General features: G+C 32.0%; 3 protein-coding genes across 4 annotated transcripts in view; 1 reads left to right on the plus strand and 2 right to left on the minus strand.

Annotated features, from left to right (window-relative positions):
* LOC142325833 (dual specificity protein phosphatase 23-like) overlaps positions 1 to 824 on the minus strand; it is a 9,309-nt gene extending 8,485 nt beyond the window's left edge. Inside the window, exon 1 of the mRNA XM_075367856.1 lies at positions 382 to 824. Coding sequence (XP_075223971.1) covers positions 382 to 687 — 306 coding nt within the window. The 5' untranslated portion in view covers positions 688 to 824. The remainder of the gene's footprint in view (positions 1 to 381) is intronic.
* Positions 825 to 9,749: 8,925 nt separating this feature from the next.
* Positions 9,750 to 42,040, plus strand: LOC142324747 (retinol dehydrogenase 13-like). Of its 2 annotated transcripts, none has more exons than XM_075365684.1 (7): positions 9,750 to 9,926; positions 11,335 to 11,515; positions 15,224 to 15,332; positions 22,467 to 22,612; positions 26,300 to 26,468; positions 37,922 to 38,129; positions 41,738 to 42,040. In XM_075365684.1, exons 1-7 carry the CDS (start codon positions 9,853 to 9,855, stop codon positions 41,835 to 41,837), a joined length of 987 nt encoding a protein of 328 aa, XP_075221799.1. In that variant the 5' UTR covers positions 9,750 to 9,852; the 3' UTR covers positions 41,838 to 42,040. The 2 variants fall into 2 exon arrangements, with proteins under 2 accessions (XP_075221799.1, XP_075221800.1); XM_075365685.1 differs by having other exon boundaries at positions 9,751 to 9,926; positions 11,350 to 11,515.
* A 5,659-nt stretch (positions 42,041 to 47,699) lies between these two features.
* On the minus strand, positions 47,700 to 57,333 carry LOC142324748 (uncharacterized). Its single transcript, XM_075365686.1, has 4 exons — positions 57,149 to 57,333; positions 54,528 to 54,653; positions 50,415 to 50,617; positions 47,700 to 47,941 (listed from the first exon to the last, which is right to left on the minus strand). Exons 1-4 carry the CDS (start codon positions 57,240 to 57,242, stop codon positions 47,852 to 47,854), a joined length of 513 nt encoding a protein of 170 aa, XP_075221801.1. The 5' UTR covers positions 57,243 to 57,333; the 3' UTR covers positions 47,700 to 47,851.
* Between the last annotated feature and the right edge of the window lie 14,756 nt (positions 57,334 to 72,089).

Below are 72,089 nucleotides of genomic sequence, written 5' to 3' on the forward strand. Positions count from 1 at the left end.
TACGATGTAATTATATTTTTGTTTACTTTAGTGTACGATACATCTTGAATATCGTTGCAGCGGTTTTTTCTTTAAAGAGATTACTTTGTTGCTATTTTTTGTTTTATTAAATTACATATAAAAAACTTAGTTTATATTCTATTCGATTCAATAGATACAATACTCCTGTACTGTACTGTAACAGGACATAAAAACAAAAACGTTTATAGATAACTGACAAGAAGCTTGGATAAACGTGATGTTCGTAATTTTCGAGTTGAATACCGTGTTACAACAGTAAAAGTGTTAGCGCTAAATTATCAGTAAATAAATATTACTGATTAATAATTTCTTACAATTAAATAAACATTAAAATAAGATTAAAAATTCTTGACGAGTTACCTCATTTGTAATACAACAACGTTGACATATATCTATAAAAGCAATTATTTGTTTAATCGTAGGAGCTTCAAATTCTTTTATAAAAATATCCGTATACTTAAGTTGATTACACAGATGATATGGAGGCCGTTTTTCGTATGACAACGTAACAAGATGAGAAATACCTTGCTCGACTAAGAATTTTAGATTTGCTCCTTTTTGTGGACACGCCATAGCGGCCAATTTACCGTGTTCAATCCATGAGAAATTCCACGGTGGATAAACATCTCCGTCATCTACATCTTGATTTAACACTATTTCACTCATTCCGTTTTAATTAACTAAAAAACTCACCGCTAACTAAATTTTTAAATAGATCGCAACGGACTTCTGGCTATGCCAAGTTCTGACACACTTTTAAGTTTAAATTCCTCGCCATTCTAGTTATCATGCCAAACGTAAATAACACTGTGTTACTGAGAACAATATCCTACTCGCTTTTTGGAACCTTTCCATCATAGTACGGAATAATTTATCATTATAACAAACTATCTTTTTTAAACGAAAATATAAATGTAGACAATGTACCCCATAAATAATCACAGTAAGTGTGAATGTATAATTACTTTATTATATTTTTCTCATTTACTACATTTTTAATGCAGTATTGTTTTATATGACTAAATTAAATTAAGAATAAAAATAAAAATAGCAAATCATTTTAATAGCAAATCATTTACTATTGTAAAGACTATTAAATGTTTTTCGATAATAACAAATATTACAAAATCAAAATCTTGATTAGTAAACACGTCACATTTTTTATCGCCTTGGTTTTTCTTTCAGTAATCCTTTTTTTTACATATTTTCTCCATTCTTCTTACGACCTCCACCTATGATTTCTCTGTTGTTACTTGTACCTGCAATGTCAGACGTGTTCTGAGATTGAATAGATTCCATCTTAGTATTAATAATTTTTTTTTTTTTTTTTTTTTTCTCTATCAGAGTAGCAAGATTGGCGCAAGAGCAGAAAACAACTGCTTCGCGTTAACTTTGGATGACGAATTGATCGGTTGAGGTGTTCGACTGCTAACAATTTTCCTCGCTTCAGGGTAATTTATTTTTTGCAGCGTTTTAACTTCCTGAATCGCCGCTTCCAACTTGTATGCCAGATAGTTTCTTGAACGGCAGTTGTGATGTCCTTTGAGTTGATACAAACTGAAGGATATTTACACGGATTCATCAGATTCCACACACGCAGACCTCTTGCCTTTCACATCTGACCGCAGTGTGTCCAAAATGTTGGCACTTAAAATATCGCATAGGTTGCGGAATGAATGCGCGTACATCTGGATGATACATACCAGCTCGTACTTTCTCAGGCAGATTAGGTCTGTTAAAGGTTAAAACGTGCGACGCAGAAGGGAGAACCTCACCATTTCTCCTCTTGGTTAACCTGCGGCATTGAATCATTCCTTGTTGACATTTCCTCCACTATTTCTTCTTCGGTCGATTAGTTAGTGTACTATGTGGTTGAACAGACACAGGGAACTCACCGATCTTCTTTAAATATTGAACTTTTTGGCTTTGATTATCGATTACAGTTTCAATGTACAAACACTGAAAGCTTTGCAAATATTCTTGACAGACCACCAGCACAATTTTTAACCTCTCAAGCAATTAAGAATGGGCTGACTTTCTGGAAGTTTCCATTCTCTCTCGTAACTACTAGATTCCTTGGTCCGAGCGCATTGTTGCTTAATAAAGCTTGTAGACTCCTCAGTCCTTTTTTAAGTCTGTATCTTTGCTACGTTTCCTCTTCGCTTCTGGCGAATCGGCTTTTTCTAAACGAGGGTGTATACTTGAGCCCTCTGCCACGTTGATTTTTTCAACATTCTGCATGACATTTGATCTCTTCAAGGCTAGCTGCCGGGGTATACCCCCACTCCAGGACTACTACTTGGAGGTCTGACCTGGTACTCCGGTGGAACCGTTATCTCTTCTGTCAGAGAGTGGATACGCAATTTCTGCACTAAATCCAGGTCCCTACTCACCAAAGCGTTCAGGGCTTCCATGTACTGAAATACATGGGCACCTTGGCTACACGCTTTCCATCATGGGGGGGGGGGGGATTTGGGTGACGGAAGGGTCTCCGTTTCATCTGCAATAATATCGACCTTGGCCGCCACACCGACAGCTTTAAATATGGTGTAAATCAATTTTCAAAGTACATGATCTGCAGGTAGCCGAAACAATCCAATCCAAATGGTCACCTGAAGGTGGAAGACAGGTCAAAAATGATCTCATTTCCGAGGAAAAGACTCGGAGCATTGTTAGCCAGCTATGTATGTTGTACGTATGTACAACAGTTGCCGCCCTGGACGTGAAACGTAGGTGGTATTCCGGACGTGGGAATTTTCTACCTCAGTGCATTATTATTACTTTTTTTTAAGTTTTAGGGGCAATGACGTGTGGGGTCATTAGTCTTTTTCCACATCAAAAAAAAAAAGGAAAAGACAAATCTCATTCCTTCCCTTATAAAAACATTAGTGAGATAGTCTAAAAACTAGTCTTTTCATGACAGATCATCCAAAAAGGACTTGTCGAGGAATATTAGAACCCCCAAAGAAATAAAAAATGAGAAGGGTGTAAAGGGCCATTGCCACTTAAAAGTAGCACATTAAAAACATTCAAAACAACTTAAAGATACTTAAAAAACCTCTCCATTTCTATCGAAATGTTATCATAAATACATATAAAACAGCTTTTCTAAAATTTTATCGCCTACTTTTCCCTTAGGCCATCCTTTCTTCTTTTGTTTCTCCATTTTCCTGTAGGCCTCGATATCGAACTCCTGGTTGTCTGAGGCCTCGGAAATAGATTCCTTTGATTCCCAGTAGTAAATCTCAGAGGATCTCCTACTGCAGGCGTCAGATGATGCCAGCTCCGATTGTGCGGTCAGCAGGATATCTGAGTCAAGACTCGATACGCTCCCCGCTATGTGGGGCGGCTGAAGTACTTGCCTTCTCATTTAAAGGCCTCCATGACTTCGGAGGCTCTATAGACGATCTATTAATAACAGTTTTCTTCGCATCGTAGTAGCTGACCTTCCGTACGGTCTTCACTTCCTGGATGGCTACTTCCTCTTATAAAATTACAGTTACACGATCTTTCGGAGTAGTGTCCGTGGAAATTGAAGCACACAAGTGGGTTCCTGCATGGATTATCAGGGTGAAACGGCTCACCACACTCAGATTTGTTTTCTTGTATATTGCGCTACTGTGTGTCCAAATTTCTAGCACCCAAAACACCGCAACGGAGATGGGATGAAAGGACGAACATTCCAGTTGATGAAAGCCAGCTTTTTACTTCTCCAGACACTTGGGTCGGTTGAACGTCAGAACAAGTGACGCGGAAGGCACCACTTCTCCACTGCGTCATGTGTTCAACTTTCGACTTGCAACGACTCCTTATGGATAAAGCTCAACAATTCCTTCTTCTATATCCTTTAGTAGATCCGTGCTCACAATGACACCATTGGAAGTATTTAAACTATAATGTGGGACAATTTCAATGTCAGTAAGTCAATTTTCTTACCTTCAATAACCGTGCTGATTGTAAGTCGACAAATAATCCTGTCACCGTCTTTTCTGTTTCTTTAACAGGTCCTTCAGCTGCTTCCGTGAAAACTCGAGCTATCACGAAAGGACTAATCTTCGAAAAATCGCCTTCCTTTTCCTTGATTGCAAGATATTTAGGAATCGGTCTGCCACTCTTCGGTCGAAATTTGGTTTCATCCTTCTTTTCCAAAATTATGAATTCTTCTTGTCACTAAAGTCGACACTTTTCCTCCTCTTCGCTTCCGAAGAAATAGTTTCTCCAAGATGAGGATTTTTTACGTGGACCCCCTGCCGTGGAAGTTGTGGAAGATGACAGTTCCATAATCTGTAGTCAATATGCCACAAGGTGAAGGCGGAGAGACGATTGGGTGTGCCCCGAATCATTGATCCTGCCTGGGTTTCCCCAGTCAGCTGCCTCCCATAATTTAACCCGGGCTGAAGAGTCAGGTACTGCCTAACCAACGATACCGACATCCCAGGGCTCGCACGTGGCAGTAAAGGCTCCGATACCCTTACCCGTGGGATAATCCCTGCTAAGAGCCGAAGAGACTGACTCATGCTGGACGGCGCAAAGTCTTCGGCAGAGTAATATCACAGCAGCCCATTCCGAACCCGACTCCACAACTGAGAAGAGGGATAAGCATTCCCCGTCCGCATTCCGCCCAGCATCGGTAAAACAAAGCACGATCATGCCTCCCGCCGCCGCTGTAAACATCGAAATCAAGAAGTGCAACCGCAACCAGCTCGGACAGCTCGGGACTGTCAGTCCCGTACTTCACAGGAAGCTCCTGAGCAGAACCACTGCCCAGTTGGCCGACGTGAGCGGTAGTACCAAAGTAACATGTCGTTGCCTGCCCCAGACGTATACGTAGATATTGCATAGACGTGGAGATGGATTGTCTGAGGTAGTGTTATTTTTTTGTTCTCCGAGGTTACAGGCATCGACTACTTTAGTCATTATCCCTTTTCCTAAAGAAAAAAAAGAAAATTAAAAGATCTAAATTTTTTCACTTTGACATTAAATGCTGAAGACTATTAAATCATTCTTGATAAAAATATTTCAAACTTTGAAAATCTTGATTTGTAATCATATCACATTTGTTTATCACCCAGGCTTTCCTTTCGGCCACCCTTCTTACGTGTTTCCTCCAAACTCCTTAGGGCCTTCACCGCTGAGGCTGTTGAGGCCTCGGACATGCTTTCATCTTCCTTTTCAGACACCAGTGATGGTCTTTGGCCGGTATAAGGTGATACCGACCTAGATAGAGCGGTCAACATGGTTATTAATAAATTTTTTTTTAACCTCCGACTCCACAGTATTGGTTCAAGTATTGGTTCAGAGAATGAGATGAATGATGTGTAGCGTGTGTGAAAATGCCATGCCTGACCGGAATTCGAACCCGGGACCTCCGGGTGAAAGGCCAAGACGCTACCACTCGCGCCACGAAATCCGGCAATAAATCTAAACTTGTTAATGAATGAAACCTGTTAATGAATCTAAACTTGATGCTCTCTTCTAATGATATATTTGGGGTAGCTGAAGTACTCGTCCTCTCTCTAGGTATCCTTGGGCTTTTGGAGGTTTCATAGCTGTATGTGATATACTTAGCTGTATGATACTTTTTCTATTGTAACTTGCATCTGCATCGCACTAAGCTCAGACCTTTTCTGCACTCTCTTTCTTCTGCCACACCTTTCTTTGCCTTATGACTGGTGGAAGAAGTGATGTTTTTGGCTTTTTCAGATGTCTCCTTACGCACAATGGTGGTTGCATCTTTACGTGTTTTACTCGTTCTTTTCGTGGAGTAGATTCGATCCTAGTGTCTATGATTTTCTCAATTGTGATAACAAAACTTGTTGCAAGAACAGAAAGCAACTGTTCTACGTTAAATTTTCATGAAGGTGGGGTAGCGTTGCTTCTGCATAAGTCGTCGGATGTGGTATTCGACTGCCAAATATTTTCTTCACTTCAGAATAACTTATTCTTTGCAGCGGTATGACTTCTTGAATCGTCGTTTCCAATTTGTACATACAGCTTCTTGAAAAGCAGTTGTAGTGGTCTTTTCAGTCAATGCAAACTGGTGGATCTTTACACGGATCATGAGTTTCCACAACACACAAGAATTCCTTACCTTTCACATCTGACCGCAGTGTGTCCGAAACGTTGGCACTTAAAATATCCCATATGTTGCGGAATGAATACGCATACATCTATACGAGATATGCCAGCACTTACTTTTTCAGGCAGATTAGGTTTGTTGAGCGTTAACACGTGTGACGCAGAATGGAGAACCTCACCTTTTCTCCTCATGATTAATATGCGGCATTGAATCACTCCTTGACTTGACATTTCCTCTACTATTTCTTCTTCAGTACTGTTAAGATGATCACAGCAAACAAAAACTCCTTTCAATGAGTTAAGAGTACTATGTGGTTGAACAGACACAGGGAACTCACCGATCTTCGGTAAAGATTGAACGTTTTGGCTTTGACTATCTTTTAGGGTTTCGATGTATAGACCATTGAAAGGCATCATCACCATCAGATGTATAGATAGAATAGCAACCCGGGTTGCTAACGGTTCACCTGGGTGCTTTTTAACCAAGATAGGTGTTTTGGCATCGAGCCCCGGTTAGCTGAGATATTCGCTGTTAGGATGAGAATGGATGTTTCTTGATTTTTAAGTAAATCAAGAGGATTTTGAGTAAATTGAATTGTTGAATAAAATGGTCGTTGTTGTGATCAACACTTGTTTTGTTGGTGTGATGATAGTATTTTTGGTGTTTAAAGACTCAATCAAGAAATGATCAGAGTGCACAGTCTAACTGAAGTTAGGAAGAGTTTTTGTGCAAAACCTTCGTTGTTACAGGAAGGTGAGGATTGCGCTTCCGTGAATCGTTAATCTTATAGTTGAGTGTTGTAAGTTATAATAGGTGGTTGTGTTGGGAAGAGGCTATATGAAGGCGATATTAGGTTGTGTAAATACACTGATGGAAATGTCTGCCGAGGAATTTGCATCGGTGGTGGCATCCTGACAGAGGCTAAACTGATGACTGTGTTGTGTTATCAAGTTTAGAGGGTCTAAAATACGACCTCCGGTTCAGCCTATCAGAGCTAGGAACGAAGGAGGTGATATGGCGAATGGGATCGTCACAAGGCGCGTGTGATTCCGGATGTGTTTTCTAGATTACTTTTTTATAACTTTTTACCATAAAAGTTTTCGGATTTTTTTAAAAACAAATATGTTATTCGATTAAAACTGCTGCATTTTATATGTGTAATAGTTAGTGAAAACTGATATTAAACTTCTGTAAATGCCAGCCTTGCAAAGGGGTACAGCCACATTTTTAACATTGGTTATTAGTTAAATATAATCTGTAATTTTTCTTTATAAGTGAAATACTAACATAGAAAAATAAAGTAAGGATAACGAATATTAATGACACGTAAAATATTTTTAGATAAAATCTTACAAAGAAATCAGTCAAGTAACCTAATTATTTTCAATCTGATAGAAGAGTATAAAATAATATTATTTAAAAATACTACGGAAATAAAAACATAACATAGTTCTTATATTAAAAAAATGATAAATTGCTGCTGGCATTATCATCATTATAGATTTACAAATAATAAAAATAATATTTATTTTTAAAAAAAATTAGATTTCCGTAGAGTACTGGTACCACTTCCTTTCATTCGAAGATTCCGGATTTGAGTTCTGGTCATAGACAATGTTTTTACATGGTTTACGTATCCATTTTATCCACCATATAAACTGCTACTTATAAAAATTAAAAAACCGATTCAAAAAAAAAACCAGAAGAATAAAATCGTAAAAACCACATAGAACTAAAAAAATAAAAATAAATCAAACCAAAATAAGTATATAAAAAACTTAAAACATCAAAAAACAAAATAAATATATAAAAATAAAGGAATTAACCTAAAATCAAAAGGCAAAAAAAAAATCATCCTCAAATAATCAAAGCATAAAAGAACCCACAAATAAGCAAGAAAAATACAAAACAAAAAGAGAAATATTCATATAAAAACTATAACAAAAATTAATATAAGGAAAAAAAAGTATTAGAAGAAAATAAATAATAAATTAAACGTTTTTTGATTATTATTAAATAATAATTATAATTAAATTATAGCTCATTGTTGCTATATGAATAAATAAACTATTAATCAACATTTAATTGATTTGAAATATAATTGTTTTTAATTTTTACTATTTAATCAATATTTACTGATCAATAAATAAACTATTACGATTCGACTTAGTCTTTATTATTTTTTTGTTTTATTATAATCCTTTTTTAATCACACCAGGACAACTGGTAGCCGCCTAAAAGACGTTGCCTCGGTCGGCCTGATGTGACGCGGCAATGACTATCACCATTCAGCACCATCAACCCACTGGACCATCCCGTCGGGATCCCAGCTGGCTCATTGAAGCCACACGACCTCCGCTTCTGGATGCCGTGTGGTCCCTGCCCAGATGGGCTACCCTTCTCGTTCCTACCACTAGTCGGGGTCCTAGCATGCCCCGCACATACACCTCACTCAATCCTCGTCATCGAAATATCCCGACCGAATCACTCGTGCTTGTGATCAGACCAAGACATCCTCAACATGACGGCTGCCTCCCTGGCCCTGCACGGTTCCGCGCTTCAACCCCCTGGCAACCTTATTTTTTTCACCAATCCCTATTTTTTTTTAGTTATGCTCATCACAATGTATCATACCAGTCTCTCTTCCTTCCGCACACTGCCGGAGCTGTAACCCAGTCTGTCCATCCCTCTCACCAGCAGCTGTGCATATGGTGTACCGGGAGGTGCGAGCACCTTCTGCCACACCAATTAGGTTGTACACAATAAAACAAAACACCTAACATAACAAGTCCTAGGTACAAGAAAGAATCAAACACAGTGAATAAGATGTACAAACAATTATTTACAGCAATCAGTATGACATATGCAGATATAAATCATCACCCCGCGACCTGGAACAACAACAATACACAATTATATACAATGAGGAGCAACTCAATTTGTCACTATTATTATTCACCACCGAACGGTTTAGCAGATACTATACTAGAATACACAAGAATATTACATACGTCAATTACTAATAACGGAGATGACTGTAAACTCATAAATAGCCAGGGTACAGTAATCAAGCAACATTCGATAATAATCACATCATATTATATCATACAATCCTAACCCTGGATATAAAAACAAGTACAATAATGAAGTATGCAACAATTATTTACAATAACCAGGACGACGCAAGTTGGCATAATCCGACACTACGCGACATAGTAATACAATATAACAGCACAGATGATAAAGAAAAATATATATAAGGGGCAACACAATATAATACATCATTGTTCATTCCCGCATGGAATAGCGGATACTACACTAGAAACGAGAGGGCTGTAAAAACAAGCTGTAATATCCCAATATGACAGCTTCAAAGCGCAAAGGCAGCTTATTTACGTACAAACATCGCAAGAATAGATCCAAAACCGGAGCGTTTGCAAATACTTCACCTTCTCCGAGTACATATGAGGTACCCGGTGAAACAGGCATCGCTGAACGTACCAGTCAGGTGATATAACAGGAAGGCACATAAAATAATACAATAAAATGATGTTAAAATACTAGAATAGTCTAGGAAAACAGTTATACAGTAATTCCGCCAGTTAGTGGGAATTAAGAGTGGAATAAACGAATCGATACCGAATCGACCATCTCTGAACGTTGTAGGAGATTATCAGCGGTAGTTACAAGGTTATGTTGCTCTTGTAATCAAGCGAGTACTTTTCAATCAAATCTTCACACGTTTTTATTTGATGGCCAAATTTTCTAAACCTTTAGTAATATGCAGTTTCATTGGAGCTTCTTTCGGTGGAGCGATTCTCGTAAAGTAATTTTTAGATTAATTTACACGTGCTTTTTTGTTATTTTGGTTATGTAATTTTTCTTTAAATGCCCAGTTGTTAATTTCAGCTGGAGATGAATTATATTTACAGTTGTAAATATAACGTAGATTATAGTATGTGGTACTTAAACCACATTTCAATTTAAGAATCAATTTAGGTTTAGATATTTGCATTTTTAGGTGTCCTAAGTTATGAGGTCAGAACCTATAACTTAATTTTACAAATCTTGATGATTTTTTAACAAAATGTACCTATTTTCTGTAATCATAACACTTTTTATGCATTTTTATTAACGTTTTTTTAGTGTTTTACAAAATTATACTATTTCTTTACTTCTGCCCAATAAAAATTATCGTTTTAATCTTGTAAACACTAATTCAGACCAATAATACTTGTGTATTGAAATCTCATACAGAACATGCAATAATTTCTAATAATTATGACCAGATCAATTTTATTCATAATTATTAATTTATATTAATTGCTTTGTTTCTATCTGCCCTTTTTTGTGAATTAAACTTTGCAGCCTTCAATTCGGCTTGCAAAATATTTTCACTGTATGTACAAAAACATTTCACTGCATTTACTATATTACAGAATTACCATTCAGTTTTCTGACTACTAAATATATAATTTAAAACAAATTTGGTTACTAATAGGGAAATTCAAAAAAGACATTTTGTTAGCGTTTTAAAGAACACATATTTTACTTCCCTCATTTTGTTGTTAGGCCTAAATAGTAGGAAACATACATTTGTGTACAACTTAATGCTCGATTGACCACATCCAAATGAAAAGTTGCATTGCCCCTACACATTCCAATTAGAGGATCTAATTTTAATCGGCAAAAGATTAAAGTTATGCTTAAAAGATAACAGTCATGTGAGTAGAAATAAATGGATTGTAGTCTGTAACATTTTTTCATTGGTTTAAACTGTAATTACTATTTGCTGAAACATTTATAATGTGCTGTTTTAGATATTGCTTAGCAGCATTGAAAATAGTGACTACTGATACTTTTATAGATATAATATTTCTTAACATTTGTATGTAAAATTGGAAATGAAATTTTTAAAAAGCCATCAGTTTTCAATTGAGTTCAATTCAGTTTAAATTGAATTTCTGAATTCATTATCATGTTTATTATTCATGAATGAGTTGTTCATTCATTATGAAAAATATTAATTAGAGTATTAATGTAACTTTGCATTATAGCTTGTTAATAATTTGCAAGATTTATAATTCAGAGTTGAATAGGAAATATAGCTTATGATTAATTTAATTAGCATTATCCACTTTAGAATCAACTAAGGTTATAAGATGTCATTTTAATTTTTACTTCTAGTTTATGCTACCATTTTTTATTTCAGTTTTTTAAGAATAAAATACAAGGTGTTATTTTTCTAGAGAATTCCTCGGAGGTGATCCATATAACAGTATTAAAAATGCATCAGATAAAATAATAATAGTAACTGGAGCTACCTCAGGAATTGGTAGAGCAACTACATTAGCTTTGGCAAAATTAAATGCCAAAGTAATAATGGCTTGTAGAGATAATTCTAAATGTGAACAGGTTTGTTGGTATTTAATTAAAAAAACAATTTTTTTCTGTTTATAAACTGTACTTATAAAATAATATCATACTCTGCATGTAATTATACTGTACATTCAATTTCTTCTAATTAATTTAGATTATAAGCTTCTTAATTTAGACAAATTTTTAAGTTCCTTTTTTCATTAATTTCCAGAATAGTTTGGTCACTTTTACAACTTTGAATTACTTAATACCAACAACATTAATTGGATTATATTAGTATTATTATTTATTTATTACATCTAGAGATAAATTATACATATTTCAAGTACAGTTTAATACTTCCTATAGAGATAAACATGATACCTGTACATAGGACTGGAAAATACAGTCTAAATAAAAGTACAAAAAGTTCTTATAAAATTAAATCATAGTATACTGTTTATGAGCAGTTTGGTTAGAAAAAATAATTCATACAGCAAATCTATATACTTTTAATCCATTTCTTAATTTGCATCTGTTTATATTTTTGCTAGCATCTTATGTTTTTAGGTTATTTGGCAATTTATTATACTTTTTGATACAACTGTATCAAAACTATAATTAAAAAAATTATTTTACTTAGTAAAATTAACTAATAAAATTAGCTTTTATTAGTAAAATTAACTAATTTTTCGATATGCTGCTCTGTTTGAAATTTAAGTGATTCTAATTGTAAGATTTGTATAATATTTAATGGTAGTTGAAAATCATTCTCTTTTTTTCTTAATAATTTTCAACAATCTCTTTTGAAGACTGCAAGATTCCTTTTAGGCTATTATAAGCCTCAGATCATGCAACAATATGTATAGTAACATATGGGTTACTATACTGTGAAAAATGGCATAGTAAATTGTTAATATTGATCGCCAGTGCAATATTCTATTTAACTTTGTAAATAAGTAAGTAAATATTTTGTTTTTTTAATTATGTATTCAATATGGATTTCATGTTAAAATTTATATTTACTCCAAGGTATTTATATGATGCAACACTTTATGGGCAGTTTCTTAATATATATATATATATATATATCAAGTCTGACAGGTACACTACCTATATATTCAAAAAGTCATGCAGGCAGTTTTTTTTTATATTTAAGGATAGTAGATTTATGCATAACCATTCGTGTATTTTGTTAAGTTTTTTATCCATATTTAGTGTAGCTAATTTCCATGTCTACCTGTAGTCAGAACTGCAGTATCATATGCATAGGTTATAATAATAATTTCAATGCTTTAGACAAGTCTAAAAATATGGCATCCCGACTCCTGTAGGGGAAGACAAACCTTGCCTTGTGATGATCCTGGTCGTTACACCGCCCCATCCGTTTCTAATCCTATTGGACTTAAGGAGGTCATCTTTTAATTATCTAAACCTGATAACACATCACAGTCAGTCAGTTTTGCCCATGTCAGGATGTCACGTGATACAAATCCTCGGCAGACATTTTCATCAATGTATTTACATAACTTACTATTGCCTTTGTATGGCTTCTACCAACCAGACCACCTACTGCATACCTTACAGCCCTCAAGTATTTAATTAACCAATCTGCAGATCTCTGTGCCTTCCTCTAACACTGAAAAACTCTTCCCATATCTTACTTTAATTAGACTATGCGCTTAGATCATTACTTGACTGAGCCTTTAAACAGCAAATGTATTATTGTCATACCAAAAAAACAAGTGTTGACTGCAAGAATGATAATTTTGTCCTATAATTCATTTTACTCAAAGTTCTTTGGAAAAACCTAATAATTAAGAAACAGATTCACAAATTTAAAAAGCCTCTAATGAAAACATACCCTTTCTCAACAAATGACAGGAGTGATAAAAGTAGCAGTTAATGGTTCTTGTAAGTTCAGTTTCTCATAAATAAGATTAGTGATATACCTAGAGCATCGTTTGTGTCTTTGTTTTTCACAAAAGCATATTGTCTTCTTGAAATAGTACTACATTCATCAATAAACTTAAAATTTTTTTATGAATAATTTTTTCAAATTTTATGTATTGAATATTAAAAATATTGTCCGTCTGTTCTTTGTGATTGAAAATGTTTCTCCAGATTTGAATACTGGTTATTGTTGGATTCTGGTAACTTTAATTTTGCATCTTTAGGTACTGTTATTTTATTCGCCAAGGTTGATCCAATATTTAAAAAATCAGTTAAAACTAGCAGCTTAGGATTCTTTATTGTCCTATTCTATCAATGATGTATTAATTTTTCTTTTGAGTTAGTAGAAGATTTCTTATTTATTTTATTATTTATTTAGTTCCCTAAATTTTTATTATTATTACCTACGTTTTTACTTTCTTGTTCAGTTTTGGCCATAGCAATTAATTTATAACATATTACAGTATATTTTAGCTATTTTTAGCTTATTCAGGGTTATGCAAACAAGATATCAAGCCAACTTTATTTGCTTCAAATTCTTAAGACTTAATCGTTAATTTACATTTCAACAGTTTTCCTATTTTAATTTAACATTTGTGATTCAACTGATATAAAAAGTGGATAATGATTTGTGATTGGGCCTCAAAATGACTACGACTTCATCATTTAACACTTGTATACATCTCTTTTATTCACACACTTAACAATGACAGAGCCATCATTTTTAAATCAGATTTTTACTGGAAATGAGGTGTTAAGACTGAATTATGCCAACCACGTGATCAAATGCAGAATGTGATCAAATGCAATAAAAATATTATTATTTAATGTAAAACTTTTTTCTTTAATTAAAAAACTGAAATTATTCACTAGTGAAAAACATAAGTTTCTCTGCATGTATTTCCTCTTTGTGTACATATTTATTAGTATTCTAGATGTGATTTTTAATAAAATACTAATATATATATTATGTATATATATAATATATAAACTTTCAAAAAATATTTTACAGCATTTTTTTTTTATTACTTAAAAAGTTATTTGACTTATTCTGTCAAATTCACATATATAAAAAATATATATAAGAAAAGGATTTTTTTAATATATTTCTGAATCTCTATATATGGGCAGTAAAATTATGCAACATGCAGTATAAAAATCCATAGTATATGGTAATGTAAAATGTAAATGTAAACAGTTTTCTACTAAATTTTTATTTAGAAAATCAAAGGTTTTCAAATTTTGGAAATGCTTACCATTTTTCATATGACCTTCCATGCCATATACTGATATACAAGCTTCGATCTCCATTAATCATTTAAAAAAAAAAAAACTTGAATATGTGTAAATTAATAAATATCAGAACCCATTTAATGATATTAAAATTTTGAAGTACATTTCTGTAATTAAATTGGTTTAATTTTTTTGAGAATTTAAGAAAAATCAATGTATAAATAGGTAATTTTACAGTTTTATATCTGCCAAATCCATAATTAACAATTTGGGGAACATCACAGAAGGTTACTAAGAATTGTTCAGAGTCTTACTTATTGCAGTCAATTTCAACCTCCATCTTTTCTTATAATCTTTCCTTTTGTTATTCTGTAATGAACTAAAGAATATTTATTTAGTGTCATGGTGTACTTTTTTATACTTTTGTGATTTTTCTACAAAAAAACAGTTCTCTTAAGTAATGAATAAACGTTTCTTAAAATGGTTTATTTATATTAAAATGGTATTCTGTATATCTTACATTAAACTATTTGAAAAAAAAAATACTGCTACATAAATTAATTTATTTTTTATCATTAGGTTCGGGAAAGTATAGTTATGGAAACAAAAAATAAATATATCTATTGTCGGAAATGTGATTTAGCATCAAAGCAATCAATAAGAGATTTTGTTGAAAAGTTTAAAAATGGTGAGTAGAATTATCATTTAGTATCAAGATTACATGTTAATAGATTAGTAAAATGAATGAATTATCAAACAAATTTAAATCAATATTAATTATACAATTTTTAATTGAAGTAAACTTTTGAAAAACATTAAAGATTAAAGCCAAAAATTGGTTCTGTATTTTAGTCGATGATTTTTGTGAATAATTCCAACAATTAGTAGACATGTGGGTCATCAGTAGTTATTCAATAAATGGTAATAGCCATTCATCACTGATTATTTTGTAAACATTCTTAAACCAATATGAATACTTCCTTTTACTGCAGAAGCACTTATGTTTTGTAGTAACTCACCATACACTATTCATATAAGTGTGGTCTTACCTAAAGGGATATCATCTTGTTTCATAAGTAAATTAAAAATATAACATCTTTAATTATTATTAATTAGAATTTTTAATCATGTTTCTTGAAAACCTATTGAAATTCGTTAAGGATGCAATAACTTGACGTGATTAGGCTTGTGTCAATAATTTTTAGTAATAAATGTGATTATGGTGTCAGAGTTGTTCTACTGTATTTTCAGATATAATTTATTATTTCATAAAAATTTTTATGAAATTTTTTTTGGCACCTATTTTACTTTTGAAAGTAAACAATAGAAAGCAACATTGAGAATCTTCTAACTTCCTAAACCAGACTATTTTATTCGAGTATAACGGGGTAGAAGGTAAAGACAACATCCATTGGGAACAGCACATAGAAACTTGCAAGCACTTCAATGTTTTGAAATATAACATTAGATTAATCAATTATTTTCTTCCAAAGGTCTTTTCAAGTTAATTAACTAAAATAAACCATAAAAATAAAGATTTAACCACATTTAAAAAGTAGAATAGTAAGATTTTATAAATTATTTCAGACGTTGTCGATTCATTGCAGGATGAAGGCTACTTCAGCATGTTTCCAAGTAATACAATCTCATGCAACCTTCTGCCAATTTGGTTCAGTGTACTTGATAGTATCATTAATCCAATGAGCCTTTGGTCTTTTTCATGAGCGTTTAACATCCAGTGATATCCATTCAAGTGCTAATTTAGACTATCTGCCATCAGTTCTTACTACATGGCTGTCACTTTCATTATAATACTTTAACTTTCATGATGATATCATGTCATAGGTGGAACATGGTTCATTTAATCAAATGAAAAATTATAGGTCAATATCAATAGTTTATAACAGTATTGCACAGCAAGAAAGCATGTTTGAATCGTGGCAAGAGCTCTGTCTGGTGAATGAGTGGAGAACTGGCGGTTCAAGGTCTGGATGGTCTGTGGTAAAACTCAAAGATTATAGAATGTTGGAGGTTGGATTTAGCGGTAATGTTCTAGTACTTTCTGTTCCCTGTTTAAGCACGCAATCTAGTTGATGCATTTGAGCTAGTTCAGACTGGAATCCCATAATAATACCAATCTAAAATAAATATTAGAATCTTTTTTAGCACGAAAGGTATGTATCTATATTATTTTCATTTGAATCAGTGAGTTCCAAAACCGTCTAATTAAAGCAACCTAAAATGTTCAGGAAATGCGAAGACTGTTTTTTTGTTTGTAATAATAGTGATTTTAATGCTATCTTTATTATTGAAATTTTTTAAAAAATCATACAATACTAAATAAGGAAATAAAAATTATACTACACTCCAATAATTTTAAATAACAATTGAAAATTGTAATTAGTTTTTTTTGCAGCAGTTTTGCTTAATTAGATGGTTTTGAATTTTGAAATGATTGATTTTGCAGCTAGCTACTTCTGCTAGTAGCAAATAATAAAAAAAATTTGTACAAAATAGTAAAGGCTAATTAAAAATGACAAAAAACATTAAAAGTTTGATAGCTGATAATTAGTGAATAGTTCAAAATTCATAACAGTCCAATTTTTGTTGTGATCAAGTTCAATCACTACAAAATGTTATAACTTAACACAATCTTGACACAAAAATTTCTAACATCAAATCAAATCCATGTTGGTTCAGATTAATTTCATTCTGTAGACAGCCACAGCTTGTTACATTTAACCATTCCACCAGTTTCTTTATGTTTTTTCTACTTATTCCACTAGTATACTTTTTGTAGAAATGAAAAAAAATCTACTTTTATAAATTTGAAAAAATGACAATTAGATGGTTTGAAATTCATCCACTCATATTTAGATTAAGAACTTTGTGAAAAATGATTGTATGGAGATGAAAAGAAACATTTTTGAGCTTGAAGAATCAAGTAGAGAGTTCATTAAGAAGTTTAAATTGTTTTTGCATCAATTTTTTTTGGTAAGTGTAGTAGTAGTAGTTATTTATTTTCTTTTAGGGAGACAGAAGAGGAAGCAAACAGATAAAAGTAGTAGGGAAAGTAATAGGGGCAGAGAAGAGAAATCGAAGCAGAATGTTGGTGAAAAATCAAGAGGATCTTTGCTACCATCTGGTTCTGGTGTACAGGATCAAAATACATTTTGATAATGACCCACTATGAAGGACATTATAGTGGGTCCACCAACTAATGTGCATCGTGTTTTAGGTTCTTTCATAGTAAGGCCCTTTACATGCTATAAAGACAGTATGAATTTGTGAAATCTCACACGTTATCTCAGTGGCACAAATCGGTGACCACAGCAGCAAAATGTTTTATTGAAAATATACCCGTTGATGTACAGTTGATTTCTGCCCATCAACAAGAAATAGAAGCCAGCAAGAAAATTGTTGCATCAATAATTTTGACTTTGATGTTTTGTGGTACACATGATCTACCTTTGAGGGGCAAAGAACATCGTGAAGGTGTTTTTAAAGATTTGATCAAACTCAAAATTGACGCTGCTGACCACATTCTAAAAGAGCACATAGAAAAGGGTGCAAAAAATGCCACTTGTCACCATGGATTCAAAATGAAATAATCAGTGTATGTGGTGATGACAACACTACTGAAGTAAAGAAAGCATGTGCTTACAGTATCCTGACAGACGAGAGCAGTGACATATCAGGGAAAGAGCAACTTTCCATTGGGGTTAGATTTTATGACAAAGAAAAGATGATGGTTCTTGAGGAATTTCTAGGTTTTTTAGAGTTGACTGACATGATACAAAATCTGTAGCATCTCCAATTAACAACTTTGTAGAAAAGGTAGGCCTTGATCCACAAAAGCGCGTCAGACAAGGATACAATGGTTGTTCCAGTATGGCAGGAAAGAATGGTAGTGTTCAAAAAATTATTCGAGAAAAGTATACAAGAGCATACTATAGTATACAAGAGTATATTTTCACTGTACTAGTCACAAACTGAACTTAGTTGTAAACGACTTAAATGAAATAGCAATGATACAAAACACAGTAAAAGAAATAATAGGATTCTTTCGAGAATCAACCCTTTGTTGAAAATGCATACCAAATATACCAATGCTCTGTGAAACCATTGGTCTAAAAATATAAAAGTATCGCAACATTCAAGAAACATGTGCACATCTTTATGACACTTGAAAAACTACCAATAGATGATAACAATGCAATAAGAAAAGCTGCTTTTCAAATGCATTGCGCTGCTACAAAATCAGAATTCATTGTTAATCTTTGTCTAATGCAAAATATTTGGCACTTCTGCAACCAGTGGTAAATGCTCTTCAGTCAACAAGTTTGGACTTACTTCAGTGTGCAAATCATATAAAAAAAATTTACAGATATGAGAAAACACCATGTAAATGCTGTTGAAAGTCAAAGTGTTATAGCAGAGGCTGAAACAATTGCTGAGCATCTTTGAACAGATTTCAATATACGGGGGAGTCATAAATTAGCAGAGACATTGTGCCGAATCCACTAACACAGACTCCTAGCGAGGTTTGGAGGTCACTAAAAATTCCGTACATAGATTAATTAATAATATCTTCGGAACAGCGTTTTTCTGAGAAGAACTTGCCCGCATTCTTATTGCTTACATTGCACCCTCACGTAATGGTTGATATGACATAAGAGGATTTGTAAAAAAAAAACTAAAAGTTTTTGTAGTTACTATAATTTCAATGATTTCCTTAGTGAAGCTGAACTTTGGTACAGCCAATGGAAAGGAAAAAATGTGCCTAATACTGAACTGAAGGATGTAGAACTAGCTGCACTAGTTAAAAGAAACCCAATTGTTGTACCCATCCATAAAATGGGCGCTATATGAGTTGCACAGCCCTGTACAACATGCACTATAGAAAGATTCTTCAGCATCTTACGGCAGGGTATATCTTGGTTGTTATGATCTATAATGACAGAAAATTGTCTTGTCGGTCTTTATATGATTAGTGTGCATAAAAAGAGGGTTCTGGAATCCAAAAATAAATTCGAGAAAGAAATTTTGTCAAGATTTAGCCAGAACTCTCATAGGCTAGTGCTGAAATAAGATTTAGATAGGTTCGAATAGTATTGTAACTAAATACTTTTAGCATTTTCAAATGTTCAAATAAAACGATACATAAAATGTTCCATATTTCTTTGTTCTACCTGCAGCTTTCCTAATTTTGTATGGTTTATGTCAAAGTTTCAGTTTCATAAGTATGGACTGGCAGGATGCATAGGTCAAAAACATCCTTTTTAAGTTAAAAGGGAAGTTTGTCCTTGAAAATGATTTTAAGACTACCAAATGCCTGCCACCTAAGCTTCAAGCTTAACTTAAAATTTGTTTGATTGTGTCACACTCAGTTGATATTTGTTGGCCAAGACTTATGTCATCTGTAAAGCTCAGATCATTTAGGTAGGTGCTGTACATTCGTATGCCTTCTTCTTCCCATCCCAGGTTTCTAAATACCTCCCAAGGCAGGCTGAGAAGAGCATGGTTGGTATAGTTCACCTTGTATACCTTTTTGTACATTTACCTTTACTTTATGTTCATTAACACAGATGATATCTTTTGCTTCTTTGTACACCCTAGTTATGCAGTGCAGTTATGGCTTGCATTGTTACTGAATTAAATGCCTTTTTGTATTTAATAAACGCCATACATAGGTGCATGGTATACTCATCTTTTCATGACTTGCTGAACAACCTGGATGTGATCCATTGTGCTAAAACCACTTTTGAAGCCTGCCTACACCTTTGGTTGTGATTAATTCATTGATGTTAGCATTCTTTTTTCTGTGATCTTGATGAAAACCTTGTAGATAACAGAGAGGTGCCTTATTGGATGATAATTCTTCAGGTCTTTCTGAATTCCATTCTTGTGTAGAAAAATCACTTCAGGAGTTTTTACACATTCAGAATTTTCACATGTTCTGTTTCCAGAACCATCTTCTTCTCATTTTAAGCCAAAGATTAGCTTTCTTTTATTCACCAGTTTATGTTTTGTTCTATTAATTCCCTTACCTTCTTCCACCATCTTCTGTACTAGTTCATGTTAAACTGACACATTTCTTCCTAGATGCATTTTTTTATGGTCTTACAGAGTTCAATATATTCCAATTTATTAATAAAATTTCTTGAATTCTTCGTTGCCCACCATTTTTTCATTTAACTAGTAGCTTCGATTAAGATTTTTTTTGAATCTCGACAATGTTTGTCTGATGGGGATATAGACTTAGAATTTTATAAATATAACATAATCATAATGTAAGAACAAACATCTTGCAGAGTAAATTCATTATTTAATTGCCTACTTACGGGGTTTCCAAACGTTTTTAAAACAAATAGCTTTGGCAGCAGCTCTAGCAGGTTCTCTCTGAAGAAGGAGATAGTACTTTCTAAATGTCCTTTTTAAAAAACATTTTCCATTAATTTGAAAAGAAAGAAAGTCAATTACTATAAGGTAGTACTTAACGATTTTTCTTCTGTCAGTTTTAAATGTGTCACTCTATATATATTTATTACAAATACAATATAAGACCAAACACAAAAATAGTATTGTTAAACAGAGTTTAGAAAGAATAAAACATGATGAAATATTCTATTTATATACTGTACCTAAGTTAAAGTATAGTTAAAAATTTAAAAAAACTAATGTTTAATATGACGACAACTTTCTAAATACAGGGAAATATTCTTCCAAAACGTTTTTCTGGAACTATTGTCATGTTCTCATTTTTGTAATGTTGTGGATTACATCATACCGTTGTAATTATTACACTTAATTATATCTTGTCCCGAATGGCTTTGACGGCACATGGCACTTAATAACCTTGTAATAGCCCTGAAAAGGGCTGTTTTTGTCATCGATCGGTTACAACTCGTTATAATTTATAACCTTGTGGTGGCCCTGAAAAGGGCCGTTATTTGCATTAGCTCTGACAGGAGCTGTTGGGTCCGGAAGCTGGTTTCCAGCAAAGTCGGGAATTGCAGCTCATCCTTTGAAATCAGACCATTCTTCCCCTCAGTGTCAGTTGGATCCCCACTACAGTGTGGCATTGGCCCCCAGAGCCCTGCAGTGTCAAGTCGGTGTTGGTTGTCTTTCGCCGGCATGGCCAAGCTGGTTCTCCCTGAGCAATCCCACGCTGGGCCGGCTCCTGTTGCTGAGTCCACCAGCCAGGGTGATTGAAGTCCTGCGGCCTGGAGCGGGAAGGTAGCATCCATGTCTAGTGGCTCCCTTGGCAGGCTGGCCAGGCCTGCTGCTTCGGCAGAGATGTTGGCATCCGCGGGAAGGTCCCACGTTGAGGCGGCTAGAGAACTTCTGTCTTCTCCAGGTGATAGTCAATGATGAATGCACTCTTGTGCACACTTTTATTGGAGCCTGAGAGTGGTGGAGCCGCAGCGTCGCTATGATGGGAAAACTGTGCGGAGAACTGACACTTGTAGCAGCTCGTACGTATGCTGTGCTCCAGCTGAAATCTGAGCTGCTGCTATTGTCGTCCACCAATATTAAATTAGGCATATGTGTGGTAACAGTCTATAACACCACTGATGAAAGAACTAGACAGAAGTACAAAAAAAATATTTTTCCACTTATTTAGAAATTAGGTGTCGTATTATTTATTTAAAAATAAATATTTTGATCTGTTTTACTATATTTATTTCTTATCAGTGTTAGCTGATTTCTTCCTTAATTCTCACACAAATGTTACTTGTTTTGTATTTTTCAAAATACTTGTAAATTTTAGAGGTCATTATAAATGTATTCAGTGTTTTTATTTGTTTATTGTTACTAGAACATAAAAGACTTGATGTTTTGATTAATAATGCTGGAGTTATGAATTGTCCAAAAGAAGTTACAGAAGATGGAATAGAAATGCAGCTTGGAGTAAATCATATGGGGCACTTTCTTCTAACAAATTTACTTCTAGATAAATTAAAGGTTGTAAATGTGTCACATGTTACAGATAATTACATTTTATATATTTAATATATGTTTGCTTTATTATTCCCTTGAGAAGTATAATTTTTTACATCCAAAATGCAATATCAATCACTTAATAATTTTTGTGTAATTTGTGACTCGTAGAATTAATATTGATTTCATCACTTTTTCATAAATTTGAGAAAATTATTTAATAATCATGAATTTTTTAGAGGAGATTAACAATCTGCTTCAGTAGAAAAAAAAATACTGTAAATTATTTTCTGTAATTATTTATTAAAGAATTTTAATTAGGTTGTGCAGAATTAGCTAGAATGTGACTTATTTTTAAAAATTAAATATTGTATTATTATTAAAAAATTCAATGACTTTTAATAACTTATAATAAGATCATAATAAAAATAACTGATGTAGCGGAGTCTTGCTAATTTGAGTTAATGTAGACTACGGGCTTCTCAGATTACAGACAAACTCCAATATTATTGGTAATATAAATTATAAAATTGTTAAGCCACCAATATTACAAAAGGCATGTTTAATTAATTTAGTAGTAAATGATATTTTTTATATCTTTCTTAATGGTTGACTGTAATAAATTACATAAATAGAATAGTGAACTTAATAATACATTTTTTTTAAACAGTTTACTATAATTTACGCTGTAGTATAACTAGATCTTTTAAAGAAATAAAATACCATTTGGCATCTTGTCAGAATGCTGTCGTATGTAACTTAATGTGTTTTCTAAGAACATAAAGCCATCCGAGTGCATTAATTTTGTGCTGTTGGTCAGCTTCATCTTCATCTCCACTTCTTCTGTCACTTTTGCTTATGATCCACCATTCTTATTTTGTCATCATCAGTAATTTTTTCTTTGTCATCAGAATTTAGCCATTCCTTAATTTCTTTAGTTGAGTTTTTGCAACCTTACATTTTTTTTGTACTAAAGTAATGAAGTCATTATATGTAAAATTACCTTCACAAATAGTTATATTTGTCTCTTCAGCAGAAATAATGGTTTTCCATGGCATTTTTGTGAATTTCTATTTTAATTTCACCTGAAACATCTCTTATCCAATAAAGTCATCTTTTATGTTAAGTTAGAGTTCTATTCCCACCTTATGCATAACAATCTGTCATTTGTAGATCTTAAGTACTGCAATGACTCCTTGGTCCACAGACTAAATAAGACTAGTGATATTTGGTGGCAGAAATATTACTTTAATATCATCTTTGCTCATCACTTCCTCGTCTGGTTGTAATAGACCATTATCATTTATAAGGAATGCCTTCTGAGATAGTTTTTCTTTTATTTAGAGATATTTAGCTCATATCACAAATTCATTGAAAAATCAGGCCTTAAAACTATTTTAATCCATCAAGGCATTTTTTGACTAGAATAACAAGCTGGCTTTCCTTTACGAGTAATTTTTTAAAATCCTGGGCTTTTGTAGATGTGTACGCTTTCCGAAAGTAAAAATTGGATCACAGAATGCTGTTCTTCAAAAATACTTTCTTCGAGTGGACATGCTATCTTAACTAAGACTTAAGAAGTTATGTTTACATAAATATTAATCAAACAGCTGAGTAACATTCTTCATAAGGTTGCCAACTAATGCTTACAAAAGTGTCAATTGCCTGTATTAAGCATTTTCTTTATTTAATTATTATACCCTTGTATAATATTTGAATTGACTGCCTAACTCACCTACATTTTACTGAAATGGACTCGTCCAACAAGTGAACATCACACCGACGCAGTAGACTACTACTGATAGCCATAACAAAGCAATCATAATGCTCAATGTATCGTTAGAGAGAATATGGTGAATATTTTTCATAAGATGAACGTGTATTTATCTTGAGTTATACTTTAGCATGCAAATAGTGGTTGCAGTGCAAGAATCTTTTTTCGGTAATTACTGTGATAAATCAGCACCTAACAAGACATGTTTTGTAGTTAGTAGGTAAATTACAGGTTTTGTTAATAATGAGGAACACAAAAAATGAATGACGATGTTGAATACAGACACAGTCACTGAAATCAAAAACTAGTTAATTGCCTCACAAAAAGAAAATCGATTAGTCACTTGTCAGTTGAAATTAATTTGCCAAAATCAACCGTTCATCAGGCAATAAAGAATTAAACTTAATGACCATATCAAATTCAAACAGTTCATCAACTTCTTGATCCACAAAGAAAAACGGCTAGAATATTGTCATTGGTTTAATCAATTTGTACATGAGGATATTCATGTTATGAACTCAATTTCTTTCACAGATGAGGCTTGGTTTCATATGGACGGCGGCTACATAAACAGTCAAAACAGGAGGATTTGGAATGCTGAAAATCCCCATGCATGTCGTGAAACACAATTGCACCCGCAGAAATTGGGGGTATAGGTGCAATACCAAAAAAAAGTTATTGGTCCTCTTTTCTTAGAGTACACCTTTACTGCAGAACAATATCAGAATATTTTATTGCAAATCATTGCACTCTTGGTTAAGGAAGATCGATACTGCTGGATCCTACATGACATCACATTACAATTATTCAACTTCTGATTTCATTAATGAATTCTTTAGTGACCGTGTTAGTGGTTATGGCTTCTGACCACAAAGATCTCCAGATTAGGCTGCGCCAATCTTGGGGTGGGGTTACCTCAAAGAAAAAGCCTACACCAACAAACTACAAACAATTGAACAACTGAATGTCAATATCAAACTAGCTGTTTTAAATATCAACCCACAATTCTGAAAACAGTTGCAAAGAAATACAGTGAAAAGGGTGGTGCACATATTCATGAAGATAGTGACCACTTCCAGCATTTACTCTACAATTTAAGAGGTATTAGAGAGTTTGGAAATTAAATATTTAATTTAATAACTTACAAATGCCTTTTTTACTTAAATAAGTAAATCCCATAAGAAAACTTATGGGATCCACAAGCATAGCATAGGCTTGTCTATGTATGCCTTGGGAAGTATGGCATACATAAAAACTGAATGAGGAAAGGTTTTCACCCATTAGTGAAATTTTCTGTATAAGATAGTGCACTTAAGAATATTTTAGAAAATTTACAAATTTTATGTTAGATCCACGGTCATGCCTAGAAGATGCATCATCAATTTTGTTTCAAATATATTGCTCCTTAGCTTTGTACACAATTAGTAAAAAAAATTGACAGTATGTGAAGTAAATACGGAAGAATGCATAATAATTTTTAAATATTTAACTTAATTGAAGAATTTTTTTTCTTTTGTATAACTGAAATAGTGAGGATGAAAAAACATCAGAAGAGAAGAAAACAACAACCATTACTTATCAGTAATGGGTAAACCTGGAAATTTGTTATTTTGATACAATGTTTTTTTTTTGTTTTTTTTTGTAAAAGCATCACATAAATTTAATGGATAAAATCTTAGAATTTTATTTTCACTATTCTCCTTTGTAAATGAATTTTTAAATTTTAAAAAATGAAAAGAATAAAGGATTAAAGCATTAAAAATGTCTTTCAGAAAGTGTTTCAAAATTTCTGTGTTGATTTCATTGTCATATTATAGTGGTCACAAAAAGTAAGGTTTTTATTTCTGTAGAAAGTAAAAATTCCCGTAAGTATTTCATAGTGCATGAAGTGTCTGGGTAAGGACTTTTAATTTAACATTGTTCTGTTTTATTTGTAGGAATCTGCACCAAGTAGGATTGTTGTGCTTTCTGATATTGCCTATAGAAAAGGAGAAATTCATAAAGAAGACCTTAACCTGGATAAATCATATATACCAGAAGTAGCTTATAGACAAAGCAAACTTGCTAACATGATGTTTGTTAAAGAACTTGACAAAAGATTAAAAGGTAAGTAATGATTTATATCATTATATTGAATTTTATATTGATCAGTTAAAGTATTTGCAACAAATTGTCTTTTTTTCCAGATACATAATAACCATCCAACAAATAACCAACTTAATAACCATGGGTTTCCTTAAAGAAACCCATGGTCCATCCTCCAGAATTATGTACTGAAGTATCCAGTTGAACAATTGGCTATTCAGCCAGATCCCAAATTGAGGGTATGTTCATCCATAATTGGTTAAAAAATTTTAGTTTTGATTGATTGGACTGCTTCCTCCTTCTTTCCTAGCCATCCTGTTTTGTGTGTTTAAAGTAAATCACATTACAATATTGCGTTTTAAATGTTGTGAAATTTTTTGTTAAATTGTCAATTGTATATAAATAATAGATTCTTAACTCCAATGCCCAGTTGGACCTACAGTCTGATCCTTTACCGGTCACAAGGGTGTTTTAAGGCATATCTTGCATGCAGGCTCTGAGACTTCTGCAAAATGTAATTATTGAGAGGAGGAGAATATCACATAACACATGTGTTCACGTGTGATTAGTTCCTGTAGCATAGGGAAGCATGTGGAAGAGAATTTGTCGTGCTTGCCCCAGAGAACATCATTGGGATGTTGCAGCAGACTGAATTAGTGTAGCTTGTGGTGTCTACAATGTTGGTTAAGAACACCCGAACAAAGATGACAGAAGTGCAGGAGTGAGTAATTCTTCCTGAGTTTCCCATGAGGCTTTGTTCATATTAAAGCATTTCCAGCCCCTACATGGAGTAACCAAAAAAAAACCTTCAAATATTGAAATGTAAATCACTTGCTACTTTTTTAAATTAAGTTAAAATAAATACACTGGTCAACATAAAACAACATAAAAAGGGAGTAACTGTTCTATGTAGTATTTTATTTGCTGAATATGAATATTTATTCCAAAACAACCCACGTAATGTTCTTAAGTTATAACCCCATAAATTTATTTGAGCCATCATTCATGGAGCAAACAATATAAATAAGTTAGTTCATCTGTATGTTTGCTTACTCACATCTGATTTATATCGTAATGCATGTTGTAGACCTATATTTGATACATAACATTCGAATGGTGTAATTTGATGTCAAGCCAGACATGTATAGACATGTCAGTGGGTAAAATTATGAGTAATTCAAAGTAATGAAATTTTCTTCAGTATGAGTTCAGCTCTTGGTTTTATTTGTTGTGTTCTCTAGCTGTGGTAGTGGTTTTATGATACATATATTATAAAGATTGTTTCATAAGTGATGCCGTAAATTTAGTGAAAGATTTTTATGGCAGAACAACTTTTGATATTATTTTATTGAACATCAAGAATTGTGCACGTGTGCGTGCATTTCACACGGTATATAATTTCACTCCATGGTGAAACAATAATATGAAGTATTTTAAGTAATTAAGTATTTATAAATTAAAACTTAATTATTTAGTAAGTAATTAGTAAGTATTTCTGTAATATTTCAGTTTACTTTCATTCATTAAAAACATTTTCAATTTCACAATGAATAAAAATCAGGCTTGTAAAAATGTTCCATATACTTTTTGTTACATTTGTAGAAAATTCACCACGAAGAGTTAATGAAAACCAATATCGAATCCGCTTTAAACTACTTAAAAATATTATTTTGACTGTCTCTTGGGAGACCAAGATAAATCCTGGGCTCCACATGTAGCCTGCATCAAGTGCTACATTAAACTAACCCAGTGGTTAAAAGAAAAACAAGAGCATTTACCTTTTGGCTTACTTATGATTTGGTGAGAGTTAGCTAACCATTATGATGACTGCTATTTTTTCATAACAAATGTTACTGGTTTCAGTTCAAACAATTAAAATATTGTCGCATACCCAAATATCCGTTCAACTATGAGACCAGTACTTCAGAGTGTTGATTTACAGATTCCGATCGCTCCAACTTCTTGGAAGGAAATTTCTGATTTCCCAGAAGGCCCAACTGATGAATCCATAACTTCAGTAAATATTACATTTCAGAAGAATCAAAAACTGAATATCACCTCATCACACAAGCAAAACTGATTGACCCAATTTGTGACTTGTATTTGTCAAAACAATATGCAGAACTCCTAGATTCACTTCTTAAAGAATGAAATTTATTAAATATGGATACTAAAATTACTGTATATAGAAATTAAAACGAAAATTTACCGAAATACTTTAGAAGAGATGGTTTAATTTGTTCCTGCCATGATATTAGAGGACTTTAAATATGTTACTAATGATTGGCATTTATTTATAGGCTCGACAAAAAGGAAGTAATTAAAGGAAGTAATTTTTGAACTCGAATAGGTTTTCATTTATACCGGTAGTACATGCTGTAGTAATGAAAGTATGTCAAAATTTTGAAAAGCTATTAAGTATGATCAACACTGATGGCAAATCATTGCTGACCTGAAAGCAGTAGGATTTCTCCTCGGCCTCCAGAGTGGCTTTATAAAATATATGTTTTTGTGTTTGTGAGATAGTCTGGCTACAGATAAACACTATGAAGATAAAGACTGGCCAAAAAAAAAATAGTTTACCCAAGGAAAGGAAAATAAAATAAATATTGTCAATATTTTCCTTGTTGAAGCAGATCATCTTATCTTACCAGCTCTACACATAAAACTAGGCCTGATGAAGAATTTTGTAAAAGCATTAGATAAAGATGGAGATGGCTTTAAATATTTAGCTGAGGTTTTTTCACAATTAAGTGAAGCCAAATTAAAAGAGGGTATATTCATCGAACCACAAATAAGAAAATTAATTTGACAGCAAACTGAATCCTAAAGAACTGGTAGCATGGAAGTCATTCAAAGATGTCGTTACTGGTTTTCTTGGAAACAAAAAAGCTGAAAACATGATCAGCTTATAAATGAACTCTTAGTGAACTACAAAAATTTAGGCTGCAGCATGTCATTGAAAATTCATTCTTTACATTCTCATTTGGCCTTTTTCTCTTCAAACTTGGGTGATGTCAGCAATGAACAAGGAGAAAGGTTCCACCAGGATATATTGCAGCTAGAACAACTTTATCAAGGTAGATGGGATGAATCTACGATGAGAGACTACTGCTGGATGATAAAAAGAGAAGACTTCATTGAACACAAAAGGTGCATAAGGTAAAAGAAATTAAGATAAACATAAATGTCTGCAAAATAAAGTTAGGAATTTTAATTATTATTATTTTTGTATATTATTAAGAAGTTTCTCAGTATTTTAAAGGGTCGTAACTAAAAATCTGAGGTTAATAAAGAAAAACTGATTTCATTTTAAAATTCAGCTTAAAAAATACATTCTAATTCACTTATTTTTATATCATTTCCAAATTATTTTTTTTTTTTTGACCTGTGTAATTTATTCATTGATATGTATATCATTAACATCTGCTTCTATTTATCTTCAAGGCTTCATTATATAATTACCATTGTTTGAATGTTGATAGAAGTAGAATACTACTTATCTGCAGGCTACAGAGAAGTGAAGCTTTTGGAAAATAAATGTGTTTTACATAAAATATGTGCTGCATACTCTACAAACGCTTTTGTCTTACAAAATTGATTCTGAACAGAGTGTCTTTAATACTTTCTTTTAAAGTACCTTTAGTTCTTTGGATGAACCAAAGAAAAGGTGCTTTTTATTATTTATTGTTCAGCCAGTTTGACCGTTTAGATATAATTATTGGTATTATTCAATATGAGACTTTAGAAACTCTGGTATTTAAATCAACTGCAACATTTTTTGAAACCTTTCCAATATCTACTCATTTATTGATTCTTCATCTACTTCTCAAATTCAATCTTTTCTTCAGTTTAAATAATATTGCTGTGCTTTTAATTTTTGGCATTATTCATATAGACTTCTCAGTAGATACTAAATAAGGTAGGAGGGCACAAGTAGGAGTAAGTGAAGTGCGACTATCACTGAAATAGGATTGAAGTTGGGGAGACAGGGATTTTGGTTTGCATTGTGACAGAATAAGGGATAAGTGTATTTTGATTTTTAAATATTTTAAAGAATTTTAATTTTTTATTATCGGAAACATCTGTAGAGGAAAAATTTCAAAGAATGTATGAATTGTCCCTTAAGAAGAAGAACCATTTTGGTTACGTAAAAAAGGGGGTAGGTTGCAACACAAATTACAGTTATAGTTTTTGTTTAAAAAATTTTAATGATAAATTATTAATTGGGAGTTGGTAAAGACCAAAAAAGGTCTTGTATTGCCAGTGTATTAAACAAGGGAACCAAAGAAACATATTACATAGATAACAACTCCTTAATGAATTTTTTGACTGGAGTAGTGAGAATAATCTAATTAATACAGATCAAAATGGCAGAGTAAGTCCTTGCAAAATTTACCATTGGACATGCCTTTTAATAACTTTACATATACATGTAGTAGGATTTTGAAAGATCTAAAGGTCAACAATTTATTTAATTTATTTATTTGTTGTTCTGCCAGACTGGAATGTGCCAGCAGGACAGTTTTAATATTACAATTCCAAGAATGTACAAAATATTAGTAAAAGTTAACATTTATAAAAGTTTTACAAAACAAGAATTACAACTCAACAAAATGTCAAATAATAAAAAAACTAATAAAGCTTTGAATTAGTTAATTTGTATTGACTGAAATATCTGTATTTCTTGGAATCAGTTTCTAGTTGATTAAGGACATAGCTAGAGTAGAATAAAACTTTTCTAAAATTCAACGTGTGTATGCATGTGTGCACACATTTTCACACATTAATGGAATCTTGATTCAGTGCACCTTAACTGTTTCAAAGTAACTATTTTAAAATATATCCAGTGAGCCAAATTCTTAAATTGTAGTTAAATATTCATTTGTTAGGAGAAGAATATAATCAGTTATCCATTTCATTAAATTAGTAGTTATTAAATAACTTCTCAATCGATTATCATAATTGTTATTAGATTTAATCATGATTTACATCTTTCTGCAAGGTGCAATTAAGATTAAATTGAGATATTTAATTTGTAATTTTAAACAGCAAGAAGCTGCATGATTTGAAAGGAGAATTTATGTAGCTAAATCAGAGAGAGGTATTTGTTTTTGACTTTCATTGTGTATGAAAATACATTGTCACTGTTGCCTAATTGAATTTATGTCGGATAGATTAATTATAATATTTTAAAAAGTTACCAGAGAACTGTAAAAAGATTATGGTGATTCCAGGTGATAATAATTGCTTGGTAAATTTTTTGAATAAGCTTATTTATGATTCAGCTACAACAATTTATGATTAAGTGTTTGTGAAACTAATCATTCAGAAAAGTTAAGTATAAAGTGTGGTTTGATGAGGAGTGAAACAGTGCTAATTCTCAAATATTTACCTTATTAAATTTATTTAAAAATGAAAATACAGTGCAAGCTAAAAATGATAACGAAGTACAAGTTATTATGTTTGAAAAAAAAAACAATATATTTTACCAAGATTAAGGAAAAACAGCATGCAATTAAAGATTCAAAAGATTTTTAGAAGTTGATTGCATTTGTAAAAGGTAAATAAATTAGAAAATGGGTACTCAGTGAAATTATATACGCCTGCTCATTTAAATGAGGCCATGTGTCACATGGCCTAAGATTTCATTTTAGGTAAGCAAATTTGAGATGGCAGAAGTAAATTTAATTATAAAGAAAATCCATAATACAAAACACGTGTGGAAAGTAGGATTCCAGTGTACCACTATAGTCCACTAGAATTCTGTTTTGTACAAAAGTACGTACACCTGTCATTATTAAAAATATTAATAACATTTTTGTAGGTGGTCCAGTCATTTATGCATTGACTAATATTCCCATTGCATAAAAAAGGAATTACAATAGATGTTTCTAATTATAGAGAAATATCTTTTACGATGTTATTACCAAGCTTTTTGTGGGAATTTTATGTAAATAATTAGTAAATTGTGACTGCACTAAGGGAATAATGAAAGGAAATCAAGCTAGATTTAATTTTGGTTATTCTGCTGTTGGGATAAAAGCATAGAAGAATTAGTTGTGTTCTTTTGAATAAATTGACGTTTATATTCCAAATTTATTCAAAGGGCCTGTTTTAACTTGACCTTTTGTCATTTTGTTTATCTATTTTTTCTGATGCAGTAATGACTAAATGAATTTACAAGCTTTTATGAAATTTTGCTTAAAGTTCTTTGCTATTAGGCAGAAAAAAAATCTGTACGTAACAATTTTTCATTAAATTTTCAATTTCATAATTGTGGTAGCTCAGATTCTTAGCCCTTGGCCTCATTTACTCACCACCTGCCAGGTGTATATTACCTTATGAAAATTAATGTATATTTATTGCATGTATGAGGAGCATCTGAACTATAATGTACTGGAATGTAACAGGAGAAGAAATGTCACACAAAGCAACAGGTGATGCCTTCTTGTAGTTTTATCCTAACATTCCAAAACTCATCGACTCTTGCCCTCTCATTTTCTGTCAGTTGCCGTTGTTATGAAGTCGAGTTGCTGTGTCAGTGTATTTAGAATAACATGCAATGATTGAACTTTTAACAACAGAAGTGAATTCTGGTGACATTCATTGTTGTCTAAAAGCCATTTACGTTGATGACAGTGTTGATCTAAGTACTGTGAGTAGTCTGCAATAAAACTTTTCGCATCAAATGTGTTAAAGCAGGTATTGTGGGTTAAATCACACACTGACCAAACAGTTTCTGTTAGCACTAGAAGAAGGTGGAAGAATCTTCTTTTGTTCTAAAATACTGTAGGAAACATGTGTCACGTTTGACAATACATGGAACCAATAATCTTGCAACATGAGATAATACCGGGACACACATCTCACACGATCACCAAAACTCTTGTGAAAATGAAATTTAAACCTATCCATACCCTCCATTTTTATCAGATTTGGTGCCCTGTGATTTTCAATTTTTTCTATAATTAAAGAGAGATGGATATACTCATATTAAGTGTATTCATTTCACCATGAATGATGAACTGAAGGATGCAATGAGGTTGTGGGTCAACCAGCATTCTTCATTGACAGAATAAGAAAACTGCTTCAGAAATAGGAGAAGTGTATAACTATAATTTATGACTGGAAAAATAAATGTAAGTTTTTGTAGCAAATAAAATGTATTTTTATGCAATATTTGTTTTATTTGATTATCAATTTTTGTTTGAGATTTCAGCAGCTATGCATCACATTTCAACCATTTCTCATATTTTAGTTTAAACATTTTAATTAGAAAAAAAGGTTTAGTAAATTTACTTCTTCCAGTCCTGATTTTCAGTATGCTTAAAAACAATGCTTATGACATTGCTAATGCACTAAGTTTAGTTTCAGGACTGGCTATACCTTTAAAAATCAATTAAGGTTATCTATTAAGAGGTTAAATCAATTAACAGTTTATGTTATCTATTCATAAAATAACCAAGATTATATTTTTAATCTTTATTATTAATTTTACAGATAAAACTGATAATCATAATTTTTGCTTCCTAACATGTGATACATGATTTTAATCTGTTTTTGATTCTGAAAATGAATGTGAACTCAGAATCTTTTTATCACCCACCATTTTTGAAAAATTTTAATTAAAGGGTTTTTTGCATTTTTCAATGTATAGTTATCATTTTAAGCTCCTATATTGTATTTTGTTAGTTCATTTTTTATTGTTAAACTTTATTAACATAATTTGTAAGCTATAAATAAACAATACTAGACAAAGAATTAAATCACATCATAGTCGCATATGATATCATATCTAATACTAAAGAGTCAGCCTTCATGGACAAGATTAATCATGTCCGTGCAGGTCAAAACATGTAGCTGAAAACACAGCTGTGTTGTTTGTATTAAGCACTGGATTTGGGAATGAATTAATTTTGTTCAGTCGTAGTACTGTCTTGTTAAAAGTGCAGTGTCAAAATGCCTCGAAAATGTGTAAATTATGTGGATGCCTTTTGTTATGTATGTGGTGAGTTTACCGTAAAATCAGATAGAAAAAACATTACACCTTTAATTAAAAAAACATATCATTTGTACTTCCAATGTAAAATTGGTGATCAGGATAAGACATGGGCTCCTCATATAGTATGCATTAATTGTTCTGTATATTTAAGAGGATGGCTGAAAAGTAAACAGAAGGCTTTGCCATTTAGTATACCTATGGTTTGGCGTGAACCAAAGGATCATGTAACCAATGTTACTTTTGTTTAACAAATATGTCTGGAATTTCTAAAAAATCTAGACATACTGTAAAACATCCTTCATTTAAATCTGCAATCAGGCCTGTACTTCACAGTGAAATTATTCCAGTTCCTGAGCCACCTGTGAATGTTTGTTTCAAAAGCAGGGATGAAGAATCAGGCAGTACTGAAGTAGATAACAATGATTATGATTTTGAATTATCTTCCAGTAAGCCACATCTTATCACAAGGTGAATTAAATGACTTGGTTAGGGAGTTAAATTTATCAAAAAATCAAGCTGAACTGTTAGGATCAAGACTACAAGGTTGGAATTTACTTAAAAAAATACAACAATTTTGGGCTTTTGAAGCTTAAAAAAAGAACTTTCTCAAACTTATGATTTATGAACTTGTAAAGTTCATAAATCTGAGGACTGGCACCTTTTCATAGATTCGTCCAAGAATATTAAAAGTGGTTTTACTACACAACGGTAACAAATATTCTTTGTTTCCAATTGCTTATGATATTAATTTGAAAGAGGCATACAATGTAATGAAAGATGTTCTTGAAAAAATAAATTGTAAAAAACATAGCTGGAACATATGGGGTGATTTGAAAGTTGCAGCTATTTTGTTTGACATGCAATTAGGCTATACTAAGTACATGTGTTTTCTTTGCGAATGGGTCAGTCGTGCTAGGGATAAACATTATGTTACCAAAGAATGGAAGAAATGAGACAACTTAACTCCAAATTCATGAGCCCTTAATTGAACCCAAAAAAGTATTTTTACCCCCCCCTCCATATCAAGCTAGGACTAATGAAAAATGTTGTAAATACAATGAAGAAGGATAGTCCCAGATTTTTGTACATCAGGCAGAATGTAAGTGAAGGAAAAATTAAAGAAGGAATAATTGTTGGTCCTCAAATAAGACAGTTAGTCAAAGATGATGTATTAACTCAATATTAAATAATGTAGAAAGTGCAGCATGGGCTTCATTTAAAGACGTTTGCAAAAGTTTTCTTGGCAATTGAGATGTAATATGTCTTTGAAAATACATTTCCTCCACTCACATCTGTATTTTTTCCCAGAAAACCTCAGAGATGTAAGTAACGAACACAGTGAACATTTCCACCAAGACATTTCGTTGATGGAAAGCTGATATAAAGGGAAATGGAATACTAACATGCTAGCCGATTACTGTTGGGCATTAATTCGGGATGTGCCTGAGGCTATTTATAAAAGAAAAACAACAACGAAATTATTCTAACACAGGTGTGGCCATGCAAAATTATAGATTATACAGATTTTAACTGTATTTTCCCTTAATTTTTTGGAAGCATTATTTATTTAAAACCAAGGGTGATAGACAAATTATATCTACAGATCTGTAATGTACCCAAAAAGCAAATCAAGAAATAGTATTACACTTTGAGAAACATTAAAAAATTTTGTTTTGTTTATCAGGTAATTGGTCCTTGTCCCTTTCAATGTATTCCCTTCCCCTATTCTCACACACTTTTTCCAGCGGTGTTTCCACTTTCTTGAAGCAGTCCTGGGTTGCTTCATTTGAAATTGACTGTAAGGTCTGTGATGAATTTGCTTTAATGTCTTTTATAGTCTCAAAATAGCATCCTTTCATCACTGATTTTAATTTCGGAAATAAAAAAAAATTGTAAGGAGCCAGGTCTGGTGAGTAGGGAGGCTGAGGGAGGACAGTCATCTGATTTTTGACACAAAACTGACGAATTGATAAAGCTGAGTGTGCAGGCTCATTGTCGTGGTGATTGAACCATTCGTTGTCTCGCCACATCTCTGGTTTTTTTTACAAATTTTTTCATGTAATCATTGTAAAATATCTTGAAAGTATGCACGATTGACTGTTTCACATTGAGGCAAGAATTCAAAATGTATAATTCCACTAAAATCAAAAAATGAGAGCATCACTTTGACATTGGATCAAGACTGATGTGCTTTCTTGGGGTGTGGAGATCATTAGCTAATCGATTATGATAATGTAATTTTGTCTTAATGTTGTGGCTGTAACCCCATCTTTCGTCTCCTGTTATCATCCTTTGCATGAATGTTTCAATGTCATTTCCCTGTTCAAGAAGTTGCCAACAAATGTTAATTTAGTGTCCTTTCTGTTGCTCGGTCATCAAACAATGACTTTGCTGCAACTCGATGCATGTTCAGTTTTTCAATCAAAATGTCATTGCATGATCCAGTTGAAATGCTAATCTCTTTTGCAAGTTCTCTGACAGTCATTCGATGATTTTCTGAATGTGAGTGTCATCAGTTGAAGTCAAAGACCTTCTGGGTCAAAGATCATTTTCAGTTGACTGACGACCACTTTTAAATAGTGAAAACCATTTGTAACATTGCAAACAACCCAGAGCATTATCTCTGTAGGCTTGTTTCAAAAGTTGAAACGTGTGAAAGTTTTCCCCAGTTTCATGCAAAATTTTTCTTTGTATCATTACACTCAAATAACAGAACATGAAAACTAAACAAGATACTAACTATCCAAAAACATCTAGTTACAGAGGAGGTTAAGCAGAACACAATGCTGCCAACCACACATCAGCTAAATATCTCCGTTGGCACGCAATTAAAAATGTTCAGTTATTTTCTTGACAGACCTTGTATCTTATACTTTATTTTAATTTTAATTTTATTTATTTAGTTTCAATTTAGATCTCAATTTATTAGATTTAATATAAAATGAGAAACATCTTCTTTCAAAGAACAACTAATAAATTTCATGACATTATTCTCAGATTATTTTAATTTTGATATTTAATATGATTAATTGCTTTCTTTCTCATAGGTTAGTTCAAAGCTGTGTTTATTGTTTTCACAGTTTCTTTCTTTAATTTTAATACTGATTGAAATTTGTTGATCACTGATGGCAGATTAATCCAATGTTTATTTTCCAGTGGTATGACATTTTTCAAATAGCTGAAAAGTGTTTACCTTTTTCTCAACAAATTTTTATACTTCCTATTATAGACAAAGTTTACATTGTACAGTAAGTGTGATGCATTGAACATCTGTACTGATTTTGAAGGTTGACAACATTACTAATAAAATTTCAACGTTTTGTTATTTTTTGTCTCATGTATGTCAAACAGTGATTTTGCTCAATCTGATAAATTGTCAAAATTATGTTGGATTCACAGAAAAGAATTATATATATATTTTTTTAAATGTTATTTAGGACATCATTATTTTTTTTGTTTTTTTCTGTAGGTACAAATGTGACAGTGAATGCTGTAAATCCTGGTGTAGTAGACACAGATTTGGTACGTCATATGAGTTACTATAAAAGTGTTCTGTCATTATTATTTGTTAAACCCATCATGTGGCCGTTTATAAAGTCTCCACGTCAAGGCGCTTTACCTGTTTTATACGTTGCTCTTGATCCTGGACTAGAAAATGTATCTGGGAAGTGCTTTAAGTAAGTAACTAGGATAAAATAAATGATTACTTATTAATTCATTGCATTATGTGCACATTACACAGAAATAAACCATTTATATTATTGTTATTAAAAAATATTAAATATACCAGAGTTACACATTTCTTATATATAATTTTTTTTAAAGTAATAAAATTTGATTATATTTATCTGATATATGTGTATGTGCTCTTTTGTGTGCAAAATGATGTAATTGTTGGTTCATAATATCTTTCAATGGCCGATTGACCTCTATGCTGCACTTGTTTCAACTGACACTTATAAGATGTGGTAGGAATAAAATGCCACGTTATACCATTAGCACTGCAGAATGTATCTGGTAAATGTGATCTTCGAAGACAAACATTTGTTTAAAATGTGATCTTCGAAGACAAACAAAAAATTTGCAAAGTAAATTATTGTCAACAACAAAGTTGGTGCCGTTATCAGAATAAATGCTATCATCCTTTTGAGAGCTTTAATAAACTTCTTAGTACTCAGATTTGGAACCAACTCCAGATATATAGCCTTGGTAGACACACAAATAAATAATGCCACAAAAGCCTTTGTTGGTATAGATCTACAGGAAGGCAAATCTCCCATTAAATGTTGAATGGTCTTAAGAGCAACTCTACTGCAACAGAAGCAATTTCTAATGATTGATCGAGTCAGAATGTTACCATTAATTGGCAGTATTTAGTTCTTACCGCTGTCAGGAGGGCTTGAGTTCCTGCGTGTAAAGTATTCAAATGCATTTGAAGTGCTATCAGCTTAGTAACTTGATGATCTGGAGGAAGTAATATAGGATGCTTGTGATCAGGAGAAATTAATGCGTTTTTTAGGCTGTTTCCAACTCAACGTATTCCCTCTGTTTTTGTTTGGCTTGCTATTTTTGTTTAATCCATGTTATTTCAGCCTCAGACAAATCTCAAAAGTTAGATGTCCAGTAACTTTTGTTACTTGTTAGGATTTTTTACAGTTCTTTACAAATCGCTGACATAAAGCTGTAATCTGCAGTAGTTTAGTACAGCTAGAAAATTTGTCAATTAATTCTGAGTATTTAACACCAATATTTCCACTACGTTTATCATTTGCCTTTCTTCGAGTTCTGGTTCAATTGTAATGGTTTGAATTGGCTCTCCGCTAATTCAAATCATTACAATCAAGCCAATCGTCTTGCTTGTTAGATAACCACAGAGTTCCATTTCACCAAAGATTACAACTTAGGAGAATATCAAGTGAAGCAGATCGAGAAATAAAGTCAGCTGGATTATCCTGAGATCTTACTTGTTTCCATGTGCAAATTTTCGTCAGTTCGTGAATTTTTGATAATTATTTCCCAACATATGTTTGCCAAGTTCTTGCAGGAGAGTTTAACCAATGCAATACGATGGTAAAACCAGTCCATAAAGTGATGCTTTCAATGTTTATTAAATCGAAAGCCTGATTCTCTCTAGTTGTTCCATTTAATATGCAATGTATCAGGAATCCTTTGGTCCCAATCTAAGTCCTTTATGAGCCAGATTTCTTTTATAAGAAGCTTAGCGGTAATAACTATTGGTGAGACAATTCCAATTGGATCAAATAGTTGAGTTATGTCTGATAAAATATCATGTTTAGTGACGACCTTAGGAGGATCGGGTAGGTTGACTATAAATCGAAAAGTATCTGTTGATGGTTGCCAATACAACCCGAGAGTCTTGATTGCCTTATTATCTTCTATGACGAATCCTGATTCTATTTGCTCCTTTGATATATTTTTCAAAATAGATGGGTGGTTAGAGAACCATTTTCGCAGTTTGAAACTCCACTATTCAACAGATTAATTGGTTCGAATTGTACTTCGAAATATTCATGCACAGCAGTACAAGTGGCAGTAAAAGACAAACGCATTTTTTGCACGGCATGGTTTGATGCTATCTTGCCACTTGCGACCCAGCCAAAAATTGAATTTTATAAAGTTGGCAAATTCTTTCCGAGCTTGATTTGACCTTCTTGTAGAATATCAAAGAATATGCTTATACCAAACAGCACATCGACTTGTTTAGATTGAAAGAATTTGTCATCAGCTAATTCCATATCGTCTGGTATGTTTTAAGTTTCAGTTTACAGAGGACGTCAGTTAATCGTTAACAGTTTTTCATAAAACTTGCATTGTTATATTTTCTTCGTAATCGTTTAATCTCGATTTAATTGTAGCATTGACTGAAACATTTGTTGACATTCCAGTGTGTCCAATTCTGGTGATAGATGCCAGGATTTGGATTGTTTAAGACCTAAAGCTGAAACTAGTGATTGGCTAATGAAATTAGATTGACTATCGCTGTTGAGCAGTGCACGACATGGATATGGTACCCCCTTATTTTATCTTTAATGAAGATAATTGCAGTAGTTAGAATAATGTTTTTACTGCTACTAGAACAGGCCAATACAGAAGGTTTCACTAGCGTTGATTTAGGTTGCTGTTTCAATGATGTTTGATTAATTTTCTGTATATGAAGAATATTGTGATGACTGTTGCAATATTTGCAATTATGAAGACTTACACTGCAAAGTTTTAAACAATTAACACAGTTTTGAGTTCGCGAATGAATCTTTAAGTATTTTTGCGACGAATTAAGGTTACTGAGTTGCGTGCAGGTAAAGGTGCATGGTTGTCCTTGCAGATGAATGGTAGACGATCAGCCGGTAGGTGGAAGATGAAATCGATAGGTTTATACAGTTTTAAATGTTCGTCCAGATGCAGGTTTGTTAGTTAGCACAGTCTTATGTTTAATTTGTTGCGTCATTCAGTACTTCTTTGTAAAAGTGTTTAATAAACAGTTAAATGTTTAATAAAAATAGTGTATAATAATCACTTTCACAAATTAGTCACACAAATCGTGTAGCTCACTAAGAATACAACTTAATAAAATGTTTGTAGATTGATCAATCGGATTTCACTCATGTTCATTCAGACACTTTAAAATCATTTAATTAAGCTACACCATATACCGTTAAGTACATTGTTCAGTTATGTTTGATTTTTCAAATCACATCGAGGACGCCAAAAAATGTTAGATATTAGACATTGTGAGTGAATAAGAAAATAAGATTCACTATTTAATCAGTATATGAAGTTTATTATTGATTAATACATATTTTAACACTTAAATAATAATAAAATGTTTATACTAGTTATAGTTTATATAATAATGGTTATAATAGTTTAGAATTGTTTAAATTGTGTCTAGTAATGGTTTAGAACAAACCATTTACTTAATTTTAATACAGTGTAAAACATTTACCAGTTTAAATTACTTATATGACTGTAGCAGTTCGCGGTTAAGGCTGCCTCTCTCCCACTCACTGCAATGAAAGGTAGCGTGTGAAATATTCAGATATGAGATTAAAGCAATTTAGTTTAACCCTTTAGAATTAAATTATGGTATTTATTTCTGTAGTAATGTTATGGCTTTAAAGCATATAAGTAGACAATGTATATACGCTGCCACTATATTTTACTTCTGAAAGATTAAATTTTTTGTCTTATTTTGCTAATTTTTCCAAACATTAATAGATAATTTCTTATTAATCAATCACTCTAAAAAGTATTTATTTTTTTATAGGTATAAAGAAGAAGAAGAAATATCAGAAATTGCTCTGGATAATAAAGTTTCTTATTGGTTGTGGTTAACAAGTGAAAAATGGACAGAACTAAACCGATGATTTTAGTTTTCAGTAATAGGTAGTTTTAATAAAATGATTAAGCACTATTCATTAAATGTTTTAATTGTTATTTTATCATTATTTAAAAAAAAAAAACAGTGAGATAATTTCCAATTAATAAAATTTTTGTGTTATTTGTATAACTGGTTGATGCCATAAATTTTTCAACCAACTTCAATAAAAGGGATGGATAAAGAAGAGTAGGTAATTAGTTTGTCCAATGTTGGTTTTTTTCTTATTAATGTATGTTAAGCTTTACCTGACACTAAATGAATTCATTTTTATGATTTTTTTTCCATGGTAAAAAAAAATTAATATTGAACCACTAGAAGGCACTGACATGAATGTACATAGCTGCATTGAGTGTATTTTAATTTTTTATATTTTCATTATTGCTATTAGTGGATTATTCTATAATTATTTTACATACTCTGATGTAATTCTGATATTGTAAGTATACTGATGCAGAAATTTAAAAAAAAATCTTATAACTTTAACATTAAAACTCTAATTTCTGGGCTCAAATTTTAAATGGTGCCTTGTGTTATCAGAAGGAGAGAAAAGAAGGCGAAAGCTGTAGGGCTTTCTCACAGTTACTCTTACCTTAGAATAAAACAACATGATTCAGATGTTGAAAATCAACTGATTATAAAGTCAATGACACCAACAGGACGAAAGTACAACGCATAAATCACCAAAATATCTGGTGATTTATTCTTATGAGAGTTTTTAAAAAGCTAAATATCCTTTCATCATTCTAATACCATTAACAAACTGAAGACTAGGATTTGTAAAGAGATTGAACCACATATATTGCATTGCTCCAACAAGTTAAAGCAAACTAGCATTCATGAATAAAAAAATGAGTATTCATGAATTGTCACCACCAACAGAATTTTACTTATAAAAATGACTTGTAGAAAATGCATGATGAATATCATAATTTTAGCCGCTTGGTAGCTATGTATGTAAAGAACAAAAATAGGTTTGAATTTCAATTTTATTTTGTTTAAATAACCTGTTCCTGTGTCCCAATTTGTATTTCATTAGAATTAGAAAGCAGCAGCTCATTTCTATATTAATGTTTATTTTTAATAATCTATTCTAATAAACACTATTACACAAAGATAAATTTGAAAATATGAGTGTGCAGGATTTATCTGAGGAATGAATCCAGTTCACATACTTAAACAAAATCACTCCAGAGAAGAAAAGCGTTCACTTAACTCTATTTATGAAAAAAATTAAACAAACCAGTCTTTTACTCTGAAAGCAATGCTAATTTTTTTTATTTTTTTTAATGCTTTTAAAAATATAGATAACAAAAACATTTTTAAACAATAGTGTATGTTGTTTCCTTAATCAAAAATTTAATCTGCTATTTTTTCACAACTATAGATTTTGAATGCCTCATCCAAAAGCTTTAATGATGCATAACACAATTTTTTATCTGTTGATATTTACTTTTATTCTTTACAATAATTAAGATTAAAAAAATAGTAAAGTATAAATCAAACTAAAACTCAAACATTCTGTGTAATGATTGGAGGGAATGATTTGTGTAATGATTTGAAAAAGGAATGAACAATGTTAACGTAGTAAGTGGTCACTTAGTTAGAAATATATATTATTATTATCTTTTTATGACCGCATAGAATCACTTTAGTTAGTCCATTATTCAAGTCTCTGATGGGACTCATTGAGCCTTGCGGTCCTCCCAGTACTTCATACGTTACGATCTTTGTGCCCTTTCTATTGTTGAAAATGTTCATGTTGTGAGTTTTTTCTTGTGAGTGTGAAGCGAATCTTTTTGTTCTTGATTTTCTTGTTTAATTTTATCTTATCTGTGATGTCTTCTGGTGTAAGGCCAATTTTTTTCAGATGCTCTCTTAATTCTCTGATCCATCTGCATCCTGTCTTTGTGTTTTTTGAGTCGTGATTGTACTGTACTAGCTGTTTCAGAACTCTTGAATCTTGCATCCTCGTGGTATGTCCAAAGAATTCTAATCTCCTCTTATGCATGGTATCAGTGTTGAGTTCTAACTCTTTGTACGAGACTTTGGGCACAGTCTACCACTACCCATCTTTCTGGTACTTTTAGAAATATATAAATATATTTTTTTTTTAACTTGGAGATAAATGCCGTTTATGACTGATCAGAAAAACTAAGCTTGTAAAGTTGTTTTAGAAATGACATGTAAATGATGATTTTTTATATATACTCATTTTTCCAAACTGTCAGTATGGTTTCACTTAGTACACTGAACCATATCTCATGGAATTGTCTGAATTTCCCGAAAAGTGCACCCTTTATTACATTTGTTAATTAATTACCTTGCATCTTTTTTTTAATCTTATAATACATTCTAACATGTTGTGTACAGTTTGTTTATGTAAACTTTTCCTTTAAGGTTTAGGATTTAAAAAAATCAGATACTCATGAAACATGTGTCTGAAAATCTCCATTATAGCCCTTAGCATAGGACCAGTAATTCTGTATTGTTGGAACCAAATTTATCTAGGATTTATTATAACTTTGCATAGTTCTGAAAAGACAAAGACGCAACATGGCAGTGTAGTATTCAAAATTAACAGATAACACATGTCCATTCTCTTCAAAAAAAAATTATCAAATTAAACTGGCCACTCCACATCACATCCAGAATGAAGGAGACATTTATGAAGTTGTCTTAAATTGTTTAGTAATAAATATCAAAAACTCAGGTTTTTACAAAACCAAACAGGAAAAAATATACTTCATTACTAATCACAAGAACAATGTTATCATTAAAAATCTCAAGTATGGTTCTGATGAAAGTCCATGGCAACTGAAATTGGATAAAAAGTTGAATTGATAAAACAATAAAACACCCTTTCCACACGAAACCTGACACCACCTACCTACAGTTATAACCAATCCAAAATAATCCCTCCCTGACTCTGTAATAATACTATGACATTTTACATTGCTCGTGTATAATTGATAGATGAAATTAGTTAGTAAAGTTAATGCTAGGTAATTAGAATGCTCTCTTCATTTATTTCATTTTGCTATACGTATGTTTTGTAATATATTTAGAAATTCTTTTTAAAAAAATATTCATTTAGAAACAGAATTGCAATGAGGCATTTATTTTTTCAAGGATGCTATTTCTAACTTATTTCATTTTGCTATGTACAGGTGTGTTAAATTAGTGTTTTTCATAAAAAAAGTTTTTATATAATCCCGATGAGTCTTTCCTTCGTATAACCTCACAATCATTGCAGGTGGCAAGGAACATGATAAATGTTGCTGTAACCACTTAATTTGTTTTTGTTCTAAGTAATGATAAGGTGTACATGGAGAATGTGGTGTATGAAACTTTACCACAAGAAAAATGCCAAACCTAATCTGAATTCAAACCCAGATGCTTGGGAATGAAGTATAGAAGACACTCTATCACAAAGGCAAGTCGTAATTTTTTTTTTTCTTGCATGTTTCACAATGACAACTCAATTGGTGCATTGTCTAAGAATATTGAGGAATTTGATTTACCAGTTGGAATAATGTTTCATTGGAATCAATAAAACCTGAGCAATTAGTTAATATACATATATATATTTTTTCAACTTAAATTTTTCCTACTTTTTTCTTCAGTGGTAAATTTCTGAATTTTTGACAATAAAACTGCAGTATCTGTCACCATTACCACATATTTAATTTTCAAAAATTGTCAAAATTGCACTACACTTAACCCTTTACCAGTCTTTGACAGAATATTCCGACATAGCCGATGTGTACAATTGTCAGAATATTCCAGTATCAACTTTTTGTAGTTTTAATTTGTTCTCTGTCATAATATTTCGTCATTGTAAGAGGTTTTTTTTAGTAGTATTTTACAATGATAGATAATGCTTGTTGTTAGTTTTAAGTGTAAAGTATGGGATTTTCATATGTATTTGATATGTTGCAATGGCGAGTTATTTACGGTATTCTCTGTAGCTGGATTGTGAGCACTATATTTCTTATTATATCACAAAATTCCATATTATATCAGTGTATAGGTGCATAATTATGTAAATATTTGGTGAATAGGTAAAATTATAAAGCTAATTTCACAATATTTTGTATATAAGTGTAACTGAAATTCTGCGAATATTGCATATTCATTATTGCATATTTTCTGTAGAAAAGAAACTGGTAAAGAGTTAACTACCAATACCATAATATATATAAATATGTACATGAATTCCGGTTAATAGGACCACTGGGTTATTCAGGGCAGCCATTTAATTGGGCATTTTTGGTAAAACAGAAATATATTTTGTATAATTCATGCAAAATTACACCTGTTTAACAGTCCAAAATGCCACTTGTAAGGCCCACTAGTTTGTTTGTTTCTTTCTTTTACTTCTAAAATATCACATTTTTATTAGTAATTTAAATCATATGTTGTATTGAGGGGTGTAACTTCCTTCTATCACTGGCCAGCCTGCATAGAACGTAGTGCGTGGGGACACAGATGATATCATGCAGTTATGACAAAGCAAATGTTTTTACTTTCTTCATTGCGAGTCTGTTGTTCATTGTGTATGGTGCTGTCATTATTTTTTCTGTAATTATTTTTAATCACTTTTGCTTATTTTTTTTACTTTTGTTAATCATTTAATCTTTTTACTTTGAAGTATTAGTTAAGTTAAAAGTCTGTGTTTATCCAATCTGTCACCATACCACATAAAGACATGACATTGGCAGAAAGAATTGCATTGCTAAACAAAATAAAAAGTTATTCATCAAACACTGGTCAGCATAAACTTGCAGAACTTCTGGGAGCATCAAAAACTACAATAGCTTGGATTTTGCAGCAAGAAGAAACTCTTTGCAGTGAATGGTCTAACAAACGTGAAAGAGAAGGAACTACTCTGAAAAGAAAACATGAAGGAAAGGATCCACTCGTTGAGAAAGCTTTAAATGAATGTTTTTCTACTGCCACTAGTCGATGAGTAAGTGTCGTATGTTAAAAAAAAAAAAACAGAAGAGCTTGCAAAATAATTGGGACACTGTGATTTCAAAGCAACAGACGGTTGGTTGTCACATTGAAAATGAAGACATGAAATAAAATTTAAGGAAGCTCACGGTGAAAAGGCAAGTTCCGAATCTTGGAAGAGTTCTTAAGTTCCTCAAATAAAAGAAATATTCACCTGATGATTCACAAGATTGAATAAGATGAAGACGAACCCAATGTCAAATGCCTGTCTACAGAACTGCAAAAAAATTCATTGACAAACTTCAGAAATATTTTACAAGAAAATATTTTAAGAAATAATTTTAGAAATATTTTAATTATGTAAGATTACAAAAACTATTCAGTAATGCATTGTACCAGAACAGTGGTTCTTTTTAAATGTAGTAGACCTGTTTTTAAATATAGATATGTAATTTAAAAGGATAGTAAATAATGTATTGTATTTTATTAGACACTTATTGTACAGTAAAGTATTTAAATTCTTATTATGATGTAATTTATAGTTTTATTCATGTAATCTTAGTATTACAAATAAAACTCAGAATAGTAAATCACGAATTCCAATTTAATAATTAGAATACATCTGTATACCCTGTTTGTGCACAGCTCCTCATTTTTCATTAATATCGCTTGATAGGGCTACTTAGCCCCGGTCCCAAAGTGGTCTGATTATCCAGAATATACTGTATTGATTTTGTAATAAACAATACTGTTGTTCTTCAGGTGGTCATAACATAAAACACTATTAAATGAAAATGATGTAAAACAATTACATAAAATCTACTCTTTTCAACTGCTCTTGAAATTGATGATAATCATAATCTGAATTTGGGGTTCATAAGAAAAAAAATGAAACAACTTTTTAATTAATTTATTTTTTCTTGTTATTTAAATCCATAAATAATGTTTTATTATCAGTTGTACAACCCATCATGCCATACCACTGAAAACATGTACTTAATAATTTGATATACTAGAAGATAATGGTTGATGAGAAGCATGGCTTATTTATGATACAATTTCGAATTCCAAATCAAAACATAAAACTTCCTGATCGATTGAATCATCCTCCAAAGCCCAATGGAAAGAATATCTTCCCTGAAACAAGTAACATTTATATCAAGTTGTAACATTGTGCAATTATTTGGCATTGTCAAGTAGAATATAATATTTACAAAAAATGCTATTTTCATCGTTTATACCCAGCCACTTTCCCAGATTTTCTGGGTTTCATTAGGAGAGATTTGGCAGGAGCTTAGGCTTGATACCCATTTCATTCTAGCTATTATGTTGCGTGGAAATATGTGGTCTATAAAAAGTGACAAGCTTGACTGGAATTTGAATCCAAAAATTTCCAGACAAGGTAAGGCATGGGAAAGACAACGAACTATGTTTACTGTTCTAAAGATGAGCTAACCCAAAAGTGAAATGAAAATGGGAAATAATTAAAAGATAAGCATGAAAACGTTATATTTCAGTTCAATTAGATTTTTAATAAAGAATACTTTCCAAAAATACCTCTAATTTTTTTAGACAACGGTTTTTTCTTTCATTTGATGAACTGTGTGATTAGAATTAAGTCACTCCTTTTTTCTCAAAAAACTTGAATGATAGTGTACTTGAAATAATAGAATTAAAAAAAATATAGTACAGCATGTTTTAATAGTAAATGCTCTTATATAAAGTACTGAAGATGAATCAGTTTTTTTTAATTCCCATCATTTTATTAAAAAGAGAATAAAGTACTCTATTAGGTTACAAGAGATTACAGCTGCTAAATTGCTAATAAAACATGAACAGTGGGAAAGTGTTGCGAAATGTGGTACAAATCGTGCCACTAGGTTGCAGTACTCGATAGTACTAGGTAATGTACAAAAAATTGTACACTACTATACTATACTATGTACACTATTGTACACAATAAGAAATTTAAAAAATGTATATTTGTTCTAGAAAGGCAATAAAATTTAATTATAATCCATAAGATAACAATTGGTTATTCATAAAAAAAAAATAAAAGAATAATCTAACAAAATGCAGTGATATCCAAAAAAATTGTAAACTGAAATTGTGACATTGAAATTGTAAACTGTATGGTAAAAGTCTTGCAGATAACAAAATGATACTGATATCAAAAAAGGGTGAGAGACTACATTTCTATTATCAAAAATCTGTTATTTTTAGAATTTTGTTTATAAAAAATGCTTGTTAAATATATAGACAATAGATATACAATAATAGATAATAAATAACGAGAATAATAACAAAAATTGAAAAATTTGTAACAAAACTCTTACCGGCCTGATTTCATTTATTAAACGACGAATAATCATAAGAATTGTATTATTTCTGCAAATGTGATATGTATTATGTATAATGTGATTGCATCGTTTTATCATAACACATTCAGAATGTCAAAGAAACTACGCTAAATTGTATTTTTATATATAAAAAGTACGGTAATTAAAGAAGCAAGACTAGATAAACAAATAATCAATGCATGTTTCTAAAAAAAGATCAAAATGTGAAAGAAAGTAATGCAAAACAAATTTACTTGGTTTTTTTTCTATTTATATCCTTTAGTAAAAACATTGCGTTAAAACATACATTCAATGAAAAAACCAAATTTTCATCACGTTGAAAAGTTAAAAAGTTGAAATAATGTTTAAAATTTAAAATAAAGACAATATGATGAATTGTAGTGAAATAATAGGTAAATATTACTTTCAAAACAAATATGTAATTGAAGAAAAGATGTTGAAACACTAAGTCAACATGCGTATAAACGCTAATAGATGATAAATTTGTGACAGCAAATTTATAATTGTCAACTTTAATAAAAATTGTGACAATGACTTTATACTACCCCTGCTAATTATATGAGTTTGTTTAATAAATGAAATCGGGCCAGTAAGAGTTTTGTAACAAATTTTTCTATGTTTTGTTATTATATGAAACGCTTAAACATTTTTTATTATCTACTATTGTATATCTATTGTCTATATATTTAGCATTTATTTTTTTTTAAACAAAACTCTAAATTAATAACAGATTTTGATAATAGAAATTTAATTTCTCACCGGTTTTGATATCAGTTTCATTTTATCTGTGAGACTCTTATCATACAGTTTGAAATTTCATTGTAATTTTTTTGGATAGGCTACATAATGTTTAGAATGAAATTTGTAAGATCTAAGATATTTCATAGATACAAAAGCATTTCTGACTACATTCTTTTTTTTCAAAATACCTCTATTGATTCTTCTATAAATTTAAAAGCAGTGAGACCTAACTTCCCTTTTTTTGAATCAGAGCTTCCTTTTCATATTTTTTTATTATACCAGAGTATTCTTCTTTCTTTATATTTCAACCAACTTTTTATTAAAATACATTTGAAACATTTATTTTCTTGTTTATTATAAAGTCTCTTCATCAGACACACAAATATATGTATTCTTCTACTACACACTCAGTACCAAGTTTGCTGATTTACTACCAGCATTTTTTTTTTGTCACAGTTTATAGATATTACACCATTCCACTATAAAATATATTTTAGCAGAGTACATACCTCAGGATAATTTTTTGTGACGTCAAATGAATCCTTGTAGGTAAAAGTTTCTCCTGACTCCAATGGCAATAGTGCTTTATCGCCATTAGCTAAATATACCTCGTCTAAACGTAGGATGAATTTTTCATTTAACTGGACAGGATATATACTGTAATGAGTATTTTCAAGAATTCCTCTGGTTTCTATAAAGCTAATTTTATCCTCTGAAAAATAAAATGAAAATTTAGAGAACATTTTAATAGATCACTTTTCTACAAGTGTAATGTTACTATGGCAAAGGGAAATTTTGATTGATTCTTAGTGTAATTATGAGTATTTATGACAGTACCATTCAAACTGAAGTAACTGTAAAACTGTACTGAACTCTTACATTTCTATTTCTGGAATTCTTTGTGGAAGTGGAAAAATTGTTTAGATTAGAAAGATTTTCCTTGTAAAAAATATGAACTAACTATGGATAGTTGTGCAAACCACAGCATGCTGAGATTCATTTCAAATGGATTATTTCATTTAACATTTAACATACTAACACTTAATGCTTAAAACAACAGATATATATGATGTGTATAGTACTTTATTTAAAATTTATTATAGTTTTAAATGACAAATTTATATATACTTTTAATTACGCATTATAATTAATTGTAAAAAATATCAGATTATTTTATTAACTTGAAATGGATACAACTTTCAAAAGAAATATCTGAAATAATAGTAAGAGTCATATTTATTGAAAGACAGTGAGTGTATATGAATAGTTTATTTAAAGGATGCATATATATGAATTTTTTTCAGTATGAGGAAAATACCAAAAAAAAAGAGAATCGTTCTCTGTATATAAGTGGACTGACAGTGCTGCCCTCTCCTGCTAGGTATGTTTACTAGACACTCTCTGCTCAGTTGGCTAGGTAGCGTTCATGAAAAACATTGCAGCAGACATTAATTATTTTCTTAAACCCCTCCCAATGCTCTCAGCAATTTTGCGATGACAAACTTTAAGGACAACTTTTCAACATCAAGTTTTGTTTCCTGTTAAAGAATACAGCGGCAGGAACAGTTTCAGTACATCAGAAAGCTATAAAGCAGGCAAGAATTTATGAGTAGTTTGCCTGATTCAAAAGTGGCCTTTCGTAGATTAACCCCTTCAATGTCTAGAAGAAACGAAAATGTTAAAAAGTATGTGACGCTATCATGTTTGATCATCACAGAACAGTCAACAAATTGAAGGAAATAACTGGAATTCCTGGAGTTCATGCCAAGGAATCCTAAATGAAGATTTGAACTGTTTGACTGCTTTACAATGACCAGATGAATAACCATCAGAAATTTTGGTAGGAATTGAAAAAAACAGGCACAAACTGACCTGGATTTTTTGTCAAAAGTCATAACAGGGGATAAATCTTTGTATGACGGCTTTGACCCTGAAACAAAACAGCAGTCAGAAGGCAGCTTCATTGCCCAGGCCAAAAAAAAAGCACGGCAAGTGAAATCAAATGTGAAATGCATGATGGTTTGTTTTTTGATATCAAAGGAGTTTTTCACATTGAATTTGTTCTTCAGGGCACCACAGTGAATTAGCATTACTATTTGTAAGTGCTGAAGCGATTTTGTGAGGCAGTGAGAAAAAATTACCTGAGTTGTGGCAATCAAGGGACTGGCTGATATATCATAATGTGTTGCGCACACAGTGTTGAAAATCCACAAGTTTTTGATGAAAAACGACATAACAGTTTCTCATCCCCCTTACTAGCCCCCTGCAACTTCTCCTTATTCCCAAGAATAAAGAAAAACCTAAAGGGAGAGCATTTTCAGGACCTACAAGAGGTTAAAAAAAATTGCTGGAGGCTTTAACAGCATTAGTACAAACAATATAAAAAATGTTTCAAACAGTGGAAAAACCATTGGAACAAGTGCATTTCATCTAATAGACAGTAATTTGTAGAGGATTGATGTTTTCAAGGTGTTATCTTAAATAAAATAAAATAATTAATTCTTGTTTTTTTGGTGTAGTCCCTCTACATTAACTTATTGCCTGTCTTATAAACATAAAACATAATAAAAACTGGTCTATTCACCTTACAAAGGTATAACGTCAATTCCTACAAAAGTTGTTGTAAATATTTTGGACTTTTATATCTTTTCAAATGTTATGGTTGAATATAACCAGAATGAGCAGTCTTCTAAAAAAAATTTTGTTTGCAAAAAGGATCTCAGAAATCCTGAAAATGTTTTTAATTAAGTTGTATTTTATTCACAATTAAATTAAATACTCTTAAAATTAGTTTATAGTTTGTTTGTCTGATTAGTACACAATTTAGCAAGTTAAAAAAGTAGCAAAACTACTTTTTTCAGTTGGAAAGTAACAGAAGGGAACAGATAAAATTTCAACTTCTGCATCTAAGCAGATTGCATATTTATCTACTAATTAAATGAATACAAGATTTTATCAAATGCACTAGCTTGTTTCATTTTTGAATAATGATGAAATGTTCTGGCCCCTGGCTGGGAATTAAACCTAAACAGTTGAATGAGGAACCACCATAATATCTAGTGCACAAGTTGGTTAGGCAGTTAAGGATAGTTGTTTTAATTATAATAATTATTATGTAGGACTTAACTGATCAGTAGAAGCTAGTATTGCAGGCTATTGTACCATGGCTCTGAATTTTGTTCTTAGTATTAATAATATCAGCAGTAATAATTGCTCATAGTATTCATAATATGTAAGATTTTCCAAGCAGTAAATCTTAAACGGTGTGTTAGTATACAAGACAGTTTAAGGAAACTGTCTTGTGTGTTAAATCCATGTAAAATTTATACAAAAATCATTCTTTGACTGCTATTGTTTTACCAATATTCAAGTTAGAAATAAATTTTGACTAAAATTAAATTTTATATGGTCAGTTATTTTTTTAACATAATAAATTTTGTAATAAATAATTTTTAAATACATAATAAATCATAATAAATTTTAAATACAGACATGGCATTCATCTGACTCATGGAAATAACAATCACAGAATGTTGCTATTTTCAGTCTTAGAAAGACATTTTAATTAAAACCAGTTTGAGTTCCAAAAACATATCTGTACCCTAGGATTAATTTTGTAAAACAGACTGAAGAAAAACAAATTTTGAAACATTGTTTCATCATAGTATCATTTTACATATTGTACTATATACTAATTTGATTTTTTTGAATACTTATATACTATTTTTACTTTTTTGAAGACATTTGATAATATGGGATGAAATACAATATTTAAAATTTTGTGGAATATAAAATTTAAAAAGAAGGGGAAAATGTTATTTATAAATTATATAACAAAATCAAGTAGCTGTAATTAGAGTAGAAATGAAGAAAAGTGTGTAAAGAACTAAGACAAGGATGACAGTAAAGTGAAAATCCAAGATTCTTATCTGAACATCTTAATATTATAAGTTGATGGTATTGATGTTTTACATGAAACTAAAATAAAACTATTTAAAAGAAATATTGACTGCAAAATGGAATAGATTCATTCATAAGACAGAATTTTATTTTTAAAGATAGATAAAAGAAAAAATTTAAGATAATGAAATGAGACAAAAGGGAAGATAGTGGTAAGCAAAATGTTAAAATGATACTGGAGGTCAAAAAATCTTTTTTTTGGAGTAAGATTACAAAGGATGAAAAATGTAAGTAAAGGAGTAGACAGATATAGGAAAACAAGTCAGTGTAAGGGTAAATTCTTAATGTGCAATTGAATTTTACTGAGAAATTTATGCAGTATAGATTTAGGAATTAGAAAAAATGTTAAATTATTTATTTGAATGGTAGACACATTTGACAACAAAACATAGACAGCAGGAAAACCAGATATGCAAAAAAACAGGGCCTTTTGAAACACTGTCTCAAAGAAGAATATTGAAAATTACATGGGCTAACAAAGTTTGAAACTAATTTTTAAGAATAATAATTTTTTTTAAGAATTAGCACAGATAAAAAAGTCATCTCTACAGTTTTTGGGAATTTTCTTTCCTGGACAAACTAGTATAAAATTCTTATTCAATTGGTAATAAATAATTTATTATAATTTCAGTTGATTTTATTTTAATAAGGAAGCCACTTACTAGTTTCAAACTCAATATTAAGGGTAAGCTTAGTGTCCTTCTTCAAGGTGCATATGCCACCAGCTTTTTCTTCCCATTTATTACAATTAACGTTAGTTGTTACTTTCTGTGGTCTTATAGCACCAGCTGTTTAATCAAAATAGAATCCAAATATTAGTATATGTATTAAATAATATTATTAATATAAATATGTATTAAATATTACTAAATATAAATTGTCATACATTAAAGAAATATAAAATTATATTTAAAAACCTCCCTACTATATTTTTTAATTTTATTATTCTGGTTTTTATCTTTGCTGTATAACGTAGTTTCACACAAAGAGCCTTATTCTTTTAGTACTTCATCTTATAATAATTAATAGTATTACAAAATGACTCATTCTTATTTGGTTAGAAATTAATTATTAAGGATTAACAGTATTATTTTTCCACGTATTTCAAATTTTTACTTTGTATTTATAATTGCATACTGTGGAATTTTTGCTTACAGTGACTTTTATTGTTCATTTAACTGCATAACAAAACGTAATGTCTTATAATTGTTACGTTAAATAAGTCACTTTTAAATAAATTGTACTTCTTCCTTTGAAAACCTTTTTGAGTTAATTATTAGCACTTCAGTGGAGTTTCTGTTTTTAACGATGACCAGTTTTGCTAATGATGTCCATCTGTAAGAGATTAGGAAACCTCTTAAGTATGTAATTGAATTATAAATTCATTATAGGTTGTGTTCATTCATTTAATGTGTTGTAAGATTAAATAGAAAAAAAAATTAAATGATCTAGAAAGCAGAATTATGTTCTCTTGTTTTAATATTTAATTTCTTTTTTTCACACTACATTTATTTTATTTTCAGATTTAATTTCTCCTTTACCAATAATTCATACAACTGGTTACTTCTAATAATTAATTCCTAGTTTTAATAAAAAATATGAGTTTGGTTTCTTGTATGGTTTCTAATACTCAAAGTTTTCTTTGAGTATTCAAAGTATATTTCTTTGCTGCTTCTTCCAATACAAATTAAAAATTATGAATAATAGATAATAAATGAAGAATATTTTCTACCTGTCATTACATTCTCTTATAAATATAAATATTATTCTGCTATAACTTAGAAGCATAATATGTTAATATATACTGCAGTAGTTCTCGCATATATATGAAATTGCTTTCTTTGATAAGGTATCTCAGGTACTTCTATGTCTCAAGTATTTAATTTCTAATAATGTGCAAAATCTGATAACTACACTTCTTCCATACAACATAAAAATAATACATCATTAATTCCTAAGGCCAAATCGCTATGGAAAGAAGACAATGCTATGTGTTTGGAGGGATCAGAAGGATGAGATCTACTATGAACTGTTAAAAACTGGCGAAACCGTTAATACTGAATGCTACCGACAACAAATGATTGATTTTAATCAATCATTGCTTGAAAAATGACCAGAATATAAAAAAAGGCTACACAAAGTGATTTTTTTTTTCATGATAATGCACTATCACATGCAGCAGTATAACATAACAGATCAAGGAAACAGTTGTGACATTCAGTTGAAATACTTTCGCATGCAGCTTACTCACCTGACTTGGCTCTGTCCGACTACTATTTATTTTCATGGATGGGACACGCACTTGCTGAGTAGCGCTTCACTTCTCATGAAAGTGTACGAAAATGGCTCGATGACTGGTTTGCCTCAAAAAAATAACATTTTTTTTGGCGTGGCATTCATAAATTGTCAGAAAGGTGGGAAAAATGTATAAATAGTTATGGACAATATTTTGAATAAAATATATTTTATCATTTTCATACAATAAACGTGTATTTTCTATACAAAAATTCTGGTTTCATATTTACACACTTTGTATATATATTGTTATATATATATATATATATATATATATATATATATATATATATATATATATATATATATATGATGCGAATCAAATTCATGAAAACACTTCTTAACAGAAGTGTTACATAACTGCATAACTGTAATGATCCTATTTCAATAATTCTGTACTTCGGGTTGATCTATTAAATATAAATTAATTTGTATTGGTACAGAGGAGTATGGTTATTAAAAGAATTGGTTTTAAAAAAATAATTCTACAATTACATATACAATTATTAAATATTATGTATATAAAATAAATAAAACATGCAAATAAAAATTTAAATACAATTGTAAATTTTGCTAATCTGTTATTTTATAATAATAAACCATACTAACTATTAGAAATATATTAACTTATCAGAAGTAAAGTATACTGATTATAAGTCAGAAATGAGCTTGATGAGTATTTAAAATTAAATAAAATGCTTGCTGAAATAATGATTTCACATGTGTTCTCTTTTATTAAGATAAATAATTATTAGATATACTGTAACTATATATTTTTGTCTTGTTCTTGATTTTTATTTTGTGAAATTATAAGCAGAGAGATTTTGCTATGTTTATAAATTTGATAATATTATTACATTGTTTAATATAATATAGAATGTTCTGAATATTATGCAGCACCTATATTTATGATTAGTAAAGATTTTGTGTTGCGTATAAATTTTGCAATTACTATAAAATAAGTAGGTAGTTTTAAATAATTACTGACCTCTGCATTTCTTGACATCAATTGCAGTTGTTGACAGAATTATGCCAAGTAGTAATGTAAAGAAAAATACACTGGTCGTTCTTGAACAAATCATCTTTAGACAAGGTTACAGTAAAAGAATATTGAAAACTGGAAAATCCTCTGTATAATGTATTACGTTTAGAAAGTAACGCAGAATGATCCTAACATGCTGAACAAATCCTTATATAGTAAACTGATGTCCCTATGATAAATGTGGTTTTCCATATTTTCAAACATTACTGTTCTGTTTTTTTCCATCACACCTGCACATAAAGGCTTACTTTTTTTTGTTTGCTGTTACATCATGCTTGTTGCTAACCATCTTTGTTTATTTAATATTTGTTTTTGTATTCGCTTCTAAACAAAATAAAATAAACTTGAAAAAAATTAAATTGAATTTTAAGAAATGCTATTAAACGTAAAAAATAATACTTTTTAAAATATTCTTTAAATTCTAACTTTTTAAAGTCCATACAAAATTAAAACACTAAAACTTAGTAGCCCTTTATTTGACACTCCTAAAAACTGAGGTTTTATAAATTTTATTTTTATTGTTTTTAACTAAAAACTTATTTTATTATGCTTTCCTAATTGAGGCCGGTATATCAATGGAATTATTTTCAGCCTCATAGAGAAAAAGATACTTTTTTTTGTGAAAATATCTGAAAACACTGTCAATTGAGGTATTCTCAATTGTTTCATGATATCAGTTGAGATAGATTGATTGATTTAGATGAACGTTAGAACAAATTAAAAAATTAACTTATTTTGTTATCTGGGGCAAAATTATAATGAATACGTGATTTGTTTGTTTATTTTAATATAATAAAACTTCTCATAATGGAGGCAGAACATACTCCAAAAATGGGAAAATTCCAGATAATAAAAAACAGCATTTTTTCTGTTGCCCACAAAGCAAGATTTCTGTGTTTTATTAGATGACAAGTTCTGGTGGGATAATCAAATTAATTTTGTTAGTAACAAAATTGTACTGTTTTGCTATTAAGGGCCTCAATAAAATGTTAAATTTGTCATCATTATTAAATATTTATAATGCCTACATAGTCCAATTTAAAATAATATATCATCTTATGAGCTCCACCAAAACGTCAGGATGAGTTAAAGTACAAAAATGAGCTGTTAAATCATTATCTGGCCCCTATAAGTATGAACCGTGTAGAGCAATATTTAAAAAACCAAATATATTAATTTATCCTTGGTGTTTATATTTCTGAATGTACAATCTTTGCTAGAAAGAATTGTAACTTACGCTTAAAAAATAGCAATATTCACCTTTACCAAACCAGACAAGAACATTTTTGTGTTATGCAACACAATATGAGGAAAGGACTTAAAATACTTTTGTTTAATTTTTAATAAATTGCAGAACCCCCACCAATTTATTTAAAATACAATTAAAACATTTATCTTTTGTATAAATAATATTATTCTATTGAATTTTTAAGTCGTACTAATTAGAAAGAAACAAAGAATTCTATTTACATGCTTCCCATTCAACATTTACGTAAATATAATTTCATAATTTGCTTTTTAATTTATAATTTATCTTATATTCACATAATCTATTTAATGTATTATTATGTCCCTATCAGAATAAAGATCAATTTATTTATTTATTCATTTAAAAGTTAATGCATATGTTCTTTGTACAGTAGTTTTTTTTTTTTTTTTTCAGTCATTTGACTGGTTTGATGCAGCTCTCCAAGATTCCCTATCTAGTGCTAGTCGTTTCATTTCAGTATACCCTCTACATCCTACATCCCCAACAATTTGTTTTACATAATCCAAACGTGGCCTGCCTACACAATTTTTCCCTTCTACCTGTCCTTCCAATATTAAAGCGACTATTCCAGGATGCCTTAGTATGTGGCCTATAAGTCTGTCTCTTCTTTTAACTATATTTTTCCAAATGCTTCTTTCTTCATCTATTTGCCGCAATACCTCTTCATTTGTCACTTTATCCACCCATCTGATTTTTAACATTCTCCTATAGCACCACATTTCAAAAGCTTCTAATCTTTTCTTCTCAGATACTCCGATTGTCCAAGTTTCACTTCCATATAAAGCGACACTCCAAACATACACTTTCAAAAATCTTTTCCTGAGATTTAAATTAATTTTTGATGTAAACAAATTATATTTCTTACTGAGGCCTCAGATTAATAGTAGAAGGAAGATTAAAGAAAAACAAACCAACATACTTGGCGTTTATAGACCTAGAAAAGGCTTTCGATAACGTAGATTGGAATAAAATGTTCAGCATTTTAAAAAAATTAGGGTTCAAATACAGAGATAGAAGAACAAGGCTCGTTTAACTTGTGCTATTCGGCATTTTATATCGCTCCTGCTTCCTCCATCTTTAGTAATTTTACTTCCCAAATAACAAAATTCTTCTACCTCCATAATCTTTTCTCCTCCTATTTTCACATTCAGTGGTCCATCTTTGTTATTTCTACTACATTTCATTACTTTTGTTTTGTTCTTGTTTATTTTCATGCGATAGTTCTTGCGTAGGACTTCATCTATGCCGTTCATTGTTTCTTCTAAATCCTTTTTACTCTCGGCTAGAATTACTATATCATCAGCAAATCGTAGCATCTTTATCTTTTCACCTTGTACTGTTACTCCGAATGTAAATTGTTCTTTAACATCATTAACTGCTAGTTCCATGTAAAGATTAAAAAGTAACGGAGATAGGGAACATCCTTGTCGGACTCCCTTTCTTATTAGGGCTTCTTTCTTATGTTCTTCAATTGTTATTGCTGCTGTTTGGTTCCTGTACATGTTAGCAATTGTTCTTCTATCTCTGTATTTGAACCCTAATTTTTTTAAAATGCTGAACATTTTATTCCAATCTACGTTATAGAAAGCCTTTTCTAGGTCTATAAACGCCAAGTATGTTGGTTTGTTTTTCTTTAATCTTCCTTCTACTATTAATCTGAGGCCTAAAATTGCTTCCCTTGTCCCTATACTTTTCCTGAAACCAAATTGGTCTTCTCCTAACACTTCTTCCACTCTCCTCTCAATTCTTCTGTATAAAATTCTAGTTAAGATTTTTGATGCATGACTAGTTAAACTAATTGTTCTATATTCTTCACATTTATCTGCCCCTGCTTTCTTTGGTATCATAACTATAACACTTTTTTTGAAGTCTGACGGAAATTCCCCTTTTTCATAAATATTACACACCAGTTTGTATAATCTATCAATCGCTTCCTCACCTGCACTGCGCAGTAATTCTACAGGTATTCCGTCTATTCCAGGAGCCTTTCTGCCATTTAAATCTTTTAATGCTCTCTTAAATTCAGATCTCAGTATTGTTTCTCCCATTTCATCCTCCTCAACTTCCTCTTCTTCCTCTATAACACCATTTTCTAATTCATTTCCTCCGTATAACTCTTCAATATATTCCACCCATCTATCGACTTTACCTTTCGTATTATATATTGGTGTACCATCTTTGTTTAACACATTATTAGATTTTAATTTATGTACCCCAAAATTTTCCTTAACTTTCCTGTATGCTCCGTCTATTTTACCAATGTTCATTTCTCTTTCCACTTCTGAACACTTTTCTTTAATCCACTCTTTTTTCGCCAGTTTGCACTTCCTATTTATAGCATTTCTTAATTGCCGATAGTTCCTTTTACTTTCTTCATCATTAGCATTCTTATATTTTCTACGTTCATCCATCAGCTGCAATATATCGTCTGAAACCCAAGGTTTTCTACCAGTTCTCTTTATTCCGCCTAAGTTTGCTTCTGCTGATTTAAGAATTTTTCTTTTTAACATTCTCCCATTCTTCTTCTACATTTTCTACCTTATCTTTTTTACTCAGACCTCTTGCGATGTCCTCCTCAAAAACCTTCTTTACCTCCTCTTCCTCAAGCTTCTCTAAATTCCACCGATTCATCTGACAACTTTTCTTCAGGTTTTTAAACCCCAATCTACATTTCATTATCACCAAATTATGGTCGCTATCAATGTTTGCTCCAGGGTAAGTTTTGCAGTCAACGAGTTGATTTCTAAATCTTTGCTTAACCATGATATAATCTATCTGATACCTTGCAGTATCGCCTGGCTTTTTCCAAGTGTATATTCTTCTATTATGATTTTTAAATTGGGTGTTGGCAATTACTAAATTATACTTTGTGCAAAACTCTATAAGTCGGTCCCCTCTTTCATTCCTTTTGCCCAGCCCGTATTCACCCAATATATTTCCTTCCTTGCCTTTTCCAATGCTTGCATTCCAATCTCCAACTATTATTAAATTTTCATCTCCTTTTACGTGTTTAATTGCTTCATCAATCTCTTCGTATACACACTCTACCTCATCATCATCATGGGCGCTTGTAGGCATATAAACGTTAACAATCGTTGTCGGTTTAGGTTTTGATTTTATCCTTATTACAATGATTCTATCGCTATGCGTTTTGAAATACTCCACTCTCCTCCCTATCTTCTTGTTCATCAGGAAACCTACTCCTGCCTGCCCATTATTTGACGCTGAGTTAATTACTCTAAAATCACCTGACCAAAAGTCGCCTTCCTCTTCCCACCGAACCTCACTAATTCCTACTATATCCACATTCACCCTATCCATTTCCCTTTTTAAATTTTCTAGCCTACCAACCTTTTTTAAGCTTCTAACATTCCACGCTCCGACTCGTAGAATGTTATTTTTTAATTTTCTGGTGACCCCTTCCTTAGTAGTCCCCACCCGGAGATCCGAATGGGGGACTATTTTACCTCCGGAATATTTTACCAAGGAAGGCGCCTCCATTATTGCTATGTGAAAATGCAGAGAGCCACATTTTCTTGGAAAAAAGCAGCTGTAGTTTTCCATTGCTTTCAGCTGCGCAGTACTCAGAGGACTGAGTGATGTTGATACGGCCGTTTAAGTCATTGTGACTCACGTCCCTAACAACTACTGAAAGAGCTGCTGCCCTCTTTCAGGAATCATTCCTTAGTCTGGGTCTCAACAGATACCTCTCCGATATGGTTGCACCTTCGGTCCAGCTACTCTGTATCCCTGAGCACTCAAGCCCCAATAATATATTATTAATATAATAATTTATATTATTTATAATATAAATTCTATCATTTATATTATAAAATGTTAGTTAGCTTTATTCAGACAATTAAATCTTTAACTATGAATGAAGCTCCCTCAAATTTTACCAGTGCATGTACTTCTGATATAAAATTAGAATGATGATTGTCACACCATACCTTTTGCATACATAGCTAAGAAATTTTCTATATGTAGTAAAAAAGTTTTACAGGTTTTGGTCACACTACAACATCTTGCACGAAAACTGAGATATTTGCTCGATGTGCCAAAGAAGGTCACAATGACACTAACTGCGAAGAAAGTGAAAAATGTGCAAACTGCAGTGATCCACATACAACCTGCTCCCGAGATTGCCCAACCTTTAAAGAAGAAAAGGCAATTCTCAAAATCTGTACGGAGCAAAAGCTATCTTCCCGGCCGCACGAAGAAAATACAAAAAGTTAAATAATTCACGGAACCTGGTTAAACCAGATGTATCTTTTGCCACCGTTACATCGAAACAAACTCTTACAAATGTTAATAATCAGCAGTGCGGATCCTGCAATGAGCTTAAAAAACTTGTTCAGATGCTTTCTGATCAAGTAGCTTCACTTACAGCCACTATCTCAGAGCTGACAAAAATGAATAAAAAGTCCTTCATCGCAGTTAGTGAATCCAACTGTGTGATCCATACGAAAGTCCCTGTTCCCAAAGTCGTACCGGCACGAGTAGCGACTATCACAGCTGAAAGTAAGCCACCTAATAAGCTCCCCGTAAAGGGAACCCACATAACCACCCCCTCTGGGATGTCAACTGCAACATCCCATTCAAATAAATCTCCACCACCATCACCTCATATACTGGAGGATATAGTTAAAGAACCACCCGACCCTAGGGCATCGGAGTTCTTTAAAATAAAAAATAAAAACCGAATCACGTACAGCTAATTTTTATATAATTTCCGAAATTAAATTTTTTAATTTATTTTTTTTTTTACACTTATGAACATTATTCAGTGGAATGTTAGAGGTATTCGGTCCCGCATTGAAGATATTAGAGTACTGGTGCACGCACATGATCCACTAATCATCTGTTCCCAAGAAACTCACCTTCTACAACATGACCCAATTACACTCACGAGGATACTTCTGTGAGAGATACGACTGCCTAGTAGACAGTAGGGAGAGTGGTGGCGTGGCGATTTTCATGAAGAATGGGGTGTCGGCTACAAGAATTCAACTAACCACTGTCATTCCTGCTATTGCAGTAAAGGTCTCTATCCCCTTCAAATTGCATATCTGCAATCTGTATCTCTCACCGAACACTGAGTTCAGTGCTCTAGATGTCTCAAATCTCCACACGCAAATACCATCTCTATCGTTAATAGTAGGAGACTTCAATGCCCACCATATTTCCTGGGGCTCAACCTTCTGCTCCACTCGAGGAAATATGATAAACAGAGTGAGACAAGACTTGGACTTATGTCTACTGAATAATGGATCGCACACATTCATGTCCTTATCATCTGGTACTGTATCTAACATCGATCTCTCCATATGCTCAGCGAATTTACTCCCTCATTTTAATTGGTTGTTTGTGATGACCTTCATGGCAGTGATCACAGACCGATTATTATTGGTTTCGGTGTAGACCGAGATTAAAAGAAGGTTACCCACGGAGATGGATTGTTGAAAAAGCGGATTGGAATGGATACCATAAAGCATTCCAATCACAGTATGACGATGGTGCGAACATCCTCTACCAATATTGCTCGTTTACGTCCATGATACATGAAAATGCCAACAGATATATCCCACAAACATCGGGTAAGGTCTAGACGTCATTTCGTTCCATGGTGGAATGATGATTGCAAATATGCTATTAGGAATCGAGGGCAGGCACTACGCAAATTTAATCGTAGGCCTACAGCTGAAAATCTAAATTTATACCGCAGGGCTAGAGCGGTATGCCGTCGTGTATTCTTGAACGCTAAGAGAAGTTCATGGACGAAATACGTTTACACTGTCTCACGCACTACTCCCACGTCTACTGTGTGGAAAAAAATCTGTGCAATTTTCGGATCACCGAAACAATCTATTCTCGGTCTTATTGATGAAGGAGAACTCCTTTCATCACCTTCGGCTGTGGCAAATACTCTAACAAAATCGTTCCGCTCGGTGTCTCTCACCTCATCGTATAATAACGATTTTCAAAGGTACAAGATACAGATAGAAGTATTATCGCTAAACATAGGTGATTCGGTAGGTGAATTAAACACCCCATTCGTATTTAAGGAATTGTTACATGCGCTTAATAACTCACGTGACACTTCCCCTGGACCGGACAACATTCGCCTTGCCATGTTTTCACACCTTCCTAATTCGGCACTACAACATCTTTTGAATATTTACAATGTTTTATTCTCCGAACAAATCTTCCCACCCGACTGGTCAGAAGCATTTATTATACCAGTACTAAAACCTGGTAAAGACCAAACCAGCCTCTCAAACTACCGCCGTATTTCATTAACAAGCGTTCTGTGTAAACGCTTGTTGGAGAGAATGGTAAACCGCAGGCTTACATCGTACTTGGTACTTGGAGAAACATGGCTTTCTATCTCCAGAACAGTGTGGTTTCCGACAAGGACGATCTTCCATTGACCATTTAGTGTCAATGAAAACAGCCATACAGAACGCTTTCCTCAATCGCCAGCACCTCGTCGCTATCTTCTTTGATATAAATAAGGCGTACGACACAGTCTGGCGACGTGGTATTCTTAACACCCTCAAATAATGGGGAATCAAGGGCAATATGCTTGCTTTTATCCGGGGGTTCTTAAATCACCGAACGGTTCGTGTTCGGGTGGACGATTCGCTCTCAGATAGTGTCATCTAGGAGAATGGAGTGCCTCAAGGTAGTGTGTTAAGTGCCACCTTATTTTCTGTAGCCATAAACAGTATTACCAAATGTGTGCAGGCTCCTGTCTCATGTTCTCTATTTGCTGACCGTTTTGCTATTTACATTGCAAGCTGTGGGTGTTGAACGCAACACCCACAGCAGAGAGACTACTGCGGAACACTATATCTCACCTTGAAGCTTGGTCCAGGATTACTGGTTTCACATTTTCAGCCAAAAAAAAAAACAAAATCTGTAGTCTTTTCTCGGCTACGAAACCCTTCTATTCCGCAAGTTTTTCTGAACGGAGAGATTATTACTATCTCTACCTACGTCAAGTTTTTAGGTTTATTTTTTGATAGCCGACTTACTTGGGTCAAACATATAAAAGAATTAAAAACAAAATGTTCCCAACTTCTAGATGTGATGCGAATCCTTACTAACACCAACTGGGGAGCCGATAGGTCACGTATGATACGTTTTTACTATTCCTTTGTTCGCTTCCGTTTAGATTATTGGTCGCCTACTCTACTCTTCATCTCGTCAGACCGTGGTTAAAATGCTGGATGGTGTACATCATGCTTTCCTTCGGCTTTCCACAGGCGCGTTTAGATCAAGTCCTATCACAAGCTTACTTGTAGACTGTGGTGAACCATCACTTTGAGATAGACGAGACCAGCTTTTATTATCTTATTTTGCTCGTCTCAGAGGACAGCCAAATCACCGGCTCTTGACTCAGTCTTTAGAAATCCTAATCTAAGAAAGTATGAGGACCATCCACGTTGTACTGCACCTGTAGGTGTTCGTACCCGATGTTTGCTGCAGCATACAAATGTTGACACACCGTCATTCTTTCCTACATATCCTTGCTCATATCCTCCGTGGAGAATAAACCTTATAAATTTTACTTTTGACCTTACGACATACAATAAACAATCAACACTACCTATTGTCTTCCAGCAAATGTTTCAGTGTGTTCTCTCCAAGATGAAACCAGACGCGGTATTATACAGTGATGAATCGAAACAAAACGATACCGTTTGTTGTTAATGAAAGAACTTATATGTTTGGTCTATCCGGTATTGCGAGTGTGTTTACCGCTGAACTATACGCTATAAATAAGGCCCTAAACATCATTAACACTAAATATAGAAAAATTTTTATTTGCAGTGACTCGTGTAGTGCTCTCCAAGGCTTAAAAAACTTTTACTCCAAACATCCTATCGTCATTGAAATTTACAACGCAATCGCCGAGTTGAATAATCACAACACAGAAGTAAGTTTTTGCTGGGTCCCTAGCCACTTAGAGATTCCAGGTAATGAATATGCAGATTCCGCTGCCAAAGAAGCATGTAATCAGCCTCCTTTCACCACCCGAGTTGCTACTTCTGATTTTACTAATTATGTAAAACAATCACTAAGAACAAAGTGGCAAGGTGACTGGACGGCTACTGTAGATAATAAACTCCAGCTGATTAAAAATTCTGTGTTGCCATGGGACTCCTCATGTAGAAAATATCGGCGTGAGGAAGTAGTCCTCTGTCGGTTGCGGATAGGACACACGAGTAGCTGATGACAAGAGAACAAGCACCCCTATGCGCACGATGCAACTGCCCCATGACTGTGCACCACATACTCGTGGACTGCATATGTTATGCGGCGTTGCGTCGTAAGTTTAAATTACCTAGAAACATCCGTGGTGTCTTGTGCAATGAGAATGAAGTTTTAACCCGGATGTTTCTTTTTTGCGTAGTATAGGGTTAACCCAAAAAATTTAATATTGTCGGGTGTATTTCTTATTCTAGAAAAGTTTTTAATAGGTTTGATTTTGTTATCCGGATAGGGAGCCTTTTACACTCCCTATCCGAATCTGTTAAATTTTATTTTTTATATAGTTTTTTTTTTTTAGCTTTTATGTTTTAATGACTCGGTCTGTGATATTAGTTGTAAGATTTTAGTAATGTTAGTTTTAAGTTTTATTTTAGTTTTTAACCTAGTTTTAAGTTTTATGTTAGATCCTTTATGGTTTTTAATTTTTTTATAGTATTTTGTTATCCGAGAATGGGCCCTTTACACCCATCTCGGACTTTGTAAAATTCTGTTTACTCTTGGTTTTATTTTAGTTTTTATCTGTGATATTAGTTGTAAGTTTTATCCATCTTTTAGATTAGCTTTAATTCCTTTAATTTTTTATATAAAAAAAAAGATTCTGGGCGATGATAACGCGCAGGCGTTTTTCGCCCTCAAAAAAAAAAAAAAAAATCCCTACCACAATTTGTTTTACATATTCCAAACATTGCCTGTCTGCACAGTTTTCCCCATTTACCTGTCCCTCCAATATCAAAGCGGCTATTCCAGTATCTCTTAATATATGGCCTATAAGTCTGTCTCTTCTTTTAACTATTTTTACAAATGCTTCTTTCTTCATCAGTTTGCCACAACACCTCTTCATTTATCACTTTATCCACCCATCTGATTTTTAACATTCTCCTATAGCATCACATTTCAAAAGCTTGTAATCTTTTCTTCTCAGGTACTGCGATTGTCCAAGTTTTACTTTCATATAAATGACATTTAAATTAATTTTTTATTTAAGCAAATTATATATCTGACTGAAAGCTTGTTTGCCTTTGCTATTCAGCATTTTATATTGCTCCTGCTTCATCCATATTTAGTAATTCTACTTCCCAAATAACAAAATTCTTCTACCTCCATAATCTTTTCTCTTCCACTTTTTATATTCAGTGGTCCACCTATATTATTTCTGCTACATTTCATTACTTTTGTTTTGTTCTTGTTTATTTTCATGACGTAGTTCTTGTGTAGGACTTCATCCATGCCATTCATTTTTTTCTTCTAAATCTTTTTTACTCTCAGCTAGAATACTACATCATCAGCAAATTATAGCATCTTTATCTTTACACCTTGCAGTGTTACTTCGGATCTAAATTGTTCTTTAACATCACTTAACATAGAACATTTAACATTTACATAGAACTGCTAGTTCTATGTAAAGATTAAAAAGTAACGGGGATAGGGAACATCCTTGTTGGACTTCCTTTTTTTATTATGGCCTTTTTGTTATGTTCTTCGATTACTACTGTTGCAGTTTGGTTCCTGTAAATGTTACCAATTGTTCTTCTATGTCTATAATTGAACCCTAATTTTTTTAAAATGCTGAACATTTCATTCCAGTTTACAGTATCAAATGCCTTTTCAAGTCTATAAATGCCAAGTATGTTGGTTTGTTTTTCTTTAATCTTCCTTCTACTATTAATCTGAGCACTAAAATTGCTTCCCCATCCCTATACTTTTCCTGAAATCAAACTGGTCTTATCCTAACACTTCCACTCTCCTCTCAATTCTTCTGTACAGAATTCTAGTTAAAATTTTTGAAGCGTGAGTAGTTAAGCTAATTGTTCTTTATTCTTCACATTTATCTGCTCCTGCTTTCTCTGGTATCATGACAATAACACTCTTTTTAAAGTCTGACAGAACTTCCCCTTTTTCGTAAATATTACACACCAGTTTGTATAATCTATCTACTGCTTCCTCACCTGCACTGTACAGTAATTCTGCAGATATCCAGAAGCCCATCTATCCCAGAAGCCCTTCTGTCATTCAAATCTTTTAATGTTCTATTAAATTCAGATCTCAGTACTGTATCTCCCTTTTCATTCTCTTTAACTTCCTCTTCTTCCTCTGTAACACCAGTTTCTAATTCAATTCCAACATATAACTCTTCAATATATTCCACCTACCTACCAACCATTTCTTTTGTATTATAAATTGGTGTACCATCTTTATTTAACATATTATTCGATTTTAATTTATAAACCTTAACTTTAATTCTCCTTAACTTTCCTATATGCTCCGTCTATTTTAACAATGATCATTTTTCTTTCCACTAATGAACATTTTTCTTTAAACCACTCTTCTTTCGTTAATTTGCACTTCCCGTTTTTAGTATTTCTTAATTGTTGATAGTTCCTTTTACTTTCTTCATCAGTAGCAATCTTTCTACATTCATCCATCAGCTGCAATATTTCTTCTGATATCCAAGTTTTCCTACCGATTCTCTTTGTTCCACCTAAGTTCACTTCTGCTGATTTAAGAATTTTTTTTTAACATTCTCCCATTTTTCTTTTATATTTTCTAACGTATCGTTTTTACTCAGACCTCTTGCGATGTTCTCCTCAAAAATCTTCTTTATCTCTTCTTCCTCAAGTTTCTCTAAATTCCACCAATTCATCTGACACCTTATATTCAGGTTTTTAAACTCCAATCTACATTTTATTATCACCAAATTATGGTCGCTATCAATGTCTGCTCCAGGATATGCTTTGCAATCGAGGATTTGATTTCTAAATCTTTGTTTAACCATGATATAATCTGTCTGATACCTTACAGTATCACCAAGCTTTTTGCATGTGTATATTCTTTTATTATGATTTTTAAACTGAGTGTTGGCAGTTACTAAATTATACTTCGTGCAAAACTCAATAAGTCGGTCCACTCTTTCATTCCTTTTGCCCAGCGTGTATTCACCTACAATATTCCTTGCCTTTCCCAGTGCTTGCGTTCCAATCTCCAACTATTATTAAATTTTATCTCCTTTATGTGTTTAATTGCTTTGTCAATTTCTTCATATACACGCTCTACCTCATCATCATCATGGGCACTTGTAGGCATATCAAGTTAACAGTTATTGTCGGCTTAGGTTTTGATTTTATCCTTGTTACAGTGACTCTATTGCTAAGCTTTTTGAAACACCCTACTCCATCTTCTTGTTCATTGCAAAACCTACTACTGCCTGCCCTTTATTTGACGCTGAGTTAATTATTCTAAGATCACCTGACCAAAAGTTGTTTTCCTCTTCTCACCGAACCTCGCTAATTCCTACTACATTTACATTTAGCCTATCCATTTCCCTCTTTAAATTGTCTAACCTACCAACCTTTTTTAGACTTCTAACATTTCACGCTCCGACTCGTAGAATGTATTTTTTAATTTTCTGTTGACTCCTTCCTTAGTAGTCTCCACCCAGAGTCCCGAATGGGGGACTAGTTTACCTCCAGAATATTTTACCGAGGAAGGTGCTTCCAGCTTTGTTACTTGAAAATGCAGAGAGCTACATTTTCTTTGAAAAAAATAGCTGTAGTTTTACATTGCTTTCAGCTGTGCACTACTCAGAAGAATGAGTGATATTGATATTGCCATTTAAGTCTTCCAGACCTACAACCTTAACAACTACTGAAGGAACTTCTGCCCTCTTTCAGGAATCATTCCTTAATCTGGCTCTCAACAGATACCTCTCCGATATGGTTGCACCTTCAGTCCAGCTATTCTGTATCACTGAGCTCTCAAGCCCCATCACCATCGGCAATATGTCATGATTCATAGAGGGAGTTTCCTAACTTATGAAGTTTAATAATAGTGAAATGGTGGCCTGTAACTCTATTGAACTATCCAGTGATTGTTTCCTGTATGGAGAAGTCTAAAAATTAAAACTAGTGGCACAGATACCTACTTTCTCCCTCCAATCAATCAATGATGAATTCAATCAGAAGAATTCCGTATCTTTTACTCGTTATCCTTAAAAAACAAAGCATATTTTATTCAAGTGTAATTATTATTTTCTTCTCTTCTTTTAAATAATATAGTTATTGGTTAAATTGACTCATATAGTTTTTCTTTATAGAAAATATAATCAAGTAAATAGCACGTATTAAGTAGAAAAAATACTCTGAAATGTATACATAATTTTAATTTTTATTAGCAGTAAATAAGGAAATATCAATCATACAGTACATTATATAATTGCATTAGTGAATAAAAAGTTGTAGTTTTTTATCCTCTAAAAAAAATTATCTCAGTCAAAAATGAATTGCCTCAGTCAATTAATGGTTATGAATCATGTAACACAAAAGAATCTATTCCAGCTAGTATAAGTAGTGAACAGGTTAAAATGAAAATTTTAATATTGAAAGTTGCTGCTCGCTATTTTCTGAAGGATCTTAAGTAAGAATGAAACTTGATCAGACTCAGCTAAAGTTCTTATTACTTACACCTTAAAATAAGGTGTAAGTGAATTCATTTTTCAAAAACTTTTCTACTTAAAAACAAAATATATCAAACTATTAATATATTAATTTCTATTATTACTGATAAAATTTTAATATCAATAACGTAATATAATCTTTAATATAATATAATCTTAATTAATTTACATAATTTGATTTAAATTAAATTTCATAGTAAAACATTTTTCCTCTTTTGTTGGATAAAATTAATTTTACTTTAAAAGTATGTTTAGGTGAAATTTGTCAAATTGTACTAACCTGCTTTTAATTTTTCCTTAATGTCTATTATTTTTAATTTCTGAACATTGACCAAAAAAATTCCTGGTTTTTTTGTTATTAATCTAATTTGATTAAGGCGGCCTGGGATTGCATCTATTTTTACTCCTGTTGATGGGATAGTTCAGGAGTGGAAGTAAAAATAAAATTTTTCAACTGTTGGTGTTTTTTTAGCCTTATTTATTTTCAAATTAAAGTATTTTCCTACTGTTTGATGAATATCATTCAGCTTCCAACACTTGTAACATTTTTAGTTTCTCCTAAAAAAGCAATAGTATCAGCTAATCGTAACATCTTTATTTTTACTTTTTGGGGTATTACTTCACTATCAAATTTCTTATTGCCTTTTCTGTCACAGGTTGAAAAAACAATGGGAATAGATAAGGAAAACTACATCTTTATTTCACTCCTTCCCATACTGCAGCACATCTTTCTTGATTCACAGCTACCTAATTATAAGTGAGGTAGGTTGTCACTCTGTCAATCTCCATGACAGAACGGAAGCATTTTTATCATTCGTTCAGAAGGTTCTGTAACCAATCCAGTTGGGCTTGGCATTTTTTGACACTAAAAATTTCTCATTTATCATATT

The sequence above is a fragment of the Lycorma delicatula genome, chromosome 5, assembly GCF_047948215.1.
Source record: "Lycorma delicatula isolate Av1 chromosome 5, ASM4794821v1, whole genome shotgun sequence".
Taxonomy (NCBI): domain Eukaryota; kingdom Metazoa; phylum Arthropoda; class Insecta; order Hemiptera; family Fulgoridae; genus Lycorma; species Lycorma delicatula.

Excerpts from the sequence above, each read along its gene's own strand:
- LOC142324748 (XM_075365686.1), bottom strand. The coding sequence starts at position 57,242 with ATGATTTGTTCAAGAACGACCAGTGTATTTTTCTTTACATTACTACTT. Across the intron at positions 54,654-57,148 it reads TGATGTCAAGAAATGCAGAG|CTGGTGCTATAAGACCACAG; the intron begins GTCAGTAATTAT and ends TTGATTAAACAG. Across the intron at positions 47,942-50,414 it reads TCACAAAAAATTATCCTGAG|GGAAGATATTCTTTCCATTG; the intron begins GTATGTACTCTG and ends TACTTGTTTCAG.
- LOC142324747 (XM_075365684.1), top strand. The coding sequence starts at position 9,853 with ATGGCCAAATTTTCTAAACCTTTAGTAATATGCAGTTTCATTGGAGCT. Across the intron at positions 15,333-22,466 it reads TGTTGAAAAGTTTAAAAATG|AACATAAAAGACTTGATGTT; the intron begins GTGAGTAGAATT and ends TATTGTTACTAG. Across the intron at positions 22,613-26,299 it reads TACTTCTAGATAAATTAAAG|GAATCTGCACCAAGTAGGAT; the intron begins GTTGTAAATGTG and ends TTTTATTTGTAG.